General features: G+C 41.3%; 1 protein-coding gene across 2 annotated transcripts; it reads left to right on the top strand.

Annotated features, from left to right (window-relative positions):
- The first annotated feature begins 28,396 nt into the window (after positions 1-28,396).
- Positions 28,397-71,495, top strand: LOC118850606 (sodium- and chloride-dependent GABA transporter 2). Of its 2 annotated transcripts, XM_036760146.1 has the most exons (14): positions 28,397-28,607; positions 36,865-36,999; positions 37,787-37,927; positions 45,710-45,794; positions 47,783-47,915; positions 49,633-49,767; positions 60,869-60,972; positions 65,189-65,313; positions 67,114-67,226; positions 67,748-67,885; positions 68,668-68,770; positions 69,247-69,347; positions 70,183-70,353; positions 71,288-71,495. In XM_036760146.1, the coding sequence occupies exons 1-14, from the start codon at positions 28,397-28,399 to the stop codon at positions 71,408-71,410; spliced, it is 1,818 nt and encodes a 605-aa protein (XP_036616041.1). In that variant the 3' UTR covers positions 71,411-71,495. The 2 variants fall into 2 exon arrangements, with proteins under 2 accessions (XP_036616041.1, XP_036616042.1); XM_036760147.1 differs by lacking the exons at positions 36,865-36,999; positions 37,787-37,927.
- Positions 71,496-72,089: the final 594 nt, after the last annotated feature.

Raw genomic sequence — 72,089 nt, 5'->3', positions numbered from 1 at the left:
GAGCTCTTACAAGAGGAGCAACACTCATTTTTCCTAGAACACTTTGGCTAGAAATATGGCCTAGGCTTAGATTTTGGTAGAAGCAGCCTTTTGGCACAAGGATTCTATCTATCCATTTCATAGCTTTTCCATTTCATTTCATAGCTTTTTGTCTTATTGGTATTTATTTTCTGAAGGAGTCCTAAACTTGGACAGCATGATCCTTGAAAGAGGTAACGAATATTCTCATTTAGTAGTCCGTGTAGTTTGGCTTTACCAAAAAAGAAATGTCCATGTAACTGCTCTCCTCCCACAACCAGTTTTATCTGATTCTTCTCCAAGTCCATAGGTTTATAGCAGAAAAGGACCTTGGAAGCCGTGTAGTTCAATCCCTTCGTTTTGCAGATGAGACCCAGAAAGATTAAACTCAAGGACTCGTAGGTAGAAACTATGTTATGTTATATTGTATCGTATTGTATCATATCATGCCATATCATATATCGTATGATGGTATGGTATGGTGTAGTACATATAGTATGGTATGGTATATGCAGGTAGGTGGTGCAGTGGATAAAGCACTGGGCCTGGAATCAGGAAGACTCATCTTCATGAGTTCACATCTGGCCTCAGACACGTCCTAGCTGTGAGACTCTGGGCAAGTCACTTAACCCTGTTTGCTTCAGTTTCCTCATCCGTAAAATGAGCTGGAGAAGGAAATGGCAAACCCTTCGAGTACCTTTTCCAAGAAAGCCCCAAATAGGGTCATGAAGAGTTGGACATGACTGAAAAACGACTGAACAACAACAAAAATATTATATTGCAACAAACGAGCTGTCATTTGACCCCAGATCTAGCTCCAAATTCAGTGTTCATTTCGTGCTACCACAATGCCTCTCAAAATCATTCCAACTCTGCAACATCTCTCATATCTATCTCTCTACTCCACTCTATTCCCATGACCATCACCCTAATATGGGTCCTCATAAGCAACTTTCTGGACTGCTGCCATTGCCTCCTAATGGGTCTTTTGCTGTCCATTCTTTCTTCCAGTTTCTTCTTCATACTATTACCTGAATAATTTTTCTTGCGCATACATCTGGTAGTTTTTCTGTGCAAAAATCTTCAGTGGTTCCTTAATTGCTTGCCAAGTGTATCATTCAGGCTGTTTTGTCTGGCCTTTTGCGATCTCTTGCCACTCTCCCTATCAATCTTCATCTCTTACTCCTCACTTTTAACACTGAGGCCTCCAACCAAATCAGATGACTCTCCCTCCTGGCCATTCCATATCCTTTCCATTACCTTTGCTCAAGCTAATCTTTCTGCAGGTTAAATTTCCACCTGTGGTTTAAAATATAACTCAGACACCCTCTCCTTTGAGAAGACCTTCTTGGTCCTTTAGTTGGTGATGACCTTTGCCCTCAAATCTCATAAAGTACTTTGTTTGCCCTTCTCTAAGGCACCCCTCACCAGGGCACATTGCACATCGTAGTTATCTGTGTTTATGTCATCTTCTCCTGTGACTAGGAGCTCTGCAAGAGGATGAACTAAGTTTTATCTAAACTTTGTATCTTTTCCGTTGCCCAACATGGTGCTCAACACACAGTATATACTTAATAAATATTTGTTGAACAAATGAATTCATAAATATTGAGCTCTTACTATGTGTTCAGCACAGTGTGGAATGCTGTGAGGGAAACAGATGAAGTATAAGGCATGGTCCCAGTTCTCAAAGTCTCACCTCCTTAAGACCTAGGTTTGATTCCTGGCTGTGTGACCTTGGCCAAATCATTTAACCTCTAAAAGTCTCAGTTTACTCAGTTGTAAAGTAGATATGCCCCATGTATCGAGTGGATCCTGGCATAAAGGATCTGGAGATAATTTGGGGGATTTTTTTTAAGGTAGGGGCAATCTTTCACAAAACCTCTGATTTGTGCCCACCCAAGGAAACCTAGGGAACTGGTTAATTCTGATTCACCCCAAATGGCCCTCAGCTACTCCATCAGCACTCTGACTAATGAAACAAATATAGAACAGATTTCATTTAACTCAATAGGACTGCAGAATGGGGTCATATTTGAGTTCACTGACCTCGGAAAAGTTCCCCATTTGGGGGGAGTACATCAAGAAACCCTGTCCTTTTTATCCTTTTCCAACTGATTGGTCCTATCTTCCCTTGGGACCCATGCAGTCTACATGATTCAGTTGCAATGAAGGCATAGGTCTAGTTCAGGGATGGGGAACCTGCGGCCTCAAGGCTACATATGGCTCTCTAGGTCTTTAAATGTGTTGTGTCCCTTTGACTGAATCCAAACTTCACAGAACAAATGATTTTGATTCAGTGAAAAGGCCACACTTAAGGATCTAGAAGGCCCCATGTGGCCTCAAGGCCACAGGTTCCCCACCCCTGGACTAGACTTTTTAAGTCTTACAGAATTGTTTTTCTTTACATTATTTTAGTCATATAATTGTATAATTTATTCTTTTAGTTTTACTCACTTTGCATCAGTTCTTCCCAGATTCACCTAAAGCTGTGCCTTTAATCATTTCTTATGCAGCAATAATATTCCATATAGTTACAACAGATAATTTATTTATCCATTCTCCAATAAGAGAATTGTTTCCGGTTCATTGCTATGCCAAGAAGAGCTATTGTAATATTTTTGTACACATAGATGCCTTTCCACTTTCTCTTATCTTTTGGGGACAAAAGACTTAGTAGTAATATTGCTGAAAGGTTATGCCCATTCTTGGGAGGCATGATTCCAAATTACTTTTCACAATGGTTGGACCAATTCACATTTCTACCAACAGGATATTAATGTGTCTATTTTCCTACATCTCCTTCATATAATTTTGTAATTTTTCCTTTGGGACATTTTTTTTTTTGCCAATCTGATGAATATACAGAAAAGCCTTAGATTTTTAATTAGCATTTCTTTACAAGTGATTTAGAACACTTTTTCATATGGCTGTTGATAACTTGTAATTCTTCGCTTGAGATTTGCCTGTTCATATTCTCTGACCATTTGTCTTTTTTTTTGAAATGGCTCTCATTCTATATTTGGATAAATTCCTTATATATCTTGAATATTAGAACTTTATCAAAGAGGTTTAATACAAAGATCCCCCTTTCATATCCCCCCCACACCTTTTAATTTTAACTGCATTGATTTTGTTCATACAGGGAATTTTCAATCTTATGTAACCAAAATTGTCCACTTATCATCTAAGATCTTTTCCATCCCTTGTTTGGTCAAGAATTTTTCCCCAATGCCCATCAATTGGGGAATGGCTGAACAAGTTGTGGTATATGAATGTAATAAAATACTATTGTGCTATAAGAAATAGGGATGATACGGACTTCATAATAACCTGGAAAATACTACATGATATAATGTTGAGTGAGCCAAGCAGAACTAGGAGAACATTATATACAACCACAGATATGTTGATTCTGTAATGACTAACCTTGCTAGACCTCGCTTTTCTCAGCTATACAAGGTTCAAAGACAACTCCAAAGGACTCATGATGGAGAGAGCTATCTACATCCAGAGAAAGAATTATGGAGTCTGAATGCAGATTGAGGCAAACTGTTTGCTCTCCTTTTTTTTCTCTTGTTTTTTTTTTCTCTTTTGTTTTTGTTTTTGTTTCTTCCTTCTCATGATTCATTCCATTGGTCATAATTCTTCTTTACGACTTGACTATTGTGTAAATAAGTTCAATGCAAAGTTATACGTAGGTGATATATCAGATTCCATGCTGTCTTGGGCGGGGTGGGGGAGAAAATCTGGAACTCAAAATCATGTGGAACTGAGTGTTGTAAACTAAAAATAAAAAAAAATCTTAATTAAAAATAAAAAAGAAATTAAAAAAGAATTTTTCCCCATCCATAGCTGCAAAAGCTATATTCTTCCTTTTTTTCTTTTTCACTTTTTTAAATTTATATTTTATTTTTAGTTTCTAACACTCAGTTCCACAAGTTTTTGAGTTCTGAATTTTCTCCCCCTCCCTCTCCTCCCCTCTCCCCTTCAAGACATCATGTAATCTGATATAAGTTCTACATATACTTTCACATTAAACTTATTTTCACAATAGTCAAATTGTAAAGAAGAATTATAACCAATGGAATGAACCGTGAAAAAGAAGAAACAAAACCAAAAAAGAAACAAAAAGAGACCAAATAGTTTGCCTCAATCTGCATTCAGACTCCATAAATTAATTTTTATTTAATATTTTATAATTAATATTTTATTTAATAATTTTTATTAATTTATTTTAAACTTAAATACTAAAACTTAAATACACAATAAGAAAAGGAAAAGAAACATATTATTAACTTAAATGTGAAAGAAGAAAAAAAATGCATCGCCATGTGCACAACAGAATGTAAGAGAGGATTTAAAATATGCAGCAATAAATTTCCATTTTAAAAAAGCCTATATAATAAATACTGCATATTGAATTCAGAGCTGTTCATCTTTTCTTTGCTTCCTTGTGAGTTTTCTTCTGTTCATTGCTGTGCACTTTTTACTTTGTTCCTCCCCCTATCCTCCTCCCCCAACCCCAAAAGGCTACAATTAAACATGGATATGCATGTGTGTGTATATACAAACATAAATATATACGTACGTATGTATATGTATGTATGTATGTATGTATAGCAGACCTGCACAACTTGCAAACAACTTCTGGCCGCAGATAGGTTAGACTAGAGACAGACTGATGATGGTTGGTTGCTATGGATCACATGACAAACAGGGGAGTGAGCAATGGCAACCCTACATTTTGCACCAGCAGCCTGAAATTCTTTGGTGGGCCGCAAGCAGCCTGCAGGCCATGTATTGTGCAGCCTGGGGTATGGTATGCACACACATATATACACATACACATACTTAGATATCTATAATCATACTCATATATAACCTTATACATTCGTGTGCATCTATGTAAGACTGTACTATACTTGTTTGTCCTCTGTTTCTCTGAGGGTGGATAACTTCTTCCTTCATAGGTCCAAGTCTTTCAATATTTTTCTAAGTTCACCAACTCATCATTTCCTACACCACAGCAATATTCTGACCTGGTACTGTCTGGTTATTTTAAATAGCCTAAAAACAATGTTGATTAATATGGCTGACATATGGTGTAGTTTCCCCACTCTCTCTTGATTAAATCTATTTTAGCTTTAACTTTGTCTGAGATCAGGAGTACTACCCTTGCTTTTTTTCGTAATAAATTCTACCCCTGATCTTTATTTTAGGTATATCTCTTATTTCTTCTCTCTCCCATCTCCTCTGCTTTACTTCTACATGTTACCTTGCCCTCCTGTTACTTAACCTACCCCCTCCAAAGATACCTCCCTTATCCTCTCCCTCCACCTTTTCCCCTTGCCCTCTTGTGTCTTTCTGAATTTAGACTTTTATAGCCTTCCAAATATATATATTATTCCCTCTCTATCCCATTCCTGTTAATCTAGACACCCTTCTATGACCCCCCATCCTATTCCCTCACCCTCATTTCTTTATAAATTTAGGAGACTTTTGTTCCCTTCTAAATGTATATATTGTTTTCTCTTTAACTTAGATATGATGTGGGTAGGGTTCCCTCTAAAAATCTCTCCCTTATCCTCTCCTTGTTCCCTATCCCCTTATCTTTTTATTTCTTTCTGAATTTAGAAGACTTTTGCACACACACACACACACAAACATACACACACATTTGTATTTTCCTCTTTAACCCATCCCTGATAAGAGTAGGATTCCAGAACTGCCAGACCTCCTCCCCCATCTAATTCCTCTGTCAGTTCTTCCTCTCATACCTCATTTGTATAAGGTAATTACTCATTTTACCTTTTTCTAAAAAGTTTTACTATTTAGAATCACATCATACTTGGGTCTACCTCAATCTTTCTTTTGAACTACCCAATTACTAATAACAATCTTAGACATATGGGTGTTTTACATTTCCTCACATAAAAAGGAAACAGTCTGTCCTTGTTGAGTTCCTTATAATTAGTCTTTGAAGTGTACCTTGTTTCTCTTGAATCTTATATGTCACATTTTCTATTAAGTTCTGGTCTTTTTGCAACAAAATCCTGAAAGTCTGTCAATTCATTGAATGTCCCCTTTTTTTCCCATTCAGAATTATACTCGACTTTGCCACGTATGATATTTTCAGCCATAACCCTAGTTCTTTTGTTCTTTAACATATAGTGTTGCAAGACCTGCGGTCTTTTAGTTTAGCCACTGTTAGATCTTGTGTGATTCTAACTGTGACTTCACCATATTTGAGTTGGTTTTTTTTCTTGTTTCTCACAATATTTTCTCCTTAAGCTGGAGATTTTGGAATCTAGCTATGATATTCCTGTAGGTTTTCCTAGGAGGATCTCTTTCAAGAGGTGATTGGTGGATTTTTTCTATTTCTACTTTCCCATCTTGTTCTAATGCTTCAGAACAATTTTCTTTAATTATTTCTTGTATTACTGTAGCAAGACTCTTTGGTTTTGATCATAGCTTTCAGGTAGTCTGATTACTCTTATGTTTTCTCTTCTTGATCTGTTCTTCAGATCAGTTGTTTTTCTTACAAGCTGTTTCACATTCTCTTCTTTTTTTATTCTTTATATTTTGTTTTATTATTTCTTGATCCCTTATGACTTCACTGGCTTCCCCTTGCCCAACTCTAATTTTCAAGGAGTTGTTTTCTTCCTTAAGATCCTGGATCTCCTTTTCCAATGGGTTGACTTTCTTTTCATAATCTTCTTGTTTTTCTTGGATTGTTCTTATTTCTTTTAAAAATTTTTTTTCCTTAATCTCTCTCATTTGATTTTTAATGTCTTTTTTAAGTTCTTCTATGAATTCTTCTTGGGCAGGTGACCATTTGACGTTACTCTTTGGGGTAGGAGGGGCTTTTTTGCTTCACTATCCTCCTCTGAAGAGGAACCCTGGTCCTCTCTATTCTTATAGTAACTCTTTATAGTTGGATTCTTCCTCCTTTGCCTGCTCATTTTTTTTTATTCATAGCAGTTTATTATTGTAATCACCTTTAGTCCTGAGGTATGGGAGATGGTGCCTCTGGCCTCAGATTCTCCTTTAATTCTCCCCTCTGGCCTGGAATGGAAACCAAGAACTCTGCCCTCCTGTAAATGCCTAAGGCCAGCAGCATCCCCACCCCACTGCTTCTGTACTCACTGGGTGTGTGCTGGTTCCTTTTCACCCAGAGTTGTGTCTAGGTGACACAGCTGGGCTTGGTGTCCCTTATCAGCAGAGGTTCCCTCTGTCTTCCCCTGATCAGCTGCCTGATACCCCACGCTGTCTGGGAGGTGAAAATTCCCATGGCTGGGGCTGACACTACCTCCCAACCCAGCTAGCCGGGGCTTGCCACTTGCTGCTTCATTCCAACTAGGAAGTGTTTACACTCCGTAGGGACCAAATCTCAGTCTTTCAGATCTTCTCTGGTTGTTTCTTCTCTGGTTGTCCCAGGAGGACCACTGTTTTGCCCCAACTCTTGTTTATTTTTACTGCTCTACATTCTCCCTGAGGCACTATTTTGTCTCATTTGTGGGGGAAATCTGGAGAGCTTAGAATTTTCTGACCTATTCCATCATCTTCCCAGAATCATCTCTTCCCTTGAGATTCTTGACTATTTGTTCTTCTAGATAATTTTTCCTTCCTAGTTCTATAAAGCAGTACTCTGGTAGTTTGATTGGTATGACACTAAATAAATAGATTTATTAAGATAATAGTGTCATTTTTATTGTATTTTCATTGCCTACCCATGAACACTGAATATTTCTCTAATAATTTAGGTCTATTTTTATTACTGTAAAGACTGCTTTGCAGTGCTGTATTTTATCAAAAATCTTTTCATTGTCTATTGGTATAATAATGTGATTTTTATTTTTGTTAATTTTATTAACAATGGTTATTTAATATTTTAATAATGCATTTTGTTTATAGTTTTCCTAATATTCAACCAATCTTGCATTCTTGATATAAATCTAAACTGGTCATAGTGTACAATCTTTTTGATATGTTGGTATAGCCTTTTTGCTATATTTTATTAATATTTTTACCATATTAATTAAATATATTGGTTTACAGTTTTCTTTCTCTGCTTTGTCTTCATTCCCCTCTGGGCTGTGCTTTTGATCCTCTTGGATTTAGCCACTGTGATTAAACTGCCTTTTTAACCTAGAACTTCCAACCACCCAGTACCTGGGGTTTTCTCACCTTGGAATATCCCTCCCCATTCTGGTCCCTTTCTCCTTTGGTGGAGTTCCTTCTGGAGCCTCCATCTTGGGGATAGTCTTAAGCCAGCCATGCTTCATTCCTTTCTGAGCTGTGCATCTTACTCTCTGGACTTCATTACCATGACCCCGCATGCATACCTTTTCTCTTCCTCCTCTTTTATATGTCTCTTTCCTCTACTCCCACCATTAGAATGTAAGTTCCTTGAGGGTAGGTATTATCTTTTTGCTTGTATTTGTAACCCCAACACTTAGTACTTGGCATATAGTAAGCACTTGATAAATGATTGTTACCTGCCTGTTTCTTCCTGGTTTATTTATCTAGAATATATTTGTGTGGTAGGATTCCTTCTTTTATTTTTTGCAAATAGTTTATATAATATTAAAATTAATTCCTCAAATGTTTGATTGAATTCATTTGTAAAGCCGTCTAGTCTTGGAGGCTTTTTCTTTGGGTTTTTGTATATGGCTTTTAAATAACTTAAATTCTCTAATTCTTATTATGTTTATCTTGAGGATTTTATACTTTTTGTAAATATTCAGCCATTTACTCTAAGTTATCAATTTTGTTGGCATAAAATTAGGCAAAAGTAATTTTTGGTAATTTCCTGTAGTTCCTCTTCATCTGTTGTCCTATTTCTTCCTGAAATTCAATTAACATTTAAGTGTGTAGATGATATGTAATTCAATGTATATATACTAAATACTGATATTGACTTATTATCGATGGTGCCATTAGATATAATGTTGTTTCCCTATTTATCTTTTCTAATTCTGTCTGTTTTACTGTACCTTGTCTAAGAACATGACTGCTACTCTTGCTTTTTTAGGTTCACCTGAAATATAACAGATTCCTCACCCCCACACACTTAATAGCATTTTATTTTTACCAATCACATGTAAAGATAGTTTTCAATAAGATTTTGAGTTATAATTTTTTTTCTCCCTTCCTACTTTCCCTTCCCCCCCTCCCCAAGATGGCAAGCCTGCACATGTACAATCACATTAAATATATTTTCACGTTAGTCATGTTGTGAAAGAATGAGAATAACCATGAAAAAGAAAAAACAAAACAAAAAAGAGCAAAGAGTACGCTTCAATCTGCGTTCAGACACCATAGTTCTTTCTCTGGATGTGGATGGCAATTTCCATTATGAGTCTTTTGGAATTGTCTTAGATCATTAAATTGCTGAGAAGAGCTAAGTCTATCAAAGTTGATCATCACACAATGTTGCTGTTACTGTGTACAATGTTCTCCTGGTTCTGCTCACTTCACAATTACTTCACTTACAATTCATGTAAGTCTTGCCCAGCTTTTCTGAAATCTGCCTGCTCATCATTTCGTATAGCACACAGAAATCTAAGGAGAAACTATAGTAAATGCATCTTTCCAACGCAGGTCCACATGAAGAGACATTCAGAAACTTGTGAGTACTAGGAAAGGAATCCAGCCAAAAAACTGGCCTAGGAGCCCAAGCACATGGAAGTCTTCCAGAGTATAGACCAGGAGCAAGCTAGGGAAACCTAGAACCTGTGTCTATGTTGCTCTGCCTCTGGGATCAGGGGTCAAGCACCTGCAAAGTTCAGTCAAGGAAAGTAGGAATTAGACTGCACACTAGGTCAGACTTTTTAGGTCATGAAAAATTTGCTTACTGGCCTGAGTGGATCCTGAGGCCCTTGAAGAACATGGTACTCAGTACCCTGAGGAAGGAGAACAGATTAAGATTTAAAAGGGGGTGGGGTCCATCTGCCTTCCAGAAATAGTCAGAGCATGGCTCAGACACAAAGCTCCAATTCAAGAAGTAAGGCTGAACAAATGAATAAATAGAAGAGCTTGATGGTAAAGAAATATTATGGAACTTGAGACACCAAGACACAAACCCAGAAGAAGATGATAACTTCACAATATCAGTTAGCAAATCCTCAAGCAAAAAATACAGCTTTACCATAAAGTGTATCAAAATTCCTGAGAGAAATGAAGTAAGGTTTTTTTAAATGATATTGTAAATTAAATGATAGTTCAGAAGGAAATAAATCAAAGGAGGATAAAAAGTTAGTACAGGAGTTATAAAATGTTCCACAAGTAACAAACTCCCTGAAAATTAAAATGGACCAAACAGAAATCCATGAGACAACAAGAAATACTAGAACAAAGTTTTTAAAAACTTTAAAAATAGAATGAAATGTAAAGAACTGGCCATCAAAAACAACTGATTTGGAAAACAAATCAAGGAGGGATAATAAAAAAATCATCAGAATACTGAAAAACAGGAACTAGATAAGAGAAAGAGAAAGGATAGAGCAGGAGAACATATCAATTATAGAATACTAGTACTAAAGACCCTACTTGCTCCCCACCACCTTCTTTATGTGGTGAGGGAGAAAAATGTGGGAGCAAGGATGAGGAAAAGTGGGAGAGGATAGAATAGAGAGAAATTCACAATTAAATAATAACTGTGAACATAAATGGACAAGATTCACCTGAAAATGGAAGAGGGTAGTAGAATAGATTAGAAAATAGACTACAACAATATAGTTTTACAAGCAGCACATCTGAAAATTAAAGATTTATAGAGTTAAAATAAGGAGCTGCAACAAAATCTATTATATTTCAGTGCAAATTAAAACTACTGTAAGGTACCACCTTACATCTATCCTATTGGCTAATATGACAAAAAAGGAAAATGATAAATGTTGGAGAAGATGTGGGAAAATTGGAACACTAATGCATTGTTGGTGGAGTTGTGAACTTATTCAACCATTCTGGAAAGGAATTTGGAACTATTCCCAAAGGGCTATAAAAATGTGCATACCCTTTGATCCAGCAATACCACTACTAGGTCTGTCTCCCAAAGAGATCATAAAAAATGGAAAAGGACCCACATGTACAAAAATATTTATAGGAGCTCTTTTTGTAGTAGTAAAGAATTGGAAATCAAGGGGACATCCATCAATTGGGGTATGGCTGAACAAGTTGTGATATACAAATGCAATGGAAAGAAAATATACTTGGAGAAATCAAGGATAGCCAAAGTATCTTTCCCCCCAGCAACTCATTTATACAAGTGCTGTGTGGATTTTAAGGGCAGTAGCTGTAAAGGCCTAACTAGAACTTTTTTTTGGTGACTATGGGGTACATTGGCTATTTGGAATGGGTCTTGTGGTCCGTGGGTGAATTTTGGTTTCTCACCCTAAGGCAGAGGTGAGTTACTTTACACAAGGAGATCTTTTTTTGAGGCAAGAATCAGGCAACAACTGGAGTTGGTGACCAGAGACAGAAGCAGAATGGCTTGAAACTGAATGGAGAAGAATTAGAAGAGCTGGAGAAAAAACAGCTACTTTAATGTGAGCCCAGCCAAGACCAGATGAATGGAAGATAACAGGCTTTGCAGCTAGTGCTGAGAGCTGAACTGATTGAAGGAAAGAAGACTCCTCAGCCATTTGAGGAGCTGACTGCAGAAAGGAAAGGGTAGGATTTACTTCCTTTTACTACCACCATCTTGAAAGAAACCTTTTAGAGGCTTGTCTTCATGGTCTTTACTATCACCTACAGCTGTGGAGGGGAGAGTCCAGGAAAGTTGAGTAAGCAAACCTGAATGGCCTGTTTTGCTGAGAGTCCAGCTAAGTCATATCATTGGTCCTTTTTGAAAAATTAAGGACAAACAACAGGTTAACAGACCTAAATAGCTCTACAGACCCCAAAGTTTCTGGTTTCACTAAAAGAACAGTAGTAACACCTTCTTCAGCAGCCCAAGAATAGTAGCTAGTAAGTAGCTGTAAATAAGCCAGAAGTGACTGCCCAGAAGAGAAACAGTCTTGCCCAGGAGCAGATGGGTTTTGCAGATTATCTCTTATGAACACTGATGTTCAGACAAGTATTCCAGAGCTGTGAGTTGGCCCAGACACATGAATTTCTCTACCTATGCATCTCTGCTAGATTTCTGTAAATTTGTGCCCATTCTCCCCCATAGATTCTTTGTAAATCGATGGGACAGCATGACTTATGGGTAGATCATTATATAATGATTATTTTTTGTTTTGCCTTTGTATTTGATGTTTCATGATTAAGAATTATTATTGTCATATTGTCTGATTTGCTTATTTGGGTAGAGTCTCAGGAACTAAACTATAGTCCTTCACACCAGGGTTACCCCTAGGACTCTGAGAGAGTTGTAGCTGCATAGCCACCCACTATGGGGAACCACCCCAACCTACCAATATGTGTGTTGGTGGGGTGAGTGCTTTAGTCTAGCCTAGAGAGAGAGTTGGGGGTTGGTGACATGCCTGTAATATATCATTTTCCTTACAATGTAGTGGACTACTCTGCACCAACAAACATTGGCAGGCATATATGGGTAACATTCCTTTTCATCACCCTTAACCCATCATTCCTCATCATTGATAAACCAAGGACCCTCTGGGAGGATTTACAGCTACTTGTGAATACCTCATCTCCCTGCTCCTGTTTGGTCAATGTTTTTCAGCTTGAAATCTTGTTCAAGCTGTAATTTAGGGCAAATGGGGATATCTCTAGTTTCTAGGGGATCAGACCCCATAGAGGGCTACTGTTCTCTTAGGACTGTCAAAGCTGAAATAGTAGGAAGGAAAGAGTTGGCCTCCAGACCTAGCCCCTCTAGACTTGTCTTTAAGAGACTCTGCCCTAGAAGTCTTCCCAATGGTGTACATAAATTATGCTTCCTCTTCCTTTGGATTTTGCCCTGGACCCTCCCTATATGGGTAATATTTTGATGTTATATTTGATGGATATGTCTCTTAGGGATATGGTTCCTCAACTCTCCCATGCTTTTGTCTTTCTGTTTACCAAGGCATCTGAGAGTGAATGTAAACAGCAATCATTTCTCTTCTGGTCAAAAACTCTGAGGGTCTTCCCCTCCCTGATTGATTCTTTGGTAATGGCAAAGTAGGCCATCTTTTGCCTCAATTCTTACCTAACCTTTGACTACTGAATGGGTGTTGCCTCAGACAAACTGAGATTGGGGAAAGACCTTGGGCTAAGAAAGCCAAGGTCTCCCACTGCATCTGGGGCCATCACCAGTCATTCTGATCTATGACTTGCTTCTGGGCTCTGATGACTGTGGCAGAGAGAGTGGGGCTGATGACTTTGCACAGCTCTGCCTCACTTAAATCCAATTCATTTACAAGTTCAAAACATTACCTTCCTGCTCTAATTGGTCCTCTTTGAGAATGAAGGACGAACAACAACAACCACCATGGAGTCTGACTAGCTCTCCTACAGGCTATATGTGATGGTGCATGATTTTCAAAGGGCCATGGCCATCTTCTGGGGCTCTTTTGTAGAGTGGTAAACCATGTCCTCTCTTAATCCCTTAGGGTGACTCTCCAGTAGTGTATGATCTTGCACTTTCTCCAGATTTTGTAGCAAGATGTGATCCCTTAGCAGGAATTCCTGACAATAAACTTTAACATTATACTATCACTTATAGCTTTCCACACTTTCAAGCTGAAGCTAATGCTAGGCAATAGGCCTCCCTCAAATGATTTTTCAGGTGAGTGACATACTAGTCATGAATCTCAATATCTTCTCAATCCTTAGAGATACCAAAGTACAAGTCCACTGGCAGCGGGGCTCTTAGCCTGTGGTCTTGATCCTGGTGACATTATACTTAGAGGTCACAAGCTGACTCCAATGAGTCACCCACCTGGGCCTCTGTGTCCTCATTCTGCTCAACAATTAAAAAGCTTTGAATGTATGTCTCCTTGGGGGTAGCTTTTTAGACATTTTAATTTCTAGGTCAAGTACCTCCTTAGGTAGTCAGCTATCAAGAATCTGAACTTTGATTAAAATAAATCCTTGCAAGGAAGCCAAAGTAAAAAACTTCTACTAGAACACTTTGGTGACTGCAGAAGTTCTGGTTGCTGGTTGGATAGGCCTAGCTGGGTGGTATATGTGGACCAAAGGGCCTACCACTAGGACAATGATGTTAAACTCAAATAGAGACAAGGCCTCTAATCTATACAAAAGATTCCCTGTGAGCTGCATGTTGACTTAGTTTTAAAATGTACTGGTATCTGTGGTTTATTGTATTTTTATTTTGTTTTTGTTAAATATTTCCCAATTACATTTTAATCTGATTTGTGCTACATTTGGGAGTGTTGCAGGCCATAGATAGCTGTGTGTTGAACACCTCTGCTCTAGGATGGACCTTTCTAGAGTTTGCATCAAGTTTATGCACACCAGGTCAGCTGCTTACATCCTCTGTCAGGAGCAGCCAAGCTTTTCCCTGAACACACCTAGCACACGTCTCACACTTCTTGTAGAATTCTCTTGTCCAAAGTATCCAAATCATTTTTATAGCCATGGATCAGTTGGATTTGGGCTGCACTTATTGACTTTTCACAGACCCTGACTCCATTTTTTTTTGATACCAGCCTGATATAGTTCAACTTCTGGAAGAAAAATATTAGATTCTCTTATGTACATTCAGTTTGTGCCCAGATTGTTCATAGTTGAAGCAAAATACCATTTTGGGTACACTATTCAGTGTCACTCCTGTCTTGACTTTTGAACCTGAACCTCCTTGGTTCTCTGCACATGACTCTGGACAATCATATAGACAGCAAGCCTGTTGTTAACTTTTAAGTAGTTTTTCTAATTTGGTTCAGTTCCTATTTTGATCTCTGCTGTTCATACCTGAATGGATTGCTTGAAGATTCATGAGACCAATTTTTGTAACTTGGAGCTGTTTTCTTTGTCTATATGTCCCCTATGTTCCTGTTAAATGGGACCAGTGTTGAGTAGTTGAGGGTCTGTCCTAGCTGCTTAGCCAGGTAGAGTTTCAATAACATCATTTTGTCACTGACTGCCCTCCCTGCCCCTACCCACCCAGCCCCTAGCACTTGGGTGAGCCTAGTGTTGTTTCATGTACATAGTCACTGCACCTTTCTGCAGTTGTCCCTTGAGCCTTTGCATAAAGCTAGAAAACTGTTTTTCCCTCTGACTGGAAGATAAAGCTAGGAACTTAACATAAATATCCTCTCTATTCCCAGTGTCACCCAAGTATATATCCTGAGGCTGAAGACATTTGAGTACTATAATGGGAATTCCATTTTCAAAGTGCATAGAATGTCAAAAGGAGGTCCACAGAGGTTCTCTAGCAAATAAAGGTCCACTGAGCCTCTGCTAAAAGCACTTGTCATTTGTGCAGCTACATGGTGGCATGTTCTAATCATGATCTGAAAGCTGAATCTCTAGGCAAGAGCATATTGCTCCTGAGAATAATTGTGATTGTATATAGAGGGTCCTCCCAGACTACAGCATCTGTATGACCGCGTAGGCCTGTGCCTCTGTTGTCTTCAAGTTTCCGGCTAAAGAAGAGGGTGTTTTAGTCCATAGCAGGGTCCTCCCAGTATTCCATAGCCAATCTTTCTTATCTGTAAGAAACTTCACTCTGTCTAGCAAGTCTGTGCCAAAAGTAAAAGATTGAGCAATTAGTCTCTAAGGAGCCACTTCTTCAGGCACTTTGGCTCCACAGATTCAGGCAGCTCACACAAGCTTTATTTATCTATTTATTTATTATATATTTATTTATTGTCCTCCTTCCTTGTTATCATCTCCAGCCCTCCTCCCACCTTCCCTTTGGGCCTCTACAATCCACATGCCTCACTCCCTGTCTGAGTTGCTCCCTACTGCCTGTGGTTCCTTAATACATGGATTTTTTTTTGAAGAAATAGGCCCTCCTCAGGTGCACATACACGGTTCCCTGCAGTGCTAACCACTCTTGTAGTAACAAGAGCCACATTCTTTGTTTTCTCCTTCCTCTGTTGCTGTTTCTATGTCTCTGTCTGGAAGCTGGTTCCTCAGTGCATGGCAGTCCCTATAGGGGCAATTGGATGTCCTGGCCTAATTATCTCTGGCGCTTCTTACACAATCTAGCATTCCTTCTAATATGCACTCTATGTAATAGAAGTGATGCCATTAGAGCATGGATGGAGCTGAAATGGACTCCCCTGGCTACTCTTACAGACACATATCTATGCTGAAAGATTTGAGGATGATGCATCAATCTCTTGGTCCTTGGGATGGCATCAGATGGGGAGAGATGCATCAAGAAGTGTTGAATACTTTTTTCTTTCTCATGGTTTCTCCCATTCATTATAATTCTTATATACAACATGACTAATATGAAAATATGTTTAATAGGAATGTATATGTAGAGCCTTTATCAGATTGCATGTCATCTTGAGGAGGGAGGGGGAAAAAATTTAAAACTTATAGAAGTGGCTCTTGAAAACTAAAAATAAATAAATTAACTAAAAAAAGAGAAATATTGACCTTTGAACCAGGAAGCACTGTGTCTATTCAATAGACTTTAAAGGGAGAGACAACTTGTCAGTCAAACAATGAACATTTATTAAATATCTCTTATGTGCCAGGCACTATGCTAAAAGCTGAGGCTACAAAAGAGGCAAGAGACAGTTCCTTTTTTGAAAGGAGGCCATAATATAATGGGGGAAGTAACAACAAACAAATATATACAAATAAGCTATTTGCAGCATAAGTAGAAAATAATTAAGAGAGGGAAGACACTAGAATTAGGAGGGGTTGGGAAAGGCTTTCTGTAAAAGATGGGATTTCATTTGAGATTTAAAGGAATCCAGGGAAGCTTGATGAGTCAGCCGGGAGGAGGGGGAGCATTCTAGGCATGGGAGACAGCCAGAGAGCTGAGAGAGGGAGTGTCTTGTTCATGGAACAATGGGAGGCCAGTGTCACCAGATCAACATATGGACAGGGACCAAGGTGTAAGAAGACTGAAAAGGTAGGAGAGGGGCTAAGTTATGAAGGGCTTTGAACATGGGAGGATCTTGTATTTGATCTTGAAGGCAATAGGGAGCCACTGGAGTTTATCGAATGGGAAGGTGACATGATTTGACCTGTGCTTTTGGTGGATGAATGAAGGCTAGATTACAATGGGGAGAGACATGAGGCTGGTAGACCCACCAGAAGGCTATCACAATTAACCAGGAGCTCAGTGAGGAGTGACTGCTCTGGAGGGGTGGCAGTGTCAGAGGAGAAAAGGGAGCATATATGAGAGATGTTGCAGAGGTGAAATCAGCAGGCCTTGGCAACAGATTGAATGGTCAGGGTAAGAAATCCAGGATGACTCCTAGGTTGTGAGCCTGAGGGACTGGGAAGAATGGTGTTGCCTTCTACAGTAATGGAGAAGGTGGGGGGCAGGGTTGAGAATAATAGATAATGAGTTCAGTTTTGGACATATTGAGTTTAAGATGTCTACTAGACATCCAGTTTGAGATGTCTAAAAGACAGTTGGAGATGCAAGATTGGAGGTCAGTAGGGAAGCTGGAGCAGGAGAGATAGATTTGAAAATCATAGAGATGGTAATTAAATCCATGGGAGCTGATGAGGTCACCCAATGAAGTAGTACAGAGGTGGAAGAAAAGAGGGCCCAGGACAGAATCCTGTGAAACACCTAAGGTTAAAAGTCATAATCTAGATGAGAATCCAGCAAAGGAGACTGAGAAAGAATGGTCAGATAGGTAAGAGAAGAAACAGGAGAGAATTTTTGTTGTTCATTCATTTCAGTCATGCCCAACTCTTTATGACCCCATTTGGGGTTTTCTTGGCAAAGATACTGGAGTGGTTTGGCATTTCCTTCTCCAGCTCATTTTACAGATAAGGAAACTGAGGCAAACAGGGTTAAGTGACTTGCCCAGGGTCACACAGCTAGTAAGTGTCTATGGCTAGATTTTAACTCCGGTCTTCCTGATTTCAGGTCCAGCACTTTATCCACTGAGCCATCTAGTTGCTCCCCAAGAGAGAGTAGTGACCTGACAATTCAGAGACAAGAGTGTATCAAGATGTTGAGGGTGATCAGTAGTTGAAGGCTACAGAGAGGAGAAAGAGGACTGAGAAAAATGCATTGGAGTTAGCATTTAAGAGATAATTGGTAACTTTGGAGAGAGCAGTTTGGGTGGAATTATGAGATTGAAAACCAGATTATAAGAGGTTAAGAAGACAGTGAGAAGAGAGAAAATGGAGGGATCTGTTGTAATGGCTTTTTGTAGTTTAGCCACAAAGGACAGAAGAGATATTGGATGATAATTAGCAGGCATGGAAGGATCAAGCAAGAGTTTGTTTTTTTTTTAGAATGAAGGCGGCATGGGTATGTTTGTAGGCAGTAGGAAATGAGAGCAGGAAAGAAGCCAGTGGAAATTGAAAATAAGTGAAAGCGTGAGAATAACAGAGGGGACAGTTTGTTGAAGGAGACAGGATGTAGTTGGATGGCTTGAACAGGTAGAGGGGTTAGCCTTGGTAAGGAGTAAGACCACTTCAGCTTGTGAGGCAGAGGTGAAGGAGGAGAAAGTGGCAGAAAGCACCTAAGTGATGGGTGATGAAGAAGAAGGGAGAAGAGGGAGCTCATGGTGAATGATCTCTTTTTTTCCTGTAAAATATGAGGCAAGGGGTGTTGGGGGAAGGGGAGCCATGGAGGGTTTGGGAAGGAATGCAAAGGTTTGAAGAACCACTGTTGGGAGTTGGATAGTGAGTGGATAAGGGAGGTGTAGCAGCAGTGAGGGCTAAGTTGTGTAACATAAATTTGTAGTGGACTAATAAGAATGGTTGTGTGATTTTCCTCACCTTGATTCAGCAGCAAGTGTATAAGAACAAATGCAGTGGGTGGTTGGAGTGATCCAAGGTTGAGGTTTGGAAGGGTACAATGACAAGGGGGCTAGAGACTGAAAAGGACAGAGCAGAAAACTTCTGTTCTCACTTTCCTTCTCAACTCTCTTCTGAATGTGTGGCTTGATGACTCTTTAAGCCTTTTTCTTGGACTTCCCACAAATGTGGGGCTATTCCTTCCTCTCCAGTAGCTGTGGCAGCTGCTCCCACCTGGAGCAAGAGCTCATCCAGGTGAGTTTGAGACTGGATCTCAAGGCTCTTGACAGTCTCTCCTGCATTGTGTTTCTTTTCTTGAATACAGATGACTGAACAGAACTCCTGAGAGATGGACTTCTTGAGCCCTGTGGTTATTCCAGCAGTTCCTAGCTTCCATCGTCAGTGTCAGCTGCCCTACAGAATCTCAGTACTTAGAGAAGATGACTCCCCACCAGGAGGATGAGCCCAAGTCATGATACGTCTTGCCAGAAAATATAAATGTTGAGGAAACTGCTCAAGTAATGAATATGGAGCTAAGTTGTAGGTGAAATGCTGTTCAGCAGTACCAAAAATATTTCATGCTTTGATGGTTTAAATGTTGTTGTTGTTGCTTGTCCTTCATTCTCAAAGAGAACCGTGATATCTGGAAGGTAATGCCATGACTTGCAAGTGAATTGGATTTAAGTAAGGGAGTTCTGGGCAAAGTCACCAGCCTTACTCTCTCCTTTGGAACCATCTAGATCCAGTGGCAAGATATAGATCAGGACAACTGGAGATGGATCCTGATGTTTTAAATATCAACCTCTGGAAAGAGTAAAATAAGATTTATACTTTGTAATGATAAAAGATTTTGTTAATGTAAGCTTGTGAGTCTTTGGTGTTTTAAGAATTTCTTTTATGTGTAAGAAATAAATAGCTGTCCTATAAATGATCTTCCTCCTATGTTGATTCTAGAAAAAACTCTTGATCCCTTTTGGTGAGACCTTAGACTTGAGGCCAACTTAATATTTAAATGACTTGGCATAAAGAGACTATAAGTAAGAATCTGGCCCCTCTCTTTAAAGGCCAGGCTTCCCCATGCCTGAGCCAGGGCCCCTTAGGGGGACAAGTGTTCCTATCTCTCTGTTACAGAAGTATTATTATTATTATTATGCAAAATCTCTGAGAGCAGGGATTATTTCATTTGTTGCTTTTATATCCCTTCCTTAGCACCAAGAGTAAAGGGTGTCATCAGAGGGTTATATGACAGAAAAAAGATGAGTGAGAGAGGAATAGAGAGCCAGAGTGTTCCTCAGGTAATCTTGAGGTAGCAGGAGAATGCAAAGAAGGTCTGCAGCATATTGGGTGGGTCCCATGGGGAACTTTTGGGAGTCAAGGACAGGAGTCACACAGGCTGGACATTTACTCTCCAGGCTGTGCCCCTGACTCTCCTCCTGGACTTTACTCCAGAAACCTCATCCCCCTGTGACCTCACTGCAGGCCTGAACTTCATATGTTGAAAGTATCTTTCACACCTGTGACTCTTTCTTCTTATTGCTTGGTTCCTTCCGGAACTTCCAATATAAGTAGGATGCCCAGACCTCCCATGCCCTTGTTCCTCTCTAGGCTGTGCTCCTGACTCTCCTCCAAGATTTTTTCTGCAGGGCCTCCTACCTCCATGATGAATGTTCATTCCCACCTCTGCCTCCTCCCTAGAAAGGAACCTTTCCAGTTTCTTTTATGTGTTACCTTCCCCCATTAGAATGTAAGCTTCTTGAGAGCAGGGCCTGCCTTTCTTTCTGCTTGTATCTGTATTCCCAGTACCTACCACAGTGCTTGGCACATATTAAACTTATTATTATTAAAAATATATCTATATATTAAAATTATTATTACTTATTGACTTTCACATGAGTGTGGATGGTATATAATCTGCATTATTGGAAAGAACTCCAAGATCAGAGAGATCACAGATGTGTTTGAAAAATTGAGCAGATATCCCTAAACTAGTACAGTGCCCTTCACAGAATGTTTAATAGATACGAATTAGAACAGATTACTTGTTACATGCTCATTCCTGGGAGTCCTGTGAGCTAGAGTGGAGAATTACCCATGTGCCCACCACACAGGAATAACTCTTGCACAGGGGTGGTTTGAGAAAAGTGACAAAAATTATCATTATTACAATTTGTTGGTGAGACCAACACATGAAATGTCTATAAGATAATCTAGCATCTCACACAGTGCCTAGCACACAGTAGGTGCTTAAAGGTATAGAGCTTGTAGGATATGCATAAGTCATTTTCTCCTTCCTCTTTATTTTTCAGTTGAAAGCTTTTTTGATTAGATATGAAAGACACCAAGCAAATACATTTTTATTAGCCCTTGTTGAATGTATTGCATCCCCAAGGCCAGTCATGCCTCTATTCTAACCATGGTCTAGAAACCCAAAACTTGTCTAAAGGCACACATTTTAAAAATCAATTATTTACTTCCTATATTTGCTTTTTTCTTAGGCAAAATATTAACTAGTTATTTACTTCCCAGACCTGCCTTTCCCTTTGGTACCTATTGCTTTTTAACACGGTGGGTGGCTACTCCTATTACTATAGCTTATGAGCCCCACCTGGTGTGTTTCCCATGAACAATCATTGCAGTATTAGCCTTTAAGAAAGACATTTACTAAGATAGTATAGTAAGATGAATTGTTATAACCTGCTGCCCCCCACACCAGCCTAGTGTGTACCCTTGCATAAGTGCATCATATCCATGGAAAGAATAGGCCTTATGCAATGGTAGTGAAACAAAGGTATGATGCAGGCGAAAGGTAACTCACAACTCCTGATACTGTTTGGCGTAAAAGTCCTTTATTTCTTTATAGAGTCCTCATACAACCTCCCCTCAAATATTGCCTCTTTCTTGGGAGAGTCACTTAGTTGGGCTTTCAGGGTCTTCTCCTCTCTCTTGGAGTCAATTATAGGAAAGAGATCTACTATATGCCACGCACTATGCTAAGCACTTTTTAGAAATATTATCTCATTTGATCCTCACAACAACCTTGGGAGGGTTACACAGTAACAGAAACATTGTAATTTTTGTTATTTTCCCCATTATACAGTTGTGAAAACTGAGGCAAACAGAGGTCAAGTGACTTGCTCAAGGGTCTGAGGCTGAATTTGAACTTAGGTCTCCCTGAGTCCAGACCCAGCACTCTATCTACTGTGCCACCTAGGTCCCTCTCTTGAGTCTATAGATGGCACTCGTCTCTGATGTAAAGGATCACACTCCTTGCTTCCTCCTTAGGCAAACTGTCTCTCTATATTCTTGTTTGTTTTCTGGTGTGTGTCTGATCCTGGTTGGATGCATTGTCTCCTACTGGTATCATAGCTCTGATATCACGTTCCTTGGGGGCCAAAAAGAAGAGAAAGTCCCTTCCATAGGATTCTCCCCCATGAACTGCTCTTGAGACTAGATTCCTCCAGTTGTTAAACTTGGAACTGCTGAAATTCATCCAGCTATTTAAAGCCCCCAGATATGTAGCCAGTTTGCTCACCCAATCTCTGTTGTTCCCTATTTGACCTAATCAAAGAAGTTTGAACCTCACCAAGGGATCACAGAGTGTAGACACATTAAAACTTTATCATTTGTGACTATATTCTGTGATTCTATGATCAGCCAAGCTGGGTGATAGTGGAAAGAGGCATTTCCCTCACTTATATTTGTCTCATCAGTGCCTGGAACATACTCGGCACTTAATAGATGCTTATCTTTAGGAAACTGATGGATGATGGAATTAGGCTGGTTTTGATTCTTGCCAGACTTGGAAAGACTGAAGGAGTTGTGAATTGCCATCAACACTCTCCTTTGCAAATTTGTAAAATTTTATAGAGTGAGAGGAGGAGGTTGAGAGACAAAGAGTGGACTTGAGCCTTCCTAATGATTTCAGAAAGGGCCAGAAAAATGGAGAACACTCTAATCATTCTTCTGCCATGCTTTCTGGTCAGTTAGTCAACATTTATTAAGCACATACTATATGCTGCACACTATGAACCAGGGAAGCCAGGATCCAGAGGTAGGACAGGAAAAGATTCCAGGTATTGAGGACAGTCAATGAAAAGGCCCAGAGATGGAGGGTCATGTGTGAAGAACAGCAAAGCCAATGTCACTGGATGGTAAAGTATCTATAGGGGTGTAAAGTATAAAGAAACTGGAAAAGTAGGAGGGGAAATTGGTTTTGAAGGGCCAAAGAGATGATATACATACACACAAAACACATACATATACATGTATATATGTCTATGCATGTATATGTGTATGTATGTATACATAGACATACATATACATGTATGTCTATATATACACACACATATATCCCAGAAGTACTAGGGAGAAAATGAAGTTTAATGAATAGGGGAGTGACATGGTCAGATCTGTGCTTTAGTAAAATCACTTTGGCAGTTGAGTGGAGGATGCATTAAAGTCTTGAGGGAGGGAAAGCAATTAGAAGACTGTTCAAGGTGGAAGGTGGTGAAAGTCTCCATGAGTGGAAAGAAGGGGATGTATATCAGAGAGATGAAGGAAGAAATGATAAGACTTGGCTACAAGTTGGATATATAGAATGAGAGAGATCAATGACAACAAGGTTGTAAATCTGGGTGACTGGGAGATAGCGATGTCCTCAACACTAATAGGGAAATTTGGAAGAATGGCAGTGTTTTTTGAGGAAAGATAATGTTCTGTTATGGATGTTTTGAGTTTGATGTGCCTACGAGGTAGCCAATTTTAGACGTCCGAGGGCAATAAGTGATATGAGAGTGGAGGTCAGGGTAGGGGGAAGATTGTTTTTGTTGTTGAGTCAATTTTAGTAATGTCTCACTCTTTATGACTGGGGTTTTCTTGGCAAAGATACTGGAGTGGTTTGCCATTTCCTTCTCCAGCTCATTTTACAAATAGGGAAACTGAGGCAAATTGGGTTAAGTGACTTGCCCAGGTCACATAGTTAGCAAGTGTCTGAAGCCAGATTTGAACTCAGGAAGATGAGTCTGGGGAGAGGTCAGGACTGAGATCTGAGAATCATTTGCATAAACATCAGAATTGGACCACCAGACAAGAGAATATAGAGATAGAAGAAAAGAGGGTTGAGTACAGATGCTTGGGGGAAATCCAGAGCCTCTGCAGGCTTTGCTTCTTAACCTCTGGACTTCATCAACATGCTCCAGTTTGGGTACCTTCACCCTTCTCCCCCACCCCTGCTTTTTAGCTCCACTTTACATGTTGTCTTTCCCCATTAGAGTTCCTTGAGGGTAGTGACTTTTTGTATCCATAGCATTTAGCACAGTGCCTGGTACACAGTAAGCACTTAATTAATGCTTATTGACAGATTGACTGGATGAAGATTGACCAAAGGAGACTAAGACAGAGTAGCTAGAAGATGGAGAACCAGGAGAAAGCAGTTGTCTGAAAAACCTAGAGAAGAGAGTATATTTGGGAGAAGAGGTAATTGATAGTGTCAGAGGTTTCACAGAGGTCAAGAATGAGAGTTGAGAAAAGGCCATTAGGTAAAAGCTCATTGGTGACTTAGAGAAGACAGTTTTAGTTGAGTGATGAGGCCAGATTTCATCTCTTCTCTCAGGTTCATTCTTAATTCTTCACTAATCCTTACTCTCATTTCCAAGCCTTCTTCCATCCTTTTGTAGGTGGCACAGTGAACGATAGTCTGCGAGGCCTGGAATCAGGGAGACCTGAGTTCAAATCCAGCCTCAGACACTTGTTATCTATGTGACCTTGGGCAAATCATTTAACCTCTGCTTGTCTCATTTTCCCCAGCTTTAAAATGGGGATCAGCTTAGCGTCTACTTCCCAGGCTTGTGGTGAGGATAGAATGAGATAATATTTGTAAAAAGTGCCTGGCATGCAGAAAGTGCTAATATATTCGAATTCCTTCTCTCCCTCCCCATCCCACCAAGCTCCCCTTTTTCATTCAAGAAGCTCTCACATTCCCACCTTAAAGAAGTGTTCCTTGCCTAATTGAAAGACTGCTTAGTGATTCCTTGGTCTTTCCTTGCATAAACATATAAATCTGAAGACCTTCAACTATAGAATTTGCAATGGCTTTTTTTACTTACTTACACCTAATATTTGTGTTAAAGCTTTCTTTGAATAAAGAACTTGTGCACTTGTTCTGTTGTTTATATGTTTTTGTTGTTGTTCAGTCGTTTCAGTTGTGTCTGACTCTTTGTGACCCCACTTGGGGTTTTGTTGGCAAAGATACTAGAGTGGTTTGCCATTTCCTTCTCCAGATCATTTTACAGATAAAGAACTGAGGCAAACAGGGTTAAGTGACTTGCCCAGGGTCCAAGTAGTAAGTGTCGAAGGCCAGATTTGGACTCAGGAAGATGAGTCTTCCTGACTTCAGGCCTGGCACTCTATCTGCTGTGCCACCTAACTGCCCATTCTATAATATAGAGACCACCATGTCTCATCTTCCATCTTTACAACAAAGTATCCCAAGGGACACTTTAAGAAATGATTCTGGTGATGTGAATTCAGGTAGGGGTAGGTAAAGAGAGTAGGTTGTAGAGAAAGAGAAAGACAGAAATGAAATGTGCTTTGTAGACACATGTAGACCCACCAGGGAGAGCTCCACTTCCTCCAGATAAGTACACAGGCAACTGGGATCATCTACAAGAGTGTGTACGCACACAGACACAAGCACAGACACAGACACACATATGTACACTCACACTCTGAGCTGCAGAATCACTCATGTGGAGGTAGTTGGTTGGTGGCTGTGGGGAGGGGGGGGCAGGAGGGCGGAATGTGGGTTGGGCAAAGTTTAGAATTACAGTGCAGCAGAGGCGTTCTCAATCCATACTTTAAATAGCCAGCACCTTCCCCCTTGGATTCTTCTTCTCCCCCTTAGCTGGACCCCTGGCAGCTCCTTCCTTAAGGTCTGTAACATTTCCTTATTTGTTTCTCTGTTGCTCTCTCTCTCTCTCTCTCTCTCTCTCTCTCTCTCTCTGTCTCTCATTCTCTCTCTCATTCTGTAGAGTAGGTTCTGGTCTTCAGGTTCTTGAGTTCATCTAAAATCAGATTCTTTTCTTAAAGAAAGGTAGAAAAAGTAATTTGTGGGAAGTATATGAAAACATATGATGTCTCCTTCCTTCCTCTAGATATGTTTTCTCCTCAGATATACTATGTATATATATAGGTATATATGTATATACACACATGTATACGTATATGTATATATATTTTTTATGATTGCTTGATTTGGGGACAATATGATTTGGTAGACAAGAACCCCAAAGTGAGATGAAGGCACCTGAATTCTTTCACCAAGTGATTAAAGGTTGCTGGATTCCTGGCCCTAAGGTCTTGATCCCTTCTAGGAAATGGAGCAATGGCTGGCTCCAGGTGGGAGTGAGAGCTTTGGAAAATCTCTGCAGCAAGTCATCTTTCGAGACCTACAAAGAGGTTGTTCTACTGGAGAGAAGCTTTCAAGTCATGAGAATAGTGTTTTTTCTGTGCCCAAGAAAAGCCCATCAGGAAGAGAGGGAAAGGAAAAGACTAGCCAAGGGAGCTTTCATACACCCATACTTGGAGAGTGCTCATTCCTGCCTTCCTAATCTCCCCATAATCACTTGAACCCCTTCCTTTTATTCCTAAGCTGTATTGACTACCAAGCATGCCTCTTGTCTCTGTCCAGATGAACACTGCTAGCTTCCTTGGTTCTAATAGTAGATCAGTATATTGTTGGGCCAGTAGAGATACTAGAAGGCCTCTGGGATGTAGAAAAATATGTAATGTTCCCTTTCTCTTGTTTTCTCTCCCTTAGAGGTACTGCTGGGCAGAATTAATAGAATTCTCAGTGGATAGATACGGTTAGGGGCCCCAAGTATATACCCATAATAGGGCTGGGGCTGGAGAAAAGGACATTTCTGAGATGGTCATCTCTAGGTGCTCTAGGTATAATTTAGAAGCTCTCATGCCTTCTTTCTCTAACTTCTTCTGGGGGACCCAGGAGGCCCTCTTTGGCAAAGATGTGGTGGAGAAAGGGAATGATACACATTTTTGTACACCCTAGAAACTTTGATAGGCCTTTATTGGCCTTTAGAAATAGGGTCTAGGAATCAACTATCCCTTGAATGCATCTGAAGTGGAGGATCTCCAAGTCTTTTCATTCTCCCCCTTATTTCCTAACAATACTTTTTATTCCTCATCACATTCAACCTTTTCCTGCACCCCATCCCATCCCTAGGAGGAAAAAATAAGACCTACCTGACAGTCATCCAACCTCTGCTTGAAGACCTTTAAAGAAGGGGAACCCACAAACTACTGGGGCTGCCCATTTTACTTTTGAACTGCTCTGGTGCTTAGGAAGTTTTTTTCCCTGACATTAATTCTAAATCTATCCCTGTATGACTTGAACCCATTGTTCCAAAGTGCTGCCTTCTGGGGCCAAGCAAAACAAATGTAATAACTATAATAATAATAATAAGCATTTTATAGCACTTTAAATTTTGCAAACTGCTATACAAATTCTATCTCATTTGATCCTCATAGCAACCCTGTGGGGAAAGGTGCTACTATTATCTCCATTTTATAGATGAGAAAGTTGAGACTGAGGGGTTAAGTAAATACCTGAACTTAGTTCTTCCTGGCATTCTTACCTGCTGTGCCACCCACTCACTGCCCAGAGGACAATCCTTCAAATACTTGAAGTATGTTATCATGCCCCTCTGCCCAAGCCTTCTCTTCTCTAAGTTACACACCTGCAGTTCTTTCAAATAATTCTTTTTTGGCATAATCTTTAGGCCCTCCCTAGTCCTGTTTACTCAACTCTGCATGCTATTTATCTTATCAATGGTCTTCCTAGAATGTGGCTTCCAGAATGGAAAACACCAGCAATGCTACCACAACTCTTCCCATTTTACAAGATGTAGCAGGCTGGTTGCTGCATTGAAAGCAGAACCTAGACATCGCCTGTGGTCATGTGACCCTTTCTGCCTTCACATGCCCTGCATAATCTATGGGAATCTGTGGGGAACTCAGTCTGTTAATGAGGGCCTTCTAGCAGGAAGGAAGGATTACCCGTATAGAGAATCTTGGTATATAGACTGAGTCGATCTCAGCAACTGGAGCATTTAGATGTTTCTCAGTAGGAGATGCTATGGAAGAAGTGACCACTGAGGTAGAATTTCTTTTCCTTCCTTCCTTCCTTCCTTCCTTCCTTCCTTCCTTCCTTCCTTCCTCCCTCCATTCCTCCCTCCTTTCCTTCCTTCCTTCCTTCTTTCCTTCCTTCCTTCCTTCCTTCCTTCCTTCCTTCCTTCGTTCTTTCCTTCCTTCCTTCCTTCTTTAATCTTTCCTTCCTTCCTTCCTTCTTTAATCCTTCTTTCCTTCCTTCCTTCCTTCCTTCCTTCCTTCCTTCCTTCCTTCCTTCCTTCCTTCCTTTTGTCTTCACTTGGGGAACTAGGGAATTTTCATTTCTAGGGGTTTCCTATCAATAACAAGACTTCCTGTCTCTGTTCCAGGTGGGATGGATAGCAGGGTCCCTGGTGCAACCAGCAATGGAAAGACAATACCAACTTATTCAGTTGTGGAAAAGGAGAAAGAGGAGGAAGAGGAGGGCACACTAGAGCGGGGTCACTGGAACAACAAGTTGGAATATGTGCTGTCTGTAGCCGGGGAAATCATTGGGCTGGGCAATGTTTGGAGGTTCCCCTATCTCTGCTACAAGAATGGGGGAGGTGAGCACCCACTGGCTCCCACCAGGAGGGGAAACTGTTTCTATCTCCTGTACTCAGTGAGTCCTTAGGTGTGCTAAAGTCTTGAGATTCCTCATACTTTTTCTTGTACCCTTCCCAGATCTACTGAGCCACATCATGTCTTTTGGATCTGGGAGTTCTTGCTTCCTAGAGATAGCCACTACAAATCAGGGAGTGGGGAGTGTAATCCTTGACTCTACTTCTTTGGGTGTCCATGCTGGTTGGGTGTTTCTCCCCTTTAGAGCTATAACTAGATCGGGGTGACAGGGGCCTTGTCCTTTGATGAACTTTAGAGGGGCTGAAGAACAGCACTCTCAGCCCTTAAGAAGCATAGAAGTAACTAATTTTAGCATTTTTTTTCTGTCTGGAACAGACTTGTGATTTTATTGGTATAGGGAACTCTTAGCAAGTATAAGCCAGGGCTCTGCAATTTAGAAAGCTGTCTGGGGCACTTAGCCGTTAAGTGGCTTGCCTACCTAGGCTCATGTACATGTCAATACATGTCAGAGGTGTATTTGAACTCAGGTCTTCTTAATTCTGACGCTGGCTGCATGTGATGTTGCCTCTCTGAGCTTAGCAAATAAATTAAAGGAGGCTGAGGAACTGTGATATCTTAGGACATCTGTGTTGTCTTGGAGCATTCTTTTCACCTAAATGAGTGTGCATTTCACAAAAATTATGGCTCTTGCTCTCCCCCTTAAAAAAACCCATAGCTTTTAACTGTGTTTTATTGATACCTTTTGTTATCACATAGCAGTGATTTCTAGAAAAAACAAAACCTATCTAGTCTCTCATTTAACAAAGAAAAACTGTTAAGCAGACACTTGATATGATAGATGCATTTGACATTGTATAAAATATTCTGACCCAGCAGCCTCCTACTTCTCTGCTGTGAGAAGGGTCATTGTCTGTTCTCCAAGATCTTCCTTTGTTTTTCATTTACTTATAGTTTGGCTTCCTTTTGGTGATTTTTTACATTTACATTATTATAGTTGGGCATAATATTTTTTTCCATTATGTTAATTTGTTTCACTCCTGTTTTTCTACATTTCTCATATTCATCATTTCAAATTGCATAATACAATTTGATAACATTAATAGACCACATTTTTTTTCAGCTATTCCTGAATCAATGAGCACCCATTTTCTTTGTAGGTTTGGATTTTTTTTTTTGCCTTGCCATCAATTATGTTGTTGTAGTCATTGTGTATATTGATTTCCTTGCTCTTCTTACTTCACTATACATCAATTCACATATATCTTCTCATGCTTCTCTATGGTCTTCAAATTCTTAGCTTCTTATAGTATAGCAACATTTCATTTTATTCATTTTGGACCTTCATTTGTTGGATCTTCATTTCTGTTTCTTACCCCCATGGGGTCAAAAAGTATGTATAGTTTAGTTATGTTTCTTACATGGTTCCAAACTGATATCCAGAATGGTTTGACCTATCCAGAGTTCCACCAACAATGTATTAGTGTGCCTGTCTTTCCGCAGCCCATCCGACATCGATTGCTCCCAGTTTTTTTTTTTATTATCTTTGCAAATGTACAAAGTATGAAGTGATCCTCAGAGTAGGTTAAAAAATTAATCCAATACATCGACTTTAAAAAATTGTAATTTATATATTTTGTTTTCAGATCACCTTTATTTCCTAATGTTTCCTTTCCCCTCTCCTCTACTGAGTAGGTCATAATTTGCAACAAAGAATAAAAGCAAAGTTGGTGGGGGGGAAATAGTAAAGTAATACTGAGTTTGACAGTGTACATAACACTTCGCACTAATTGTGTCCTACTTCTTCAAAGAAGGGAGAGAGGTACGTTGTTTCCTCTCCTATTTGGGACCAAGTTTGATTACTGCAATTGGTTTCATTTTTTCTTTCCATCGTTGTAGTCATTGTGTATCTCGTTTTCCTTGTTCTTACTCTCTTCACTTTAGTTTGTGTATCTTCTCATACTCCCTGTATTCTTCATATTTAGTTTCTTATAGCATGGTGATATTTTGTTACATTCATGTAACACATTTGTTTAGTCTTTCCCCAGTTGATGAACATCACCTTTGTTTCTAGGATTTTGCTACTACAAAAAGTAATGCCGTAAATATGTTGGTGTGTACCTTTCTTTCTATCCTTGACCTCCTTGGGGGCATAGGTCAAGCAGTAGGATCTCTGGGTCAAAGGATAACGGACAGTTTAGTCATGTTTCTTGCAACATTCTTAATTGATAACCAGAACAGTTAGACTAACTTGCATCACCAAAACTGTATTAGTGTACCTGTCTTCCCATTGTCCTGACTATTGACTATTCCCATTTTTTGTTTATCTTTTCCAATTTATAGACTATGATGTGAAAACTGAGTTGTTTCAATTTGCATTTCTCTTATAAGTAATCAAGCATGTTTTCAAGTGAGTACTTAGAGTTTGCAATCCTTTAGAAAATTGTTCAGATCACTTATCTATTGGGGAAAAATTTTTGCTGTTATATGTTAGCATCAATTTCTGTATCTATCTTGGAGATCAGATTTCTTGATGATATTTGGTATAAATATTTATTCCATTTGATAACTTGTCTTCAATCTTCATTGGTTTAGTTTGTACAATAACTTACATTTTATGTAATCAAAGTTGTCTATTTTATCTTTCATAATCTCCTTTATCCATAGTTTGGTTAAAAATTCTCTACTTTCTGGCTCTTATAGAAATCTTATAGAATATATTATATTATATCTAATGGAAACTTATAGAAATCCTGAATAATGAAAAGAGGTTTCAGGATAGCTCATTTTAACTCCTGCTCTCTCTTTCATGTGGTGCCCTAGCTTAGAGAACCCTAAAGGAGATACATGAATACCTAGGTTGACTGTCAGACTTAATGGGCCACTCAAATTCACAGGTTACCATGTAGAGGTCAAGTGAGGAAGGGTTCAAAGCAAGGCTTGTGTAACCTCCCTAGGTTAGAAATGTTTGGAGAGGGTATGGATGTAGGATAAGTGGAAGTAATAGATGGAATTCAGTGGGTTACTCCACAGAATACAAGGGCTCAAATATCCTCTGGTGGTACTTATAGCCTACCGTAGGTATTGCGGCCAGGCTGGACTAATGAAGTCTGTTATATTTCTCTGTCTTAGTGATTTAGAAGTAGGCTACAGCTAGAATTAGTATATTTGACCTGTTGTGGATCCTGGTGTGTACCTCCAAACACTTAGTGCTTGAGGTTGTAGAAGTTGTCTAGAGTAGGTTCAATATGGATGAGGGATTATGAATACAGGTACAGGAGGAGCTCAGTCTCTTTGTGGAATTAGGCATTTGTTCCAAGGCCTGTAGGCTGACTGACACTTTTGCAAGGGATAGACAGAAACCTTTGGGTCTGGGATCATGGGTATTATTCCAGTTTTTTTTTCTCCCTGAGGTCTTCCTCTGTGCTATTCCCTGTACCTAGAGGACCATTATGGCTTTGTCAGGGGGAACCTGGCTTAAGCATCTCAGCTGCTGAAATTGTACTGGGAGTCTGGAGGATTTAATTGGAGCTCAGGATCCTTTGAGATTGAATAACCCGATTAGCCCCTCACATTGGCAGAAAGAGGATTAGGTGGTGAAGCTGATTTCCTCAAGCCTCTTTGGAATTGGATGATCTTTGGCCTAGGAACTGTAAGGAATGGGGTGAAGAAAGGGAAGGAAAGTACAGAAGGAACCCATTTGCCTTGGAGTATTTGGGTCCAAGTTAGAATTCTCTGTGGAACATGGGGTAGAAACATAGGGACAACCTTTGGAAAAGTAGTATTTGGGAGTAGAGAATATTATTGAGATCCTGGGCCTTGGGGAAATGGTCTTTGACTCTGTATTTAGACATTCCTTGCTGAAGTCCCAAACTAAAAAGTTTGGTCTGATGGGCTGATTAGAGATAGAACCCCTTGTCAAGATTTACTCTAAAAACTTTGATTAATGGGACCATAGGTGAACAAGGAGAGTGGCTACCTCATTTGGGGGAATGGATTGCTGATCTTAGAGAGCCTGGACCAGGCTATTTGTCTGTTTTTATCCCCCAGCCAACTGATTCCCTTCCCATCTCCAAGTATATCAAACTCCCTCAGGATACTCACCCCTGATAGAGTGGTATCTCACTGTGAGAAGTATACAGAACCATGTCACCCTGGTATCCCTAGAAAGAGGGTGCCTCCATATAAGAAAACTTTGTGTTATATGATTGGGAGGCAATGGAGTGAGTGAACTTTCTTGATTGTCTACTTTGTTTCCTCTAAGTCTTTTTGGGTCTCCCAGGGTCACTGCAGAATAACTCTTGACAGTCATGGAAACTAGTATTGTAGAGTTCTGAAAATCTGTTAATGAACTATGTTCTATGTGAAAGGGCTATGTCTATTTCTATACCCTTTCCCTGCCTTCTCAGACTTAAAAATCTGCTGCTATACTAAGGAAAAAAGATGAGCTATAGACTTAAAAAACAAGTTGTTCTTGGCAGTGGGGTGGTAAATATTTGGGTAGGGGAGTTCTTAGGGGACTGGAAAACTCCACCAACCACTATTCGAATACTACACTAAGAAAAAAAACAACCCAAAAAACCCAAGGGTCTCTGCTCATATACCACCATGGGGCTGTATATCAGTATTTCAGTTTTCCTGTTTATTTTTTAGTTTACTTAAGTCACTGTCCCTCTCTGTGCTCCTGTGTTCCTCCCCAGATCCCACCCTGATAAAATGGTTACTGATGACTAGTATGGACTGCTAAGCTTCTTGCCTGCATAACCACATAGGACAAAATTATCTGTATACAGAGCCTTTTGGTTTTATGTGCATAGTTGAAGGTAAACAGGGTGGTCACAAGAGACAAAATTTATCTTTGTACTTCTTTTCTCCCCCTGGTAGTACCATCTTCCCTCTTCCTCCCCAACTCCCACCCCCAAGGAGGTGAAAGAATGATACACAAATGATCTTAGGTCCTTGAAATCATTTTCAAGGGGAAAGGAGAATCCTGGAAAGGAATGATTGATTAGTTTGGAAATAATGGTAGCTCATGCTTAGAAAGTTTACAAAGTTCTGCTTTCTTCACAACAACACTATGAGGTATAGGTACTGCAAATATTTTTATATCCATTTGACAGATTAGGAAATTGAAACGCATTGGTAATGTGTCATACAGCAACTAAATGTCAGGTATGGATTCAAACACTGGTCCCCAAATTCTAAGTCACGTGCTTTTTTTACAAAAAATGACAGAAATTGTGTTTATATTGAGAGTATTTTCTCAGGTCTAATTTCATTCAGGGGTTTGGGACTTCGGGGGTGGTGAAGGCTTTTACCTGTCTTACTTTACAAATTTCCAGAGATCAGAGCAAAGCCTCAGGAGTCATGGCCTTTAGCCAGCTCACAGTTGGAGGGACATGTGACTGCGGAATGTGGTACCTGACCTAGAAAACTAGGTGAAGTGGTTTTGCAGTTGACTTGTCATCTCTTTAGTCCACCATCCCTGACCCTATCTTTAATGTGCTGATAGACACAGACAGACAGTTGGACAGAGAGACAGAATTAGATAGATAGTAAATGCGTTTCTCCATTAGGGTTGGGATTTCCAGGGGACTTGAGAGTTCTGAGAAAGTCATGGAAACTTGTGCTGTAGAGTTCAGACTTGAAGTGTAGCTTTGTTGTTTTTCTCTCATTCATCCTCTTTGAATTACCCCTAAGAGAATTATAGAATTTAAGACCTGAATAGGACACTGGGAATCCTGTCTCTCAAGAGGAGTACTTCCCTTGGTAAAGAGAGTCAGTAGCGTGTCTCTTTTTTTTGGGTGACGGTGGTAGTAGTGGTGGTGGTGGTGATGGTGCTTGAGGTTGTGATGGTGGTGGTAGTGGTAGCATGGTGGCAGCAGTGGTGGTGGCGGCAGCATTGGTGGTGGTGGTGGTGGTGCTGGTGGTGGTGTATGTGTATCTTCTGCCACCCAGGAAAGATTGCCTAAAGTTTTAGGGTAAGGGGAGGGATGTTTGGCATAGTGTGTAATGTGTATGTTGGAGATGAAGTGTCTGTGGGAACTCCACTTTTATCCCTGAGTCAACTCCACTTCCTGTTAGAAATTGTCTTGGTGATGTTTATCTGAAGTGTTTCAAAGGCAGGGCACCTCAAGAGAAAGGATAGGTACTCCCTCACCTGTATTCTATTAGACTCAATTCTAGCTTTGTCATCCCTTCCTCTATCCTTGCCTTGATCAAGACAACCCAGCAGGTTTAGACTTTGGCCTTTCCAGCACACTGTTGGGCAGCTCTTTCAGGAGGCCAAGGAGGAGGGGAGCAGAGCAGGGCTGTAAGGTTAAATATTGTCTTGACTTCTTAGGAAAGAGTCTGGAGTGGAAGAGATGGGGAGGAGGAGGGACTGGGACTAGGCCAGTATTTCTCCCTCTACCTTGTACTGTTTGAGAGCCCTAGACAATGTGGTCGGTCTTACCCCTGCCAGGCTGACTGGCATTATCAGGTATTTGTTTTTCCCTTTTCTACTCCCCCCCCTCAACCTAGTTTTGATTGATTTGTGGATATATTGCACTTAATTGAAAGTATTTTTTGTTTTTTGGTCTCCAGAAATTCAGAGTGTTGGGATCTCTCCCTGCTAGAGTCTGCATTGGGGATGTACAGTAGGAGTTAGAGATTTAGGGTAAGGAGTAAAAACTATAGAAGCTTGTTTTTTGGGGACTTTGACCCTTTGTACTTATTTGTCTTATAGAACATACAATCTTTGGCCAAATTCCTCTTGTTCCCTACTAGTTCTCCACTAGTAGGCTGAACCTGGTAGGTTCAGGTATAGGGAGCTTCTGGGTGAGGAAATTCTCTTGATCAATGCAGGTGAGAACCTTCTTGACATTTTATAATAGTCAATAGCACTTTGTGCCAGGCACTGTGCTCAGGGCTAGAAATGAAAAGAAAGGCAAAAGATTGCTTCTGCTCTCAAGGAACTTACACTCTAATGAGAGAAACAACATACAAATAGCCATATACAAACAAGATAAATATAGGATCAATTGGAGACAACCAATACAGGGAAAGCACTGGCATTAAAAGAGATCAAGAAAAGTTTCTTTCAGATGTTGGAATTTTAACTGAGACTTGCAGGAAACCAAAAAAGCTAGGAGGCGGAGATGAGAAGGAAGGGCATCGCAAGTATGGATGACAGTAAATGAAAATGCTGGGAGTCAGGAGATGGAGGGGCTAGTTCAACGGACAGAAGAAGACCAATGTTACTGGATCTAAGAGTACATGGTGGTGGTGGTAGAGTGGTGGATCTAAGAAGTAATAAGACCAGAAAGAGATGAAAGTGTCAGGTTAGGGAAGGTTCTGGGGCATTAGGTTAGAGGACTAGCTCAGGGTCACACTGTACATGTCAGAGGTGGAACTTCAAACCAGCTCTTTCGGATTTTGAGCCCAGTTTTCTTGTCAATATGTCAAATTACTTCTTAATAGTGTATGGACTAGATTTTAATGAGGGATGGGGACTTGCCTGTCTTCTATGGTCCCATTCCCTGGGATGGTAGTGGCAGAAGGAATGAAAGAAAGTGATTTCTTGGGAAAGCTTTTGTCTGGTGGTAAGATACTAGGAGCAGAGTCTTCTTATTTTTCTTGTACCAATTTTCTGTTCCTGTTTCCAAACCAAGCCACCCCCCACTCCTATGCCAGCAGGTGGAAAAATAACTATGTTTCTGGTCTCAGGATATTTGTCACATCCAGTGCTCATGAAAAGAATGGCAAAATGGGGATTGGGATTCCAGCCACTGAAGGGAGCAGCAAGCCTTGAAAGGGGTTACAAATTGTAGGTTGTGCTAAATTTAACCTGGCTTTCAATTATTTGATGCATTGGTTTAGATAAGGGTTAGTACTTGTTGGGGGAAAAACCTTGGTAGGGGCAGTCTGACTTTTCACAGCAAAAAAAGCCACAGCATTGAAAGGGTAGTAGCTGCCTTGTTCTCTCCCATGATGCCAGGTCCCTTTATTAGAGCTATGTGCAAACTAACTCCCCATTCACACTGAGGGATGATTGTGTTCTGGCTGTCTTGGGTTGAAAGTATGTAGTTGGGGTGGGGTGGGGGATGTGGGAAGAAAAGTTGTCATGGAAAATGGGTTGTAAGGTCCACAGGCCACACATGGGAGTTTAGAACAGCATAATGTAGGGGGATGTAGAGGGTAATGAAGAGATTGGAGACAGTGCAAGGTATAAGATACGTGTTTCCCACAACTCATCCCCCACAGGTGCCTTTTTCATACCCTACCTCATCTTCCTCTTCACCTGTGGCATTCCTGTTTTCCTCCTGGAGACGGCACTGGGTCAGTATACCAGCCAGGGGGGTGTCACAGCCTGGAGAAAGATCTGCCCCATCTTTGAGGGTAAGTACCTGAAGTCCAACTCCAGAGTATGAGCACTGGTGGTTGTAAAGCTGGTCTGGGAAAATTGGGATGATTAGAAAGAACGTCAAGGTCAAGAAGGGGTGAATATTTTCAGTTGGAATTCAGCCAGTTGATTTTGTAAATGGGACTGACTTTGCTTGACAGGGGTGGGGCAAGGAAGTAGACATTAGCAACAGGGAGAGGGAGGGACTGATAGATAGATAGATAGATAGATAGATAGATAGATAGATAGATAGAAGGATAGATAGTACTGTGCCATTTACTTTCTATTTAGCATTCAAGTTATGTACAAACCTGTATGGACTAATTTCCTGGGTGTATACGATGCTGCAACTTGTAAATGCTAATAATAACCGTGAATTGGTGGACTTAAGGGAATATCTTAGGGGCAAGAGCAGCTGGAGAGGTCTGCTGAGGGAAAAACAATGAAGCAAAGTCATGCTTCTGAACAAAAGGAACAAGGAGACTGATTTTGGGAGGTTGGGACAGGAATGGAAGGTTTCAGTAGCTCAGGTGGTAATAGGACCTTAGCACTAGGAGCAAAACTTCCTTCAAGGTCAGGTTGGGAGGAAGATGGGTCCTCACGTGCTCTGGATGCCCATTTTGAGGTGAAGGAAAAAAATCACTGATTATGCAGGTGGAGAAGCTAGATTTGACTTTTGCCTTGGCTACCTACTGCTCTGGACAAATCACTTGGGGGTGGGTGAATTGGATGCTATTTCATTTCAGGTCTATTCCTCTGTCCTCTTTGTGTTCTGCTCCCCAGGCATTGGTTATGCCTCCCAGGTCATTGTCATCCTCCTCAACTTCTACTACATCGTTGTTCTGGCCTGGGCCTTCTTCTACCTCTTTAGCTCCTTCACCGTTGACCTTCCCTGGGGCAGCTGTGACCACGAGTGGAACACAGGTAAGTAATGCTTTTATCCTCCCTTCTCTTTCCCTAAGGGCTGTCCCTAGCAAATCCTATCACATCCTCTTGGGTAGGGACTGGTCCGGTCCATATGACTGACTGCCCGAACTAGGGATTCTTAGTTTGGTGAATAAAAGACTGAGGGGGTGGGATGGGTTAGTGTTGGTGGAAAGGCAGAGGACCAGACAGCCATATTCAAGCATTTAGAGGGCTGTTGTCTGGAAAGGGGATTAGATTTGTTTTGTCTAACCCCTGGGAGTCACAGAGAGGAGAATTTTGGCTTAAAATAAGGGAAAAAATTTCCAAACAATTAGAACTATAACTAGGTGGAAAGGGCTGCCATGGGAAGTAACGAGTTTTTAATCACTAGAATTGTTCAAGCAAAGGAAGGGTGACCACTTGTCATTTATGTTGGAGGAGGGGTTTTAACTTATTTATTTATCTTGGCAAGTATTTATTATCTCTCCCTCTCACTGCTTTCCCCCACTGAACAATTAAAAAAATACCCTCATAATAAGTATTCAGTCCAGTGAAACAAATTCTTAAATTGGCCATGTCTAAAAATGTATGCCTCACTCTGCATTTCAAGTCAATCACTTCTCTGGCAGAAGGTGAGTGGTGTTTTTCATGTCCAGGCCTCTGGTCTTGTGGTTTATCCTTGTGTTGATCAGAGTTTTAAAATCTTTTAAAGTTGTTTTTCTATATAATGGTTATATCATAGTATAAATTGTCCTACTCGTGCTCATTTCACTCTGTATCAGTTCAGGGAGGTCTTCCTGGTTTCCTTTGAAATGATCCATTTCTTCATTTCTTATGGGCACAGTGATATCCCATTACATTCATGTACCACAATTTGATCAGTCATTCTCCATTAGGTGGGTACTTAGTAGGACAGCTTTTTATCTGGATTGGATGAGATAACCTATTAAGTACTGTACAGCCCCAAGATTCAGTTGCCATTGATGTTAGAGAGAAGAATTTTTTTTTTTTTAAAAACTGTATATGACACTGTGTCTAGGACTGGGCAGATAGTTTCAGAGAGACCAGAGAGAATATGGGGGAAAAGCATTTAACGGAGAAGTTTGAGATTCAGAATTCTAGCCTTCATCTCCTAAAGGAGTCAGTATGACACAGTGGGGAGAACATTAGCTGTGGACTCAGAGGACCTGGTTCAAATACTGCCTCTGATCTCAACAGCCCAGGTGGCCTTGTTTTTCCCCCAAATGGGGTTAGATTAGATGGCCTCTAAAGTGCTTTCCAATTCTGTGGTCTATAAGCTAGCTATAAAACCCTTAAGCAAGTCTCTTAATTTCTTTGGGCCTTAGTTTCTACATTCCTAAAAACAAAACCAAAAACAAATAAACAAACAAAAAACCTAGGGATAATACCTTCCCTGTCTACCTCACAGGGTTGTCATGGTGATTAAATGAGCTAATGAAAGCAAGAGCCCTTTGTAAATTGTAAATGGTTATTGCTATTTGTTCTCCCTGGGGATTTATTATCCGATGTAATAGTCTGACTTTGTGCTATGAGAAGAAAACCCCAAGTAACTCCAGAAAATCTGTGTGGTGAATCATTGAGAAGTGAGTAGACAGATTTTGAGATATTCATCCATTTATTTGTTTGTTTGTATGTGAAACATAATTTGTTTGATTTTTTGTTTTGTTTTGTTTCATGCTAAAATTATGGGAGGGGCAGCTAGGTGGCACAGTGAATAGAGTACAGGGCCTGGAGTCAGGAAGACCTGGGTTCAAATCTGGCTTCAGACACTTTTACTGGCTGCGTGACACAGGGCAAGTCATTTAATCTTGTTTGCCTCAGTTTCCTCATCTGTAAAATGAGCTGGAGAAGGAAATGGCAAACCACTCCAGTATCTCTGCCAAATGGGGTCACAGAGAGTCGGACATGCCTGACCAAACAACAACAATAATATTATGGTTGTCTTCAGGTATGAGTGTTCATATTTCATATGAAGGAGGAAGGGACCGCGGAGATCATTTTAGGATCACAGGCTCTAGAGCTGCAAAGAACATTAAAGATCACCCGTTAATTTGAAATCAACTTTTCCTAATTGTGAGACCAGTGTCTGTGGAGTGAGTTTCCTAACTGAGGCCCCAGAGAGGAAGAAGCTCATCCACGGTTACACATGGAGCAAGTTATATAGGGGAGAATTGAACCCGGGTCTTCTATTGTGCCTGTCTTTCCCCATCTCCCTCTTGTGTTAATGATAGCTGGCATTTATCTGGTGCTTTAGTTCACGAAGCACTTTACAAATATGATCTCATTTGATCCTCACAGCAACCCTGGGAGGTGGGTACTATTATTATCCCAATCTTACAGATGGAGAGGCTTATAGAGGTTAAAGTGGCTTAGCCTAGGGTCACACAGCTAGTAAGTGTCTGAGGCTGGATTTGAATTTAGATAATAATAATAATAGTATTTATGTAGTACCTACTGTGTGTTAGGAACTATGCTAAGTGCTTTACAAACATGCTCTCCCTTGATCCTCACAACAACCCTGGGGTGTAAGTGCTATTATTATCCCCATTTTTTAGTTGAAGAAATTGAGGCAAACAGGTTAAGTGATTTACCCAAGGTCATATAACTAGTAAGTACCTAGGACCGGATTTTAACTCAGATCTTCCTGACTGTAGGTCCAGCACTCTATGTACTGTGCCACCTAACTACTTCAACTATTACATATCTTTCTGCTTCCTTAAAAAAAGTATAATTAAAATCGCTTAACATTTTCTTTATAACTCAAGCTCTTCATTATGAATATCAGTTATTGTGCTATACTATATCTTTAGGGGCTCATTGAGATGTTTGTCATCATCTGAATTGAACCCAAACTGCAACATATTTTAAGGTCTTGTTTCTGATTTTTACAGTTTTTCTGCCTCGTCCCTTGCTATCATCTCTTCTGGTTGCTTTTAGTGTTTCTGCCTCCAATAGTAGTTCTTCCATATTATTTACTGTTCTAAGCTGTGTGGGAAACCAAATAGTCAAGCTTGTTAGAATTGTGTCTTAAGTAGGGGTAAATATACTATGAATGAAAACCTGAGGAATACTTTGAGTTAAGGGCAGGAACATTTTGATATCTTGCCTGGTTGTTTAGATGCTTCTTTTACCCTGTGCAGTTTTCAGTCTTGTTTTAGAGAGTTAAAGTTGCTGTATAAGTAAGGCATTACCCTTTAAAATCAAAACATCAATATGATTAATAATGCTATTTCTAGGGTATCACAGACTCTCAGACCTGGAAGGAACCTCAATAGCCATCTCATTCAGTTTATACCTGAACATTTTTTTTTTTTAATTTAGGAGAACGAAGCCCCTTCTCTGGATCATAAAAGAGGCAATATAGGTCTTGTTATTTATAAAGGAATTGTTTTAAAAAACAAAATTTAAGAAGCTTTCTTAGGGTATTTTTGGGCAATATGAGTTTTTTGAAGACTTCCACATAGGTCATGAAGTTTTCACAGTCCCCAAATTGTCTCTATCCAGCCTTGATACATAGCTAGCCCCAGATTTCCATACCAGAGAGACTAGCAGAGTACAGAGCTCATGGATGAGGTTCAGAATGTAAAATTACATTCAAATTTGACTTCCCAGTCCTCTGTCTTTGATTTCTTTTTACCTCCAAGATGTCAAATTGCTCCCACTTATCAAAAGACAAATTAAAAAATACCCATGGGCTCATGACAGCATTCTTACTGCCTCTTCTTGGAAGGCAAACAATTATAATAAAATAATATGAAAGTATTAGAGACTTTGTAGACCCATAGGGATGACATTGTCAAGTTGATTATCTCTTCTTGGAAGTGAGAGATGAAAGGTAATAGTGGTGCCAGGTGATTGTGTTAACCAAATCCCTTTTTTAAATTTATTTCATACCCACTTACTGGGTACAATGTTTCACATTGATGCCCAAAGCACTCTAAGTCATAGGCTAGTCAAGGTTACTTCTTCAGGCCTCATGGTTGCTCATTCTTCAAACATGGTAGTCTTCATGGTGATATTTGTAATGGTAATTTAAATGAGAAACCTTTCACATCCATTAATAGGCCCATGTGACCTGCTTATTGTGCCCACAGGGGCGTGAATATATGATGAAGTAATTGACACAAAAAAGACAAAGACATGGGGCTAGGCGAGTCATATAATCAAGCTATAGACTGATTTTAATGGAGTTACTGACAGTATTTTATACAGGTTAATTACGGAGTCATCCTAACTTCAAAGAAAAGTACAATAAAGCACTGATTAAGTTTTTTATTTCCTTGTTCCTAGGAGTGAGACACTATTTTTACTCAAGGCTAACCAAATTGAAACATTTATGTTCTCTTGCATAGATAACCAGACTGAAACTTTTCTGTCATCACCCATGTGGGCAATCAGCTACAAAGGCAGGTTTTCTTTGCCAAGTCTTCTTATCCTAAAACTGGCCTTGCCATGCACAGGCCCATTTTCAATTGACCCTGCCTTGCAGAGGTCTAAGAGGCCTAAACAGGCTATAACTGGCTCCCCACAGCTTATGTCACAGGAAACCTAAGTCACATGTGGTGGGAGGAGCTTGCTGAACAAGGAGAACAGGAAGGGTGGAGCAGGAAATGCTCAGAGCAAGTTAGAACCATGGGAGGAAGACAAAGGCAAGGAGTCAGCTAGGATTTGTGAGTGTTTGTGGAAAGGCCCCAGCAGAGGGGAAGGCTAATGGGATGGCGTGGCTCTATGCTGTGATATTGTGTCTTAGGTTCTTTGCTGCTATGATGAAGTGGCTTTGGGATTTGGTGGCTGCCTGGATGGGTTGGACTTACTGGTTTTGGGATTTGGTCCTCTGGTATCTGAATAAATGTTTTACTTCTGCCTTCTGTATGGAGAGTCTGTTATATTTTGCGTTACAGAACTACACAGGCATATTCACAATTATTGTCAATGTTGTGATTATTGCCTTCCTGATACAATACTGATCCGGTATCAGTTACATTGGATAGACATTCCTTCTTCATGAGCACACACTAGGAAGATTAAAAGTTGTAGAACTCCCAACTCCTAAAATGGCTTTCACTGAAGCAGGTTCCAGAGCAAAGATACTGGCCTCAGCAAAAACATGGGAAATGTTCTCTTCAAACATTCTGAGAAGTGGTCCTTTGGTCTTTGCCTGAAGACTTGTAGAGAGAGGAAACCATCAGTCTGCTGGGGAAGCTTGAACCATTTTTGGACAGTTTCAGCTGTCAGGAAACTTTTCCTTACATCAGTTTAAATTGGAATCTCTGTGACCTCTGCCTATTGTCCCTAGTTCTTCCCTCTGAGGCCAAACAAAATAAAGAACATGATATGGAAACCAAAAAAGTATGAGGCGTAGGGTCGGAACAAAACCCCAAATATGGGAGGTAATTATCTCACTGCCCTCTGGTCAGACTGCATTTAAACATTATATTCAGTGTCTAGTTGCCAAATTTTAGAAGTGTGTCCAGAGAAGGGTGATGATGGATTGTAGACCATACCATATGAAGATCAGTTTGATGCTAATAATTATAATGGTAATAATAGCAGACATTTATGTAGGATTTTAAAGTTTGCAAAATACTTAAAATGCATTATCTCTTTGATTCTAACAATAACAACAACTCTATGAGGTAGGTATTACTACCATCCTCTATGAGAATCAAAAGGAGCTGGGATTGTTTAGCTGTGTTCAAATATTTGAGGGGCTGTCATGTAGAAAGGGGCTTCAACTTATTCAACTTGACCTCAGAGAGCAGAACTGGGAACAGCAGGTAAAAGTTGCAAAAAGACAGATTTTGGTTGGATCACAGGAAAAACTTCATTACCATTAGAGTTATTATTATTATTTCTGGAGGCAATCAGGGTTAAGTGACTTGCCCAGGGTCACACAGCTAGTGAGTGCCTGAGGCTGGATTTTAACTCAGGTCCTCCTGATTCCAGGGCTGGTGCTCTATATACTGTACCACCTAGTTGCCCCTAGAATTATTTTTTTTTAAATGGTCTGTCTGAAGGATTAGTGGATTCAAACAAAGGCCAGCTGCTTACTTGTTGGGGTCATTGGAGAGGGAAGTTCTGTCCAAGTCCTTGGTGGATTGGGATGCATCCTCTGAGGTCCTTTGCAACTTCTATGACTTGTCTTACATCCTGCAGCTATTAGGTGGCAGAGCTGTTTGAATTCATGTTTCCTGATTCCAAGTCTCTCTTCTTCCTTCTACCATGCTTGCAAGTCCAGCAAGCAAAGCATAATATCAACAAAGTCTAGTAAGATTTCTCATAATAGGCAAAGATGGATAGTCACTTGTTAAGCATGGTACAATAGAAATTCCTTTCAGGTACAGGATTAGATGGTTGCAGTGCTAAAACGATGAGATTCAGGCATATAGTTTTCAAGTTCTTGGCTCATCAAGAAACTAACAGACTAGCAGAGAATAAATAGCTCTTTCTGATTACCAAGCACTTCACTCGAAGTATTCTTTTTGATCCTCACGTTGTTTTGTCCTTTGACTTGTGGATGGAAGCAGAGATGGAATATTGTTCAGCTCTTTGTCCTGAGGATCTCGGTTGCGTGTGGCTTTCCTCAGGGAGTTTGGTCTATGACTTTGGCTTCCTTGAGGCTAGAACCAGTCTGACACGTTTAACTTGATCCTAGAATCCCAGATTTTGAAGCATAGTCAGACTATAGTGTGTCCTTAGCATGGCTCTTGATTAGACCTCCCTTAGCTCCAGCTGTTCAGCGATGATGAAATCAGGAAGACTGTTAATTTAATCTTGGTCGTATCTGTGATTCTTCTTCCACTCCCAACCCCGCTGTACTCAGAAGGAAACAAATAGAGTTTATGATTTTGTGATGATGCTTAACTCCTGAAAGCAAGCAGGCAAAACCATTTCTTTTCAGTTTTCTAATCCTGAGTTGTCCAACAATCTCCATCTACACGGCTGCCAATATAGTCACTGCCATGACAGCTGTTTTATGAGATGGCAGTAACTGCTTTGTTGTAGTTATACTATGAGCCCACTGCTGGCACCTAGTAGGCACTAAAATAAGTACTTATTGATTTGATAGATTTATTGGTGAGTTTATCTGTAGAGTTTCTCACAAGGAAGGTTTATGGGACATGTCTTGGTAATAAAGTTCTGGTTCAGGCCTATGTGCTGCTGGACTGATTTGACTGGGCTTTGAGACAAGTGAAAAATCTGAGTCCTTTTTACTGACAAAAGGTGACTCTTTCAGAAGATGGACATAATGGACAGTTCTCGCAGTTTATATGGTTCTACTAAGAACACCAATGTTGGCATCGTAACTAGAGATTTTTCTTTATTAATGGCATTTCCCTTCGGGAAATTGGCATTCCTGGCACTATGTAACCTCTCATGGTTAAGTGTGAGATTCATACTTTTCTAGATGTTGTCTTATCAGATTGTTCATTTTTCATGAGACTGTGACCTCATGAGGTGAAATGTTTTGGGTTTGAGGCAAAGAAATGTTTTTCTTAACTCCGTCTGAACATCCTTAAGTGAGAAGATGTCTACCACCATAGGGAAGCAGCTGCCGCCTCCACGGCTGCCATGAAACTGTTTGTCAATGTCTGTGGAGGGTAAGTGGGTTGCATAAGGAAGCAACATGGGCACAAGTTCAGCTTGGAGCTCCTCTACTTATTAGCTCAGTTTTCCCATAGATGCCTCTTGCCTTCCCTAATTTTCTCATCAACCTTTCCGGCTTTGCTTCGCACCTGCCTAATGCTTCCTCTTCCTTCCTACATGTTTCTTGAGCAGAGCACTGTGTGGAGTTCCAGAGGACCAATGGCTCCCTGAATGTGACAGCTGAGAATGCCACCTCTCCTGTCATTGAGTTTTGGGAGTAAGTGAAACCTTAGCCTTGTTGGAGAGAGGGATATGGGGAGAAACAATCATGGTGTCAACTGTTGTTCAGTCATTTCAGTTACTCCTGATGCTTCATGACCTTTTTTTGGTTTTCTTGGCAAAGATACTGGAGTGTTTTGCCATTTCCTTCTCCAGCTCATTTTACAAATGAGGAAACTGAGGCAAACAGGGTTAAGTAAATTGCCCAGGGTCGTACATGTCTGAGGCCAGATTTGAACTCCGGAAGATGGATCTTTCTGACTCTCAGTGCAGTGCTCTATCCATTGCATTGCCTAGCTGCCCCATGGTGTCAACAGTGAAAGAATAATTCCTCTTTAATTTTCTGTTTGTTCCCATCATGGTTGGCATGGGTCACAGGGCTATGTCCCTTAGCTCAGAATTTCTCAGGTTTCTTATGATTTGCCGGGAGATATTGCCTGCCCTGTCATCCCCTCCCTTGTTTATTCATTCTCACTCTTAAATACTGCACACACGTGAGCGCGCGCGCACGCACGCACACAGACACACACAGACACACAAACACACACACACAGACACACACACACATAGACACACACACACAGTAGGGGAAAGAAGTGTTGGATGTGGAATCAGAGGACCTGAGTTCAAGTCTCAGTTCTTTCACTTAATGACCATGTAACCAGGTCATTTCCCTTCTAGGTCTCAGTTTCCTTATCTGTAAATGAGGGGGTTTGATTAAACTTCCAAGTTCTGTCCCATTTCTTGGACTGATCCTGTGACTGTATGGACACAAACACATACAGAGTGGGTACACACACTCTTCCTGTATGCATTATGGTTCTTGAGAAGTCCTCTTGGTAAGGGCGGTGAGGAGCAGAAAAGCACCCACTACATGGTTCGCAGCCAGGTCATGTTTGCCCAGGGCCAGGACAAAGTACGTGTGTGCCCTAGGCAAGGTTTGAAAATCACAATCCTACTTGTAAAACATATGCAACTTGACACCACAACATAAATCTTAAAATATCACAGAAAGCAGGATTTTCTGGCATAAAAATATGTCAATTTAGAAGAAGTTATCCAACCCTTCTTTCTCATACTGGGCCCTAAGCAGCTGCCCATTTTACCTGCCTCTGCTTCAAGGTCTGCACTATTTGTTAGAATCCGTCTGCACTATTTGTTAGAATCCGTCTGGTTCCTCAACAAGCAATAATTAAGCTCCTGCTATGTACCTGATGTTGTCCCAGGCATTGGGGATACACAAAAAAGAAACAGTTTTTGCCCTCAAGGGGCTTACATTCCATCAGTGTGGGACAATGGGAAACGCAGAGGATTTGTGGTCAGTTTCTATCTCTGAAGTTTACTCTTTGTATGACCTTGGATGAGTCATTTTATGTCTTTGGGCCTCAGTTTCCTCATTTGTAAAATAAGTGGTTGGACTAGATGACTTCTGAGGTCCCTCTTAGCTCTAGGTCTATGAGCCTATGTGTACTGAGAATGTGTATGTGTGTGTGTGTGTGTGTGTGTGTGTGTTGGAGACAAGAAGTATGAACATAAGTATATAAAAATAAAATAGTGTCAAGGTACTAGCAGCTGGAGGGATGAGGAAAGGCCCCATGTAAGGCACATAACTTTGAAGGAAGTTAGGGATTCCAAGAGTTTTTGGTGAGAAGGAGGTACATTCAGAACATCCTAACAGATAGTTGGGGAATAGGGTTATAGACCCTTTTCCTAGCTTAAGCCAATAACAACCCCCTTCCTCTTCTAGCCCTGGGTCTTGTCTCTGGAGAAGTTTGCATTTGTCCCTCTTGACCTCCCACTTCCCTGCCTTTCATCTGGGCAAAGAAGACCCCTGTGGATGCCTAGGGGACCACAGCTGGTGAACTCTGGGATGAATCCTTGGGTTAGACAGAGTTCATGTAACTGAACTGTTGTTCTGAGGATGGGGTCTGCAAAACTTGATGGGTCATCCAAAACTGGAGCCAGGGTCAAATTTTCTCTCCATAGGAGGCGGGTCCTGAAAATCTCTGAAGGGATCCAGCACCTGGGGAGCCTGCGCTGGGAGCTGGCCCTGTGCCTCCTGCTCGCCTGGATCATCTGCTACTTCTGCATTTGGAAAGGAGTCAAGTCCACAGGCAAAGTAGGCATCTCAGGAGTTCCTATACTCTTTAATTTTAGGATTCACTGCCTTCGCTGAGTGTTAGAGCCACCAGATGTTCATTGGGCTATAGTCTGGAGTAGGGATTCTTAACCTGGGGTCCACAAATAGATTTCAAAGTGTTTGATTACTTGGATGGAAAAAATTATATCTTTATGTAACTAATCTCTATATAATTGACTGTATAAACTATAGTGTAATCTATATAAACTATATAAATATATCATCTATATAATTAACTAGATAATTTATACAAACTATACTTTAATCTATATAAACTATATAAATGTCATCTATATAATTAACTATATAATCTATATTAACTACTAACATATAAATATGTCACCTATATAATTAACTACATAACCTATACAAACCATATTTTATATAAAATGTATAAACATAGAATCTCTATAATTAACTAACCTCTAACTGGAAGTTAGCATTTCCTCAAATTATTTAAAAACATGATTCTGAGAAGGGGTCCATAGGCCTTAGCAGACTGCCAAAGGGGTCTAGGATACAAGAAGGGTTAAGAGCCCCTAGTTTAGAAGCTACAGCCCAGATACCTTTACCCTTGCCTTCTTCCTTCCTCTGAATTCTATGGCTCTCTCCATGTGCTACATACTTTTGGTGGAAGAAAATAAGGTCATTGATAATTAGGAGTGTTAGAAGAAAGTAAAAAAGGATAGCCTACAAAGGAATTCTAACTTGCAGACTGCTTGAGAGTATACCACATAGACCATATAAGTACAATTTGTACACAGTTTACCTACCTCCCTTTTCCTTAATAATAGCCAACTTTAAGGTTTATAAAGCACTTTATATACATTATTGCCATTGACTCCCACAAAAATTCTAAAGACAAGAGGTATTCCCATCTTATGGATGAAGAAACTGAGGTTAAGAGAAGCTGAGGGGCTTCCCTGGAATCACAGGGTTGGTGGGTGTGGGGAGGGCAAAGATCAAAATTCTATTCCAGGTCCTCCTCACTCTAAGTCTAGCATACTTTCCACTACCTGAAACAAATTCCTTGTAAAAATCCCCAGTAGAGATCACTAACCAGCCCCCTGACCTTCTGGGAACCAGCTGGAAAATGGAGGGGCACTCTCTACTCCAGAATGAGTGAGGTATCAGTAAGTATTTTGAGTCTATTAAATACTTTCCATTCAGGGGACCCAGACAGGTCTTTTCCCCATCTAGGGGCTTGACTGTCCTAAAACTTCACTGCAGAAGAAGGGAGTTAATGTTAACAGCCCCAGTTACATCAGGATTTAGGAGAAGTCTGGAAGGTGATCTTGCTTACAATCTTGTGTTATGTCTTTGTGTACTCCATGTTGTCTAGCAAGACACAGTCAATCTTAGGAGAAAAAGGATATATGAATGGAGATGGATAGAACAGTTATAGAGGAAAACCGGTGGATGCCTGAAGCCTTTCTAGGAAGGGAGCAAAATGTGGAGGAAAGGTAGCAGGAGAGAGGAGGGGAGATTGATCTGAGCAGCTGCGAGGCATATGGGGAGGGAACAGCTGAAGGGGGAACCTCTTTGACCTTTCCCATGGGGGAGATTTCCTTGCTCCTTATCTCCAAATGTCCTACCCTCTCTTTCCTCACTCCTTTGCTTGATACCTTCCTGACTACCTTTGCTTGAAAACCTCCTCATTTTAACTCCTCCAAACTGATTCCTTCCCTTATTGCAGGTAGTATACTTCACAGCCACGTTTCCATACCTCATGCTGGTGGTCCTGTTAATCCGAGGGGTGACTTTGCCTGGTGCTGCCCAGGGGATCCAGTTCTACCTGTACCCAAATCTCACCCGCCTATGGGATCCCCAGGTAAGGGGCTTAAGGGCATTCAAGAATGAAATCTCCATGCCCATTCTGGGCCATCCACAGGTTGTCTATCTATTCTCGGGGATTGCTTTCCAATTACTTTCTTGGGTCTTAAGTTGCCTAGGAAGCCGTGTCTGGAATCTTCTCTTTTCTGATTCATAGCTGCCATGAAGCCTGGAGGCTTGAATTAACCTTGGTAAATGCCTTGGAAACCAAGACTTTGCTCTTGACAGCTGCTTCCTCTTCCCCTCCCCTTAAGTCATTCTTCTCTTTTGATTTGACATCTCCCCCTTTTCCCTTTCTCCTCAGCTTCCCATTCTCTGGGCCATTTCTTTCTGTCTGTTTGACCCGTTCCTATGTCCCGGGGACCTTGCTCTCCTCATCTCCCCCCTTCCTGCTGGGCCCTACTCTTAGCCACTTTCCCCTTAGACTGGCAATTCCTGCTCTTGTGACCCCCAAATTAGAGGCTGTTTTCAGTTCTTTCTGGCACAAGATATGTTATTCTGTAATAAATACCATTCGCGCCTGTCTTTTCCCCTGCAGGGTGCAGGGAGGGACAGAGGGAAGGCAGCCTTAGTGGACAAAAGCACCTCCGAAGGAGATTAAAGGGTCCAGGCGGGAGGGGGCTGAGAAAGGGTTCAGTTCAGATCTCTGTGGCCTTCTTATTTAACTTTTTTTAAATAGATTTTTATCTGCTGTTCTGATGTGTGGTTGGGGTGTTTATAAAGCAGATGGGCTGCAGGAGGAGTGGTAAAAGTCAGATGCCATCCTCTAACTCCCCCACTTTTAGCTGTGTCCAGGTCGTTGTCTTGTCCCCCTTTTCCTGCCTCTTCAGTTTCATCAGGAAGGCAGAGAAAGGACTCCTGTGCCTGATTTACAGCCTCAATGTTTCATGCTTTGAGATTGACTGACAGCTGGGGGGCTATGTCTTACACTTTGTAACACCCACTGCATCTAGTACAGTGTTACTCCCATTCACAGAGAGTAGTGGTTCATAACACTGATTAATTTGGGATTGTTGTTGTTTATCCTTTGTTCTCCGAGGGTACCATGACATTGCGAAGGAGATGTCATGACTTGCAAGTGAATTGGATTTAAGTGAGGGAGGGCTGTGCAAAGTCACCAGCCTCATTCTCTCCTCTGGAGCCATCTGGGTCCAGTGGCAAGACATAGATCAGGATAACTGGAGATGACCCCGATGCAGTGGGAGACTTTGGTCTTTTTAAGCAAAGATCTTTCCCAGGTCTCAGTTTGTCTGAGGCAAAGCCCATTCAGTGATTAAAGTAAAAATGAGCAAAGAATGGCCTCCTTTACCTGGTCAAACAAATTAAGATCAGTCTGAGAGGGGAAGACCTTCAGGGTTTCTTGCCAAAACAGAAACCATTGTGATTTACACTCCCTCTGAGACATCAGAATCCAAATGATAACAAAGTGAGGCTTGGGCTGAGACCCACTGTTGGCCAATCAGTGAGAGCCAGAGTGATTTGGGTATATGGCATGGTCTATAAAAAAGAAATCTAGCTTGTAAACCCCAATATCTTGCTTGGTTTCAGCAATCAAAATTTATATTCCTTTGGGCAGAACACCTGCATGCCCTATGTGGACAGAAGGAGGGGAAGGAGAGGAAGGAGGGAGGGAGGAAGGGAAGGAAGGAAGGAAGGAAGGCAGGAAGGCAAGCAGGTGAGTGCTGAGTTGCCCAAGTGGAACTGGCCAGTTGGATCCCCAGTGGGGCAGCTACTACTACTCACAGGTTGTTGTTTGTCCTTTGTTCTCAAAGAGGACTATGACATCTGGAAGGAGAAGTCATGACCTGCAAATGAATTGGATTTAAGTGAGGGAGAGCTGTGATTAATTTATTGTTGCAGGGAATCACCCTTATCATTTTTTTTCTGGCTACCCACACACATCTCAGCTTCCCAGCTAGTTGTGTGCAGTGCAATGAACGTGAACCATCCAAATACTTTGAGAACATCAGAAAGAAGGCTTTTGGGAGTCATTTCAACTCAATTCAAGAAAAAAATTATGAAATGCTCACTATGTGCAAGGGGTTATGCTAGGCACTGGGGTACAAAGAAACAAAACCAAACCAGAGCCTGTTTTTGAGGAGATGGCGCTGTACTCTGAGTAGGAAGAGCACACTAGTATCTGAGGCAATCAAGAAAGGCTTTATTGAGGACTTGGCACCTGAGCTGAGATCTGAAGGAAGCTGAGGGTTCAAAGAGGTGAGAGTGAAGAGGAATGCCTTCCTGGAATGTTAGACAGCCTGTGGAAGGGCAGGAAAACAGGAAATGGAATGATAAATTTGGGGAACAGTAGTAGGTCCATTTGATGAAAGGGAAAAATATTAAATAAGTCTAGAAAGGTAGGAGGGAAATTGTGGAAGCCTACAGTGTCAGGATATCCTTATGTGGAACCAGTGTTTCATTCTAGAAGCAATAGGGAGCCACTGAAAGTTTTTGAGCAAGACAGTGGAATTATCAAAACTTGTGCTTTAGGTAGACTGCTTTGGCAACCGTGAGGAAGATAGAATGGAGAGTGAAGATCATGGCAGGAGGGATACCAATGAAGAGGTTGTTATCATGGTATGAATGAGAAGTAATCAGAGCTTGAACTAGAGGGGTGTAATATGGGTAGAGAGAAGAGGACAAGAAATGCTAGGGTGGTAGAATTGATCCTTGGCACCTGATTGGGTGAGGGGATGCTCAAGGATGACTCAAAAGTTGCAAACATAGGTGACTAGAAGGATGGTGGTGTCCTCAATAGAAGCAAAAAAATTGTAGGAGGGACAAGTTAAAAGGATAAAATGAGTTCTAATTTGGAAATATTGAGATGGAAATGCTCATGGGTTATGGAGGCAGAGATGTCAAACAGGAAGTAGGGAGGGCACTAACAACTTGGGAAGGGGGGAATCAGGAAAGGCCTCTTACAGGAGGTGGTGCCTGAGCTGTACCTTGAAGGAAGCTAGGAATTCTCCTTGGAAGAAGTGAGGAAGGGAAGCCTCCTAGACAAGGGAAGACAGCATATGCAAAGGCATAAAGATGCGAGACAGAATGCCATATTCAGGAGAACAGCAATTAATCCAATTTGACTAGAATGTAGAATGCATGAAGATTAGTAGTGTACAAGACTAGAAAGATTGGTTGGGGCCAGACTATAAAGGTCTTTAAATGCCGCATCAAGGAGATTATGTTTTATCCTAGAGAGAGTGGGAATTTTGAGCAGGGAAGTGCTAGAGTTGGACCTGTGCTAGAGGAGTACTGTTTTGGCATTGTGGACGATGGATTGGAAAGGGAAGATACTTGAGTCAGGGAGACTAATTAGTAGGCTGTTGTAATAGTCCAGAGAAGAGTTGAAGAGAACCTGAATTAGAGGCAGCTAGAGATGTAGTAGGTAGACCTGGAAAGACCTGGAGATAAGAAGGCCTGAATTCAAATCTTGTCTCAGACATTTACTAGCTGTGTGAACCTGGGCAAATTACTTAACCTCTTCCTGCCTAATAGCACCTACCTTCCAGAGTTAGTGCGAGGACAAAATGAGATAATATTTTCTAAAGTGCTTTGCAAACCTTAAAATGTTACATTAATGCTAACATCCTCCTCCTCCTCTTCCTCCTCCTCCTCATTAGCCAGCTAGCTAGGGTTCTGGCTTTACAATTGTAGAAAAGGGAGTGAATACGAGAAATATTTGAGAAGTAGAATCACCAGACCTTGACAACTCTTTGAATATGTGGAACAAAGAAGAGTGAAGATTCAAAGATTGCTAGAAGAGCAATCAAACTTAGATGACTAGAAGAATGGTGGTATCCTTGATTCAAATAAGAAAGGTAGGAAAAGGGGGGGGGTTTGGTGAGAAGATGATGTGTTCTGTCTGATGATGAGACTCATTCAGTTGGAGATGTGCATGGGGCAGTAAACTGTGGTGATGTGGGATCCAAGCTCTGGAGAGAGACGATCTGATGAGATCACTGAAGGAGTGTAGGGAGAAGAGAAAATGACCCAGGACAGAGTCTTGGGGGGTAAACTCACACAAAGAGTAATAGGAAGATGATCTAGGAAAGGAGACTGAGAAGGAAGAGCCAGACAGGTAGGAAGAGAATCAGGAGAGAGCAATGGCATGAAAATCCAAGGAGGGATGCTTAGGAGGATGGAGTAGTAGACAGTGACAAGAGCTGAAGAGAGCTGAGGAAGGATGAGGATTGAAAAAAGGCCATGGCATTTAGCAGGAGAATGTTGATAACTTTGGAGAGAATGGTTTTAGATGCTAGAAAGAGAGCTCAAAGGAATTAGTTCTCAGGGGAGATAGGAGGGATGGGATCAAGGGTGTAAGTAGAGAAGGGCCACCTTTTCCTAGGAGATTTAATGCAAGCTTTCCCTGTCTCTGGCCCCAGCTCAGAGCTGAATCTATGCTCGCTGTTTGACCTCAATTCAGAGCCAAGTCTTTGTAACAGGCAGAAAGAGTAGCTCTTTGCAGGGTGCCTGTACCAGAGCCATAATTGAATCTAGTTGGCACCTCCCTGGGAGTGTGACATTTCCAACTGGCAGCCTGGCACCTGTAGTCTCTTATCTTCACTTTCAAACACTCAACCAGGGAGCTGAGATCAGGTAACCCACATGGGCAGAAAGAATGGCATCTCCTCTGTCCCCCTTTCTTCTCAGAGCAGAGGAGATGGAACTAGGAGAGGCAATACTAATGATAATACTTTAAGGATCTGTGAAGCCTTAATAGATGGTTCTCATGCACTATAAGAATCCATTGCCTCATGGCCATAACTCTGGCAATGCATGTGATGCTCTGCATTTGGAATCAGAGGACTCAGGTTCAAATCCTGGCTCTGCCCTGTATGACCTATGTGACATTGGGCAAATGATTTCACTTCTTAGCCTTGTTTTTCTCATCTATAAAATGGGAGGAATGGACTGGATGATCTCCCAGGTCCTTTCTAGCTCCAAATCTTTTGATTCTATAATTTGAAAGGATGAAAAAACATTCAAGTGATTACTATGTGCCAAGCACTGTGCTAAATGCTGGGAATACAAATGTATATACATATATGTATATATATATATGTATATATATATATATATATACATATATAAAGTTAGACAGTCATTGTTGTTAAGGAACTCATTCTTTAATTGAGGAAGACAAGGATAGAAGAGTTCATCTGCAAGGCAGATGGAAAGGCCAGATGTTCTAGGAGTCAGCAGCTGGGTAGATGGCAAGGGTTGAGGGTCCTTAGCTATATCATCAGCTCAGATGATGGCACCTAGGTATCTGGAGGACATAGCAGCAGAGCAGGAGGTAGGGCCAAGTGGGTTTTAGGACTGAGCATTTGGTAGGGCTTGATAATCGTGCATCTCACTTGAAGTCTTGTAGTTGATTGTTCCCAGCTCATCCAAGTGGTAATGCATAATTATGTCATTCTTCTCCCCTGTCTGGCCAAATGGGGTTGAGGTAGACTGAGTCTGGGGAAGGAAAGGGAAAGGCAAAAGAGAAGCAAGTCCCTGATGTCAATCTGTCTTTGGATTTGCCCTTTGCAGTTGGTAGAATTGGCCAGAGCTGGATCCACATGGCCAAGACTTCAAGAACCCAAAGATGCATCCATGCCATGCTGAAGCATTGGAGATGGAGTGGTATAGTGGGTAGAGTGTTGGACTTGGAGTTAGAAAGAGCTGGGTTCAAATCTCGACTCTTGCTGTGGGACCATGGGAAATCCACTTAGCCTCTCTAACCTTCTGTTTTCTTATCTGTAAAATAGGCACATTAAGGCTTACCTAATTGGATTATTGTGAAGCTTAAATGAGATAAAGTATATAAAGTGCTTGGAAAATCTTAAAGCACTTCCATAAATTCATGGTTAGTTATTACCATTTTTGTATTAGTGGAGAGGGCTACCTTGCCTTTACTTAGTGCTTTTCCTTTCTAACAAATGAATATATGGAAAGCATTTATCAAGTGCCAAGTACTGTGCTAAGCACTAGGGATACAAATAACAAAAGCTAGATAATCCCTGTTCTCAAGGAGCTTACCTTTTATTTAGGGGAGAAAACATATAAAAGTTGATCTGCAGGGTAGGTGGAAAAGTCCAGGAGTCCTATCAGTTTAGCAGCAGGGCAAATGGTAAGACCCATGGATCCTTAGGTACTTTCACATCCATTGTCTCATGCTATCCTCATAACATAATTTTGAAATGGATATCCCAAAGAGCCTTCTCTCACATTTGACATCTGGGGGAAACTGAGTCCCAGGGAATGGAAGTGACTAGCCCATCTGAGGTATGGGGTCATGACTAGATGTCATATCTCTTGGTTCCCGGCTGCACTGGCGGTATTCAAAGCTAAATTGATTGCTGAATCCTGGAGTCTGAGCTGTCTTCCTAAACTCACTCTGTCTTGGGTTGGTTGGGCAGGTTGTTGCATTGACACTCAGCTTTTTCACACAGGTAAGTAACTATTAGAGTCTCAGGTACAACTGACTTTTTTTTTTCTGAGGCTGATTATCTAGTGCCTCAATTGCTCCAATGTTCTATTTCTTCAGCTCACTCACACTGTCATCTTCTTGTTTACTCCACTTTTGGGGGGCACAATAAATGTAGATGGGGAAACTCCTAGAATCATAGAATGTTAGAGCAGAAAAGGACCTTAGGAATGACCTAGTACAGGCCCCTTATTTCATAGATGAGGGAAAGAAGACTTTGGGGAGTAAAGTGACTTACTCCAAGTTACCCAGATACCAGACTTCCATCATAGTGCTTTTCCCATAACACCTGATTGCTTCAAATCAACCCTTTTGGCTCTTTGGAAGTAGTTCTAGTGACAGGTTTGACGAAGAAAAGAGTAAAGCTATTGGAAAAAGATGAATTTTTTACATTATCTATGAATTATATAGCCTAGAGAATGAGATTGACTTGCTCAAGGAAAAGAAACAGAATTTCCTTGTTCAAAAAATGACAAGTTGCTTCACCCTAGGATGACATGCTTCTTTGAAGGATTTCGCTGCTTTCTTCCAGATAACTTTTCCTGAATCTAATTTTGTTGTTTAGTCATTTAGTCACGTCTAACTCTTTGTGACCCTGTGGACTATTGCACACCAATATTGTCCATAGGGTTTTCTTGGCAAAGATACTGGAGTGGTTTGCCATTTCCTTCTCCAGTGGATTAAGGCAAACTTAAATGACTTGCCTAGGGTCACATAGCTAGTAAGTGTCTGAGGCCACATTTGAACTCAGGTCTTCCTGACTCCAGGCCTAGTGCTCTATGCATTGAGCCATCTTCCCTAGCAGCAACTTCTGGCCCTGAGAACCCTGCATGAACCAATGAAGGACCTTCAGGGTGAACAGAAGGCACAATAGATTAGAGCCATGATCATCTCACCACCTTCTCTGGCTCTTCTGTGGCCCATTTCCACAGGGATGAGAATAAAGCCATCTATCTGCCTCTGATCTAACAGATCACTGTCTTTTGGAGTCAGAAGACCTGGTTTGGGATCCTGGCTCCACCACTTCAAAGTCCCTTGATTGTTCTGGGGCTCTGTTTCTTCATCCATAAAATATATATAATAAAACGTGTGCTACCTGCTTCACTGAGGCATTGTGAGGCTCAAATAGAATAATGTACATAAAACACCTTGTAAAAATCAGCACTAATAATACGAATAATGATGTTATTATTCTTAGATGTCCCTCCCCTCTTCTGTCCCCTAAACTCAAAGGCTGTCCCTTGAAGTTGCACTGGAGGATCTCCACCCCTGCTCCAGGTGACTACCAACTGGCAAGGTTTTTGCTTCAGAAACCAGTATCCTCCGGCTGAAGTGGGGAGCTTGTGTATATGTTGGGGGTGGGGGGGAGCCCAGAACAGTTTGCTCCATGGTTTCCTAATCCCCTGTTCTGACCACTGTTCTAGCAGGCACGTCATCGCAGGCAGCTGTGCAGAAGGTTGACAGTTTGCCAAGGACACAGTGAGGGGGCCCCTTGTCACAAGGGCTGGACCTGAGCCTTGAACTCTGAACTCTGGCTTTCCTCCTGGGTCTCTTGTTCCCTAACAACTTGTCTCATCTTAGATCCTTACATATGTGGGGAACTGTAACAGCATGATTTTTCTTGTTTCTTTCCTCCCCTGGTCACTGCTTCTAGACTGGCAATGTTCAGACTACTTCAGAAGGTAATCAGGAATCTCCCTGGTATCTTCTAGGAAACCCTCATGCTGAACTTTTAAGCCTGGTAAATGAATGGCAATGTCTTGAGTCCTTGAAAACTCTGCCTAAGATTTTTATATCAATGCCAGAGATCTGTAGTCAAGCTTGTTTTCTTGAGTTGAGGGTTATCTTGGGGAGAACCCTTAGACCTGATGGAAAGGTTTTTAGAAGATAAAAGTATTTCAAAGTGTCATGAAAAAGCATTTCTAAGCATTTCTGGCATTTCTAAGGCTACTTATCCTTAAACTTTCTTTGCTCCACTTTTTAAACTTTTAGCATCAGACTCAGTTTGGGGTAGTTGCAAGTTTATCTGAGCACTTCGCTGTGGCCAAGATTTCTTTTCCATTCATTCCTACCTTTTTCTCCTTTGCCATTCCAAATCAACCCAAAGATCTCTTTTCTTACCCCATCCCATGTTGAAATCTTGACCTAGTTACTGTACCTTATTCAGTGTTCCTTTTCCCTCCTGTAGTCTCCAACCCCCTACCTCTGCAGAAATCATACCCATGTTGGTTCTAGCTCCTTTTCAGTCCTGACTCTTTGCCCATCTGTAACTCCAGTCTTTGATCTTTCTCTTCCCTAGCAGCAACTTCTGGCCCTGAGAACCCCGCATGAACCAATGAAGGACCTTCAGGGTGAGCAGAAGGCACAATAGATTAGAGCCATGATCATCTCACCACCTTCTCTGGCTCTTTTGTGGCCCATTTCCACAGGGATGAGAATAAAGTAGGATACCCAGGAGTACCTACTGATGCTACCCATCAAGTGTTACAGTGCTGCAAAAAGAAAGGCTGGGTAGAACACAACAGTCATCCAGGAGGGTTTAAGGGACATTTTGGTGGGTGTTGAGGAGAGAAGATGGTAGCAAACCTGTGGGTGCTGGTTAACATTACATAGTGGCGCAGATATGGGAAAAAGCAAAGATTGGGCAGCTTTGATGTGGGAAAAAGAATAAGAAGTGGGAATCAATCACTGGTGAATGGAAAGGAATAGATATACTTGGGGATATATACTTGGGGAACTTTACTGTGATCTGAGGCCTGGGAGATAACCAAGGTCGGGGCAAGGGTCAGGGTCCGGGATGATCTGAATATGCCCTATGGTCAAATGATATGCTTCAGTCACTTGAGTTAACAATTTGGGTATTTTTTTGTAATAGAGTAATAGTCCTGAGCTGTCATGGCATAAGGAAACATTCAGTTTAAGAACTGAAATCCTCTGAAGTCAGGAAATGTCCGGGGGAGGGTCCGTGTAGCAACAGGACCCCAGTCTCCTGCAAGGCTGTAGGATTGCTTAGTCCTGTTTTTCAGGACCTACACACTCTTGGGGATGTTTTTCTAGCTGTTAAAGCTGAATCATGACATGCACAGGCTGTGCCAGGCAGCTGAGATAATAACAGTAACAATAATACCCAGTGTTTATCTAGAGGGCTATTCCTGTCCTCTCTCCCTGTATCCCCCAGCAACCTCTTCCACCCTCCCCTCTTTACATTCAAAGAGTAAAGCCCTTTACATTCAAAATCTCGTCCATTTTCTTGACTCTCTCTGTATTGAAGATTATTCCCCCTTATCTTCAGATGGAGATATGGAATGGAGGGTGGTGGGTGGCGGGTGGCATTAATACGCTGGTGATGCTGCAGATAACTGGGAAGTAAGGAAGGGGGGTGTAATAGGGCATAGTACTTGGAGTCTGACATCTGGGCTTGAATCTTGATCTGTCACTTCCTAGCTACGTGACTGAGTAAATCACCTTAAGTTCTCTCAACCTCAGTTTTCTCATCTGTAAAGTGGGGATAATAATAGCCATCTACCTCACAGGGTTGTGAGGCTCAAATAGCGCAATAGGTATATATATGTATGTATATATAATATATTGTATATTATATATATACATATATATATATAAAACAAAGCTTAAAACACGATATAAATGTTAGTGATGATGATGATTGCTTTCCTCCTCTGTAAGAAGGGGATCATAACATTCTCATTAATACTTGTTGTGAAGAAAGTACATAGTTATCAACTTTAAATGCTACATAAATATGAGGTTGCTTTTGGAGCAATATCCCAAGAGTTTCTGCCTTAAACGCTTTCTAGTTCGTCAGGTTAGCCGTGATCAGACAAATGTGGATCAGACAACTACCCCAAACTGAGTCTGATGCCGTGATCAGACAAAAAATACATAACATTTTCCCAGGAACCAGGTGTTGGAAAGGACAGGTGCAATGACCTCAATTCCCTGCAGTTCTAATATTCTTTTTTTTAAAAAAACTATTAGTATTTTTGTTTTTATGTTACTTCTATTGCCAAATGTATCCCCTACTTCCCCCCCCTCTGTCCTAACAAGTAAACCATTCTTTGTCACAAAGAATTTTTTCAAAAAAGCAGTTCAGTGAAGTCAATAGATTGAATCCTGTAGTATAACATTCCACAGCCATAATCCTCTACCTCTGCAAAGAGGTATGCAATTCGTATGATTACACCATGACTTATCTCTTTCTGCCTGGAGCTTTGTCCTTATTCCTTTCCTAAGAGCCTAGATTAGGAGAAACCAGGAAACCACTAGCAACACTCAGGACTATGGTCTAGTTCCTGGGAGTTGCTCTGGAATAGATTAATCTTTGTTTTAGAGTATACCCCAAGTTTTCCCCTTTACCCTGCCTGAGCCTCCAGGAAATTCTGATCATTGTCCACTACCAATTGTACTTTCTTTGGGCACTGTGTAACATATTGGCTCTGGAAAACAGGAGCCAAGGATCCATCATGTGCAGACAGGGTTCTCTGTTCCTCATCTACCAGTTTCTCATCCTAAACAATCATTAAAGCTCAGTAATATCTCTGTGTGCCGTTCTAGAGCCAAATTTCTCACCTAGTAGGTATTGCTTAGCTTTGCTCACCTTTCATTGCAGGTGTGGATGGATGCAGGCACTCAGATCTTCTTCTCTTATGCCATCTGTCTGGGGTGTCTGACAGCCTTGGGCAGCTACAACAAGTACCACAACAACTGCTACAGGTAACTTGGGAAGTGAGTCTCTAGACATATTTTGTCTTTCTGTTACCCCTGTCTCACCCTATCCCCCTACCAGGAATGAAACAAGATTCTCTCCCTTCCTTAATCTCTGATCCTTCTCTATTTGACTTCTGTCCTCTTATTATAGTCTAACTTGTGTTAGAGGTATTGCTGGCTTAATCCCAGGGGTTAGAGGTTACAGGTGTTAGGTATTGCTGACTTAATCTGAGGATTAGATTGTAAACTTCCTGAGGGCAGGCTCATTTTTGTGCCTGTAACAGTGCCATTTACATAAGTATAATTGATAATGAAAGATAATTTAAAGAATAAAACAACAACAATAAACCCTTCTAACTTTTGCACGATGTAAATGCTAGTAGCTACTAATACTAATAAATACTAGTCAAAACAAACAAAATGAATCATGCCTGCCACCCAAAATTAAGTGAGCTACTTTAAAACAGTTTTATTGGATTTATTCATCTCTGCAGCAAAATAACGAGAAGATTTTAGAGGTCAAAGACCTATTGAGTTGAATGAGAGCTGGTTATTTAAAACCTCAGTTCAGTGTTCAGTTTATGCCTGTTCAGTGCTTCACATATTGTTGGTACTGACACATTTTGGCTCCAGACCTGTGATTTCATGGTTTAGGGAAATTCCTTGGTAAGGAAACCCCTTTGCCTACTCTAGATCAGCAGCTGTTCGGCAGTTTGTAATTGAGGGTTGTCTGGGGCACTGAGAGATTAAGTGATTTGTCGGGTCAAATGGCCAGTGTATGTCAGAAGCAGGCCTTGAAATCAAGTCTTTCTGATTCTGAAGCCACTCTCTAGCTACCACATTGTACACAGTAGGAGCTTAATAAGTGGTTTTTGAATATAATAGAATTGTTCCTCCAGCAAGGCACCATGCCAAGGAAAATTTGGAAGAATCTACCAACTTAGTAAATTTTCTCCAGTCTTCTTTCAACTTTTTCTAGGAGTGTGCCAAAGTAAAACAAGCCTTCTTCAGGGTGAGGTAGTCATTAAGATCTAAGAACCCACAGCCCTGGAAGAGCAGCTTAGCTTGCAGGGGTCAGTGGGTGTGGGGCTCTTGAACAAAGACTTCAAGTGGGCAGCGAGTTTAAGAGGCAGAGTTGCTTTCATTGTTGTTCACTCATTTTGGTCATGACTGACTCTTCATGACCCCATTGGGGTTTTCTTGGGTGAGATACTGGAGTGGTTTGCCATTTCCTTTTCCATCTCATTTTACAGATGAAGAAACTGATGTAAATAGGGTTAAGTGACATGTCCAGGGTCACACAACAATGTGTCTGAGGTCAAATTTCAACTCAGGTCTTTCTGACTCCAGGATCGGTGTTCTATCCACTGTGCCACCTAGCTGCCCTACAGAGCTGCTAATGGCAACCAAGTCTAAGTCATCGGCTTTGTAGCTCATCCGTAGAAGATATTTAATGCTGGGACAATTCTCTGTCCACTCCCAGTACCCACTACACTAGCTCCAATGGCTTGTGAAGTTAATTATTAAAATTTCAGAGAGAATCTCTGAAATTGGCAAATGCTACAAATCAAGGCTTGATTTATTTTTTTTGTTGATTATCTAGACTTAAAGAAAGTAATAGAAAAATGTTAAGAATTTATATTAAATTTAAAAGTTTCTCGTGTGTATACTTTTTGGGTTTTTTGGCAACTGGGGTTGTTAAATATTTACTTAGCATATCCATAACTCTGCACCACCTTTTCCCACAATACCTATTTGTTAATGCAAATAAGTTTTAATATTAGTTGAAATAAAATGAATTAAGTATTGTCTTAAAAAATCATATCATCTGTTCTAAACTTAAATTGAAGTGGATTTTGTTCTTCTGTTTGGGATAATCCATGAGGTAGAAAGCTTGCTGGATTTGGAGTCAAAAGTCCAAGATCAAAAGACCAAATCCTGATTCTGCTCCTTGTACTACCTGGGTGACCTTGGGGACTCATGTATCTTTCAATGTGCATTTATTAGCAGGGAACATTAGTATGGAGGTGTAACTTTGTGATTTTTAGTTAATCAATTTAAAAAGCATTTATTAAGCATGTGTTACATACTAGATGCTGTGCTGAGAGATCAAAAGACAAATCTGGTTGAATTGAAATTTAAGATATTTATGAAGCACCTTACTATTAAACTCTATGTCTTTAATATTTCTGCAATTTTGGGCAAATCACTTAATCCTCTGATCTCTTCATCCTTAAAAGGAGAGATTTGAACCAGATGACCTCTGACATCCCTTTTAGCTCTAAATCTATGGTTGAGCTTGGGTAAGATCCTGTAATAGTCCCTGAGGATACAAAACAGTCCCTACCACCAGGGAACTTGTATTCTACTGAGGAGATCCATGCAATCCAAGGAAAACTGAGGAAGGAGAGAGCACAGACCACTGAGGAGATTGGTAAAGGGTTCTCAGAGGAGGTAACGCCTAAGGTCAGTCTTGAGGGTAAACAAGGATTCTGAGAAGCAGAGGTCAAGAAGGAATTCAATCTGGGCCCAGGAAAAGGCTCATGTGACTATATGGAGGTAGGACATATAATATTGAGCTCATGGAAGGAACCTGGGGTGTGGTTGCAGGGAGATCAGGCCAGAGATCTTGGTCCTTAGGGACTGAACTAACGCCTCCGATGGCACTAGGCCAGTGAATACAGCCCAAGGAAGTGGGAAATGAAGAAAGATCTAGGAGATATCTCCTACTTAGAGTGTACACTTATGTCTGAGGCCCTGAGCAGATCAGAACCAGACCTTTTCCTGAGTTCAACCTAACTAACATCTATTAAATGTGCACTTCAAGCAAGGTGCTGTGCTAGATCCCAGAGAATATGATGGTCAACAAGATATGACCTCTGCTCTCTAGGAGATTATGGTCCAATGGGGAGGAGATTCTATAGGTATACAAAGGTCTGATGGCAAGAACCTTGGATGGATTTTGAGTCAAAGGGCCTTGTTTCTGATCTTGACTCTGCTTCTTATCACCTGTGTGACCTTGAGGAGATTATTTGACCTCTCTGAGATTCATTTTCTTTACCTGTCAAATGAGGGGTTGAGAATAGATGACCTCCCCTTCCAGGTCTAAATTCTATGATCTATTCCCTTACTTTGATGGATCTAAAAAACCATAGATGTGGACAAACCCAGATGGCAACTCACCTATATCTCATTCTATCTGATTCATGTTGAGTCTTCCATCAATCCTTTCTCATATTTCTGTCTGAGATTTTTAATTTGGGATCTGTGAACTTTTTTTGAAAAAAAAAAAAGATTTGAAAACCATATATCAACACAATGGGTTTACTTTGTAATTCTATTTTAAAAATTTTTTATTTTTTAACATTTTTATAATAAATGTAAAACACAAATATATATTATATATAATAAATGAATATATATATACATAAAATAAAAATAAAAATTTTTATTTTATACATTTCATAGGCTTCACCAATTCTAGGACACACAAAAAAGTTCAAGACCCTGCTCTGTCTAGCTCGTCAACAACCGATTGGCCCCTAGGTGCTGAATTCTTTTTCTGTGCAATACATGATCTGTATCAAATTATTAACATTTTATTTTATTTTTTTTGTTTGAAATTTATTGAAAAAGTAATACAAGCAGCAAGACTGACCCAGTATATCTAAACACTACTACAACCTACCCTGCCTCTCACTACCAAAGTCCCAAGTAGCAGACTTGATCATCACCTAATTTAATCTAAGAATTTTCCCATTTTTATTCTGCTGCCATAGCTCCTAGTTCATCAAGAAATCTAAACAGCTATTCAATATGATACATAATTGTGAGGGTTTTTAAAAAAGTTATTATGATTTTAAATGGAATCTAAGCACATTGGAACAGTACAAAGCACTGCATGAGATGTGAGGAGAAAGCTTACTTCCATTGTAGGGGTCAGGGAAGGCTTCCTGGAGGAGGGGCACTTGGGTATTGAAGGGACTATTTTTTAATTATTGATTCCTTTAATTCAGTTCAACAAGCTCTTATTAAGTAGCTAACATGTAAGACTCTGTCAATAGCTCCCCCTCCTCCAAATAAACCAAGACAGTGGGCAAGTAAGTCCCTGCCCTCGAGGTGATTACAGTTTCCTTGATGACTGAATATGACTGGGTGTTTGACTTTTTCTGGAAGGTGATTGACTGGGCTTGTCCTACTTCTGTCTTTTCCCTTCCCCCAGGGACTGCGTCTCACTATGCTTCTTGAACAGTGGCACCAGCTTTGTGGCCGGTTTTGCTATCTTCTCTATTCTGGGCTTCATGTCTCAGGAGCAGGGGGTGCCCATATCTGAGGTGGCTGAGTCAGGTGAGTGGCACTGTCCTGGTTGTGGCAGAGGAATGCCTGAGCACTGAAGTGGAACTAGCCCTGGCATCAGCAGCGTACTGGTCTCTTGCCAACTGGGTCTTTCCTATGGAAGTCTCAATACTGTCAGATTGAAGATACTGTAATCTAGCTATCTCTAGGTGGAGGGAAGTTGAGGAATATTAGTCTGAGGTTTAAGGGAGACCAAAGGGAAGCCTGGAGGGTGTGCAGTCAATGTATTTATTAAGTGCCTACTACGTGCCAGGCACTGTGCTGAGAATATAAAAAAGACACGCCCCCAAAAAAGAAGTGCAAAAAATAGTTTCTGCTCTCCAGAAGCTTAAGACTAAGAGAGGACACAAAATACAAGCTATGTACAAACAAGATATAGAAAGGGTAAATTGGAGATTTTCTCTAACATTAAGGAAGACTGGGAAAGGCAAAAGGTAGGACTTTAGCAAAGACTTGACTGAAGCCAGGGAAGACAGAAGGCATAGATGGAGGGAGAGAATTCCAGGCATGGAGGAAAGCCAAAGCCAGTGAAAATGCCTGGATTTGAGATCTGGAGTGCCAGGTGCAAGATATAAGAAAGGTAGGAAGGGGCCAGCTTATAGTGGAGGATTTTAATAGCTAAACAGGATTTTGTATTTGATCCTGGAGGTGATGGAGAACCCCTGGAGTTGGAGGGGATAGTATTATTAGACCTATGCTTTAGGAAGATCAATGGACAGTGGAATGGCAGATGGACTGAAGTGGGTAGAGCTTCAAGGTAGGGAGAACAACCAGCTTGCTACTGCAATAGTCCTGGCATGAGATGATGAGGGCCCACCCCAGGTGGTGGCAGTGACAAAGAGAAGGGGGCATATTGGAGAGATGTGAAAGTAGAAATGATAGGACTTGGCCACTGTCTACATTTGGGGGGGTGAAATTGAGGAGTCCAGAAGGACACCTAAGCTGCAAGTCTGGGTGACTGAGAGGATGGTGTTGCCCTTGATAGTAAGAGTTCAGAAGAGGGGAAGATTTGGGAGAAAGATAATGATTTGGATCTGCCATGAGATACCAGTTGGAGATGTCTAATAGTCAGTGGAGATGTGAGAGAGAGAGAGGTTAGGGCTGAACAAACAGATTTGAGAATCATGTGCATAGAGATCATGTGTAAATGGGACCATCTTACATACACATAGACTACTAGGGCCATATAGTGCACTGGAAAGAGCAGTGGCCTGGAAGTCAGAAGACTTGGGTTCTAGTCCTAGTCTTGCCACGGGCAGCTATTGTGTTGTTACAACACTAGTTACTTCATCTCTCTGGGACTCAGTTTCCCTTTCCTATCAAAAAGATAATCGCTAAAAAATCCCTTTTTAGCTCTGTGACTCTCTGTCCTCTAGTACCTCAGTTGTAGGAGCAGAAGCTGGGGAATGTGGGAGGTTGCCAGAGGATTAGGATCTTAGGATCTCAGAATTAGAGTTGGATGGGTTTGCAGAGACCATAGAGTCCAATTCCTTCATTAGACAGATTGGAAAACTGAGGCCAGGAGAAGTTGTGCATTATAAAAGGTGACACCTGTGGCAGATTCATCATTCAAACCCAGGGCTTCTGATTCCAAATCAGACTCCTTCCCTCACTAAGTCTCACCTGCCTCCTTCTCTGGGATGGCGGAGATTTGGAGGGTGCAGGTTTTGCCCATATCCAGACATGCTGACTTTAAATGGCAATTTTTTTTGGAGTTGAGCATCTCCTGTCCTTTCTCTACTCCTGATCCGCACCCAGGACTAGACTCTTTTATTTTGCTTCTTGCTATAGGCCCTGGATTGGCATTTATCGCATACCCCAGGGCTGTGGTGATGTTGCCCTTCTCTCCTCTTTGGGCGTGTTGTTTCTTCATCATGGTTGTACTGCTTGGGCTGGACAGCCAGGTATAGTTCATTACCTCCCACCTGAATACAGACAGATGTGTGTGTGGGGGTGGGGGGTGGGGGGCAGGAGGAGGAGGAGAAAGAGAGAGAGAGAAGAGACAGGGCAATGAGGGGAGAGAGGGGAGACAGGAGGAGGAGGAGGAGGAGAAGGAAGAGGAAGAAGGAGAGAGAGAGAGAGAGAGAGAGAGAATGTGGATAGATGGGTGGGTGAGTGGAGGGAGGTAAAGGGGTAAAGGGGAGAAGAGGAAGGGCATGGGAGGAGAGGACTGTCTGCAGAAACTCTGATTGGAGAATGGAGGAGAGAATGACAGGAGTGCAATATCCCTCTCCAATAGCACTAAGACCTTTGGACATGAGGCCGGAACTTAATGAGGCACAAGGTCAGTCCATGTGAAGAGGACTCTGGGAGTCCTGCTTGAGGAATAGAGAGAAGAGTTGGCTTAACCCTGGGGAGAAGGTGGGCTGATGAAGCTTATCTTAGGAGTGGTCATCCTCTCTAATTATTTTGCTCTACTATCTAGTTTGTGTGTGTGGAGAGCCTGGTGACAGCCTTGGTGGACATGTACCCCAATAAACTTCGAAAGAAGAACCGACGGGAAACCCTTATTCTCGTGATTTCTGTCCTCTCCTACCTCATCGGGCTGATCATGCTCACTGAGGTGAGAGGCCAGTGGAGCTACAGGGTGGTATGCACTAGGTCAGACCCAGGGTAGGGTAGCCCTCGACAAACAGATGGGGCAAATTCTCAAAGTGTTGGGTCTTTCCAGCATGGGGTACCATTGCTTCCTTTTCTTTATCTTGGAGAAATGCTAAGTAAAGATTCTACCATAGGCTGTCATGGTAGTCCAAGAAATGTAGTGAAAGGGGATGGCTTAGGTGACACTAGAAGAAAGAGGGCTGAATGTCAGACCTGGCAAGAAACCTGGCTAGAGAGAGATCACCTCACTGGTCCTGGAGATAGAGAGCTTCAGAGCTGGGGTCACTAGCAAAGTCACACCCTCTTTACTCAAATCAAGCTTCAAGGGAAGCAGGGATTGTTTATTCTATGTGATGGTCTAAGGAAGTAGGAAATAGATGTGTCTTGGTACTGTTTAATTGAGGGCCTCTAAGGTACATTCCAGCTCTAAATCTATGATCCTTTGATAATGAAGAGGGATTTTCTATATGTCCGCTGTCCCTCAGAAAGAAAAGAACCAGCTGGTCTGTAGAATATCCAGGCAAATGTTCAGAAGCTTTCAGCTGTAATCTGACCCCGGCTAAATGACTATATGATGGTAGCAGTGACCTCTCCTAACCTGAGTCTACTAAGTCGGAAGACTGTCTCTGTTTTTATGGCTCTGGCCTGAAATAGCCTAAGTTGGGGATGTCCCAACTTAGTGAGGCTAGTGTGGAGGTGCACAGGTCCCCCAGAAGTCCGTCTCTTCTATTTCTTCTTTGCCAGGGTGGAATGTACGTGTTTCAGCTGTTTGACTACTATGCAGCCAGTGGCATGTGCCTCTTATTTGTAGCCATCTTTGAGACAGTCTGTGTGGCCTGGGTATATGGTGAGTGAGCCAAAGGACCCCTTCAGTACCCACGGTTCCCCATCAGAGAAGAAACTCAGGCATCAGGGGATATTCTGATAAGCACCTTTCCCCAGATGTTTTTGACTCCTTATGGTTGGAAGGGCCAGTCCAGGGATCATTTCATCCAACCTCTAGCCTCTATACTATCCTACATATACCAATCTATGTCCTTTCCTCAAAATTCTTTGAGAAAAAAAATATAACTAGACTCCCTGCATGTCTCCACAAGAGTTAGAAAGTTAGGCTGTAAATCTAAATTATGTTGATCCTGCGGTAGATTAGACCCATTACCCCTTGCCATAATAACTTCATACTACCTTGGCATCTCCCAAATTTGGGGCCCTAGCATGATTCTCAGCCTTCTGTCCTGAAGTTCCTCCCCTGATGCCTCTGAGTGCAAAGGCAAAAATGAACAATTTCTCCCTCTTTCCTCTCTTGTCCCTCCCATCTTGTAGGAGCTGAGAGATTCTATGATAACATTGAAGACATGATTGGCTATCGACCATGGCCTGTTATCAAATATTGCTGGATATTCCTCACACCAGCTGTATGCACAGTAAGAAAATCTCAGAGGAAGCTAGTCAGGTTGAAGGGCTGAGGGCACAAGAAATAGAAACAGTTTCAGGAGGGAACATTATTCCCACCAGGAAACAACTTTTCTGGTGATCTCAAAGCTTTTTATAGCACAGATCCTAATTCTTCCATGTTGGCTCAGAGAAGAATTCCTATCACATATAAGAGAAAGGAGCTGAGGATAAGAAATGTCACATAGATTGTCTGAAGCCACAGTGTCTAGTGACAGAGGCAGAATAAGGACCTGGAGCAGGAGTTTAATTCAATATTTTTTTTTGGCTACTTTGCTTCAATCTGCTAATAGTACATGTCTAGCACCCCCTGTGGGTGGAGTCCTGAACTGGTGTGAGGTACAGAGCAAAGAGGAGACACCAACAGTCTCTTGAGAAATTCATAGATAAGATTGACTCATGACTCATATAACATTAGCACTTAAGCAAGTGCAAATAAATGTAGCATAAACAATGGATACCATGAGTTAAGTGGACTATGGAATAGTAGTGTAATTTGAGTCAAGTAAGAATTAATCAGAAAATATTTCAAGAAGGAGGTAAATTTTTTAACAGAGTATAGGAATTGGGGTGGGGAGAGACAATGATTAGCAGAGGGAGAATTGACAGGCAAGGGGAGTAGCCTCCCTACCATACAAGGTTTATAAAATGGTTGTGGCCAGGGGTGGGGAGGTGGTAAGGGGTGGGTTGAGGGGGTGGATTGGCAGGGAGAGAGGTGGGAGTTGGGGAGGGGGTGGAAGGTAGTGTCTGAGTATCCAGGGGCTCTGCGTCCACTGACCTTTTTCCTTGCTCATTCCTTACTCTTAGGCCACCTTCCTTTTCTCTCTGGCTAAATACACCCCACTGACCTACAACAAGAAGTACACTTATCCATGGTGGGGAGATGCTCTGGGCTGGCTCCTGGCACTGTCCTCCATGATCTGCATTCCTGCCTGGAGTGGTTACAAACTGACAACTCTCAAAGGCTCCCTGAGGGAGGTAGGGAGGGGTGAGGCTAGGGGAGGTGGGCAGGGTACACTCTGAGGAGCTTAGATTAGGACTTAAGGAAGCATGAAAGTTTGTGGGTAGAGTGGAAGAGAAGAAGGCAAAATGGGGAGAGTCGTGTTGAATGTCTTAGTAGGTAGCCTGCCTGCCTGCCCTAAATCAGCATGTGACAACAGAGCCAACGAGATCGGTAGATGCTGGTATTAAGGGATCATAGGCTAATAATTGGAAGGGACCTTGGAGGCCATCTAGTCCAATCCATATCAGAAATAGGAATTCTTGCTCCTCGACATCCTTGACAGGTTATCTGGCTCATTCTTGATTACTTTTAGTGAAGAGGAAGTTATTGTTCCCCAGGGTAGCCCATCTCAATTTGGGATATTTCCAATAGTTAGGAAGTTCTTCCTTATATTGACCTGAAATCTACCTTCCCATAATTTACAATCATTAGTTCTAGTTCTGGGGACAGGCAAAAAAAAATCTACCTGCTCTGGAAAATAATCACTTAGAAATTTGAAGATAATGATTATGCATCACTCTGTCCCCATCCCACATGATTCACTTTCTAGTTCTTTCCCTCATCCTCCTCTGTGTATGCTTCAGCATGTCAGTATCCCTTCCAAATGCAGCATAAATTCACATGTGTTTATTGGGGGTTGCCATGATCCACTATTGATTTCTGAAATTACATTTCCAACAAAACCTCCAAGGAGTCTGCAATGGGCAAGCTAAGAAGTAAAGCTGTGGTTATGAGGATGGGTTTAAGGAACATGGCAGAAGACTTATTGGGTGTGTGTTTAGACCTGGACAAGACTCTGGCAGAAGAGTTTGTGAGATGAGAGGTTTGTGCCTAATGTGCAGGAGAGGCAGGGTGGGGTCTCACCCCTGGTGTTGTACCTTTTTATAGCCTTTACCTTTTGTCTTCCAGAGAGTCCGCCAGCTCATATGCCCAGAAGAGGACCTGCCCCAGCGGCTCTGTACAGCACCCCCCACTCCCTCCACTACTCGGGCAGCACTTCTTAGGCTCACAGAACTGGAGTCCCACTGCTAGAGACCAACTCAGACTGTGACCGGATGCACTGCTGGTTTCCCAAAGTCCTGTGTATTCAGCTCCCTGCCTTGTCCTAGATATGGCTACAGGGTGGAGTAGACAAAATTGCTGTACCTTTTTGGAGGAAGGAGCTTTCTAACCACACCCAATCCCACTTCACCCCAGAATCACAGACAAAAACCCCTGGGGGGGGGTGGTCCTGCACTATTCCTTCTGGGCTAGAGCCCTCCTACTCCCAAGTTCATGCCTGGTCGGATAGGAAAGAACTGAATGCAAATTAAGACTTCAGCTACTTAAGGGAGGGGAACCTTTTTTGGGGAGGAGTGGGGTGGAAAGGATAGAGAGGCTTTTTCTTTTAAAGGCCCCTCTCCCTTCATTCCATTAAATCCACATTCTCTGCACTGGTCCTCCTGCAAAAGCTCAGCCTTATCTCTGTTTTTTTGCCCCTCCATCCATTCCCTTGATTTCCTTGCTTCATGATGCTGTCTCTTTCCTCCCTCCTCCCCACACCCCACTCCATGAAACTTGTAGGAATAGGAAGGAGCTATGGAGGGTTTATGAGGTCCCACAGTCCCCACGACCTTCACCACAAAACAAGAGTTGAGTAGTTCTGCTATTTCTCCTTTATGCATTAACATTGTTGTATCAATCCTGAAATTTCAGAGTCTTTCCCTTTCTT

Source organism: Trichosurus vulpecula, chromosome 5 (genome assembly GCF_011100635.1).
Source record: "Trichosurus vulpecula isolate mTriVul1 chromosome 5, mTriVul1.pri, whole genome shotgun sequence".
Classification (NCBI taxonomy): Eukaryota; Metazoa; Chordata; class Mammalia; order Diprotodontia; family Phalangeridae; genus Trichosurus; species Trichosurus vulpecula.
Note: the sequence above shows the minus strand (reverse complement) of the source record. Positions and strands in the feature narration are given on the sequence as shown.

Coding starts and splice junctions, on each gene's coding strand:
- LOC118850606 (XM_036760146.1), top strand. CDS start 28,397: ATGGATAGCAGGGTCCCTGGTGCAACCAGCAATGGAAAGACAATACCA. Junction 28,608..36,864: donor CTGCTACAAGAATGGGGGAG/GTGAGCACCCAC, acceptor CATCCCCCACAG/GTGCCTTTTTCATACCCTAC. Junction 49,768..60,868: donor CCCGCCTATGGGATCCCCAG/GTAAGGGGCTTA, acceptor CTTTCATTGCAG/GTGTGGATGGATGCAGGCAC.